Below are 72,089 nucleotides of genomic sequence, written 5' to 3' on the forward strand. Positions count from 1 at the left end.
AAATGGTGTGTGTGAAGATGTCATTCTTAAAAAAAAAAAAAAAAAAAACATTATCGCATAAGATCTGGTTTAGTGGAAAATAAATCTGCCCTTGAGCTGTTTTCATACAGAATTTTGTGTATATCGCAAATTGTGTAGGCTAACTTTCGTGTCCCAGATGTCCGCACATTTGTGTAAAATGGAGAGAGTATTGAGGTAATTTATTGAAATTGCCCAGCTTATTGTCATTTTAATTTCACATAATTGCAATCATAAGAAACATCAGAAGACCACGTTGAAATGGAGAAGTATGCTTGTCTGTGTCTAGGATTATTAAAAGAAATTGATTGCAAAATACAATAGAACAGGTTTCAATATAGCGAGCCTGTAATCTATTACACTCTTGAATTAAAAATATGGACAGTCTGTTCACATTATGTAATTTTATTTGTCCCTCCGGAAAATATGTTGTGAAACATGGGGCTGCGGTGTCCGAACAACACATAAAAAGGTCAACACTTCTCTTCACTCTGCTCAAATCACATAATCATGTGCTTGTGATCTTTTCTAATTTTTCCAACCAAGAGAATTCACGCTCGCTTCTTTCTCTTTTAAATGGGAAAATTAACACTAGATAGCATGAAATGCTTAAAGGAGTCATGAAGTGCTATTTTTATAATTTTATTATCTTCCCTGAGGTCCACTGATAATGTTATGAAAGTTTTTTTGCACCAAAACAGACACAATTTAGTCATATATGATCATTTTCCACCCTGTTTTTGGCCCTCTGTCTGAACGCTCGGGTTTGCCCTAAGCGCCTCCTTAAAACTTCAACGTAAACGCCCACGGTCATGATTGGCTAACATTGTATAGCCCCTCAAATTTAGCAAACTCAATCAGAAGAGAATGACCCTCGACATTATAAAACAAAAATGCAGGGTTTACACATAACGCACATCCAACATATTGCATTTGAATATATTAAACTGTTAATCTCAATCACAACTGTTAATACTCAGCACCATAAACTATCAAACAGTCATGATATTTGAAATATTCACAAATGAAACAGTTTATTTACGTTTTCAAAGTGTTTTTAACTGCCCCATTCTTTAATAACATTTCCTTTGCAAAGCTTAAATCGTATTTTGTCTATTCACAAGCAATCCATGCTGACATGAGCTGAAAAAAATGCACATAAATAGTCCAAAGAATGGTGAAATTACGCACATACATACTGAAGGCGCAGTGAGGTGCACATCGGCAGAAACACACCGAAACGGTCGAAGACATCCATCGTCCATCGTCAAAGACTTCCATCATCAAAGACATCCTATGTTTACATACACCAACAATTAAAAATAGCGCAGATGGGCGAAAGAATGCGTCCATGAAGTATTTGTGCTCAAAGCACCACAGGCAGCAGCTGAAGGAGAGAATTTCTTCTCCCTTTCAGAGCTGTAACTTGACAACGCGTCTTTTAAAAGCAGTATGAGATATGTATCAAGCGGTCAAAGATGGCTGTCTTAAATAATCCAAAATAGTCCAGATGGGTCCGCTTAGGTGTTATGTTAGGAATAGTTAGCCACGGAAGGTCTGCTCTCTTGACTTGAATTGCATGCCATTGGGCGGGGCCAAGGGTGCGATGACGCATGTTGTAGGATGTGTAAATACAAATGAGCAATGTGTCATGATGTCACAAACAGACAGATTTCAAAACTAGACGTTTCAGCAGGGTGACAACTATAAATACTCTTTAGACTGGGGAGGAAGTTTGAGTACTGAAATTTACTGTATGTTTTTATAGTACAGTTACCTCTTATATGTCTAAATATCAAGGGAAATTTTATTCTCCATTTCATGCCCCTTTAAGACGAACATGCAACTGCCAGTGTTATCTGCAGTCCTTTTTTCAAAGAGATGTTGGAATTTACATTAAAACTCTGTCCACCTCTTCCCAAAAAAAAAACAAAAAAAAAAAACAACATCAAAACTTGCAATGTGTGAACGAATTTAGGTGTCTTTATAACTTTTAGTATAATATGACCCTGTAGCTCTGTTATTTATCTGTCTCTGTACATGTTATGATTTATTTTTCTTCATTTAATTAATTCCTACATATCCCTTTTCTCTTATGTCTAATTTATCTGTAACCTATATTAATTATTTTGGCAATTTTGTTTAATCCCCTAGGCGCTGAATTATATTTCTCTTTTTGCTTTTCTGTCCTGAAAACTCAGGTCTGTTATTGTAATTCATTGGGATGGGAGACCCTGTGCGTGATCCAAGATGGCGGCTCCTGGCTGCTAGACTGCTACACCGCTACACCGTAAACAAGATTAAGATTCCAATATCTTTTTTTTTTCCTTTTCACATTTTCTCCTGTTTCAAAACTGGACTATAAAGTTATACAACCTGGATCATCTTGAGGAATATATCGACGTGCACTACAACAGATTCTGCTGCACCATGAACAGGGACAACCCAGACGACAACAGTAGAGGTAAAAAAGTAAAGGTAACTCCAAGAGTTACCACATCCCGGTTCACTCTCCAGCCCAGGTACAACACCATCTACATCACCTAAACCGCCGTGCAACGGGTAAGAGGTAAGCAACATTCTGCTCTCGATTTAAAATAAACTTTCCGGACTTGATGCCAGGATCGCACTGATTGAAGTGGTACACAAGGAATTACAAGAACTGCGGCACAGCTTGGAATTCAGCCAAGAACAGATAGCACTCTGTTCACACACTTACTGCTCAATTCACCTCCGTTGTCATAGAAAACAAAGCCATGAAAGAGAGCATTCTGGACTTGCAAACGCGCAGCATGAGGGAAAATTTAGTGTTCACATGCATCCCGGAACAAATTCCAGACGACCCCAAAATATCAGTTAAGGACTTTATAATAAAACAACTCAAATTACCAGCCGAAACTGTACAGAGTATCACTTTTCACCATGTGCACCGTATGAGATCCCAAAACAGCAACAATCGACCACGACCGATTATCGCAAAATTCGAACACAACAAACAAAAAGAGCTGGTTCAGAGGCAAGGCAGACAACTCAAAGGTACAAACTACGGAATCAACGAGCAATACCCAAAGGACATACTGTACTTGAACGTCAAAAACAGCTTTTCCCAATCCAAAAACAGTGCGGATCCCTCAGCGCACAGTATGTGTGACGCAAATTGCGCCATCAGCGCCACCTAAATTTTCTTTACTCGCACATGCGCTGGCCATTGACTGTACTAAAAGAGTATCACAAAGCAGTTATAGTGTGCATGCATCGAACATGCTCCATTCATTCGCGGACAGATAAGTATACTCATAAAGGCAACGTGGTCGACTGGGCGTGAGGTGATCCGGAACGTGCAAAAACGAAGTATACCTGGGCCTTTACAGTCTCTTAAACTGCATGTGCTGTATGAAGACTTACAAAGGTCTTAGGTCACATCTATTATTCACAATTTGTGCTTTGTGGAGTTTTTTGTCTACTGATTTTTTAAAATATATATTTGTTTTTGGAAAGATTCTTTTTCAATGTTTTGTCCGCATAGTGATCCATAAATAACAGTACAACCCATTGAAGAGACTGTAAGTCTGTCCTTCACACTCTCGTTTTCATCCTACGTCTCGTGTTGAATGAAAGAACATCAACTCCAACTCAACCTAACGAAGAGAAAGCTTCTCGTTAGCGATAGCAATGTTCGCGCGGCACTTAATGCGTGTACAGTGAATACAGGAGTGGGCTGAGAACACAGCCCTGCAGATCTCCATACTGACTCGCTTGCTATCCAAAAACAAGAGAAAATTGAAAACAAAGAGTCAAAACAAAAGGCTCCCCTTCCCTACCATTCTTGTGTCATTCCTGGGTTTTACTAGAATTCATCCAGCTCATCCAGTCCAGGGCCTAGGGTGAACCCTATATCAACTCCAGATGGCTTTACTGACATATTGAGCATCTGTTTAGCTGCAACAGTGGCCATCATTGATCTGAAGAGAGGCACAACACAACACAACAATACCACAAAAATAACAATAGCTACAGCCATTATTATTCCTACTTTAATAAGCCATTCTCCCCAGGATCCAAATAGGTTGTCAAACCAATTTCAAACCATGCCATTTTACTTGTAGGTTCTAGTTGTTCTCCTAAGGCCTTCAATGCATCATCAATGTAATTAATGAATCTTTGCTGATTGTAGTAAATGTAATTAATCCATTCTGTATTCTTATTAACCAGTATCCATACAAATATAGACTCATAGCCTGATTTTGCTTCATTCCACTTTTGAACATTCCACTCCCTCAAGCTGTTTCTAATCTCATTACAGCTATTCCTTCTTTTTTCATTTTAGGATCTCACAATAATATATTTAAGTTACTCTTCAACTGTAAAAATAGTAATAATATCTCTCTTATGTTTACTTACTTCCTTTACTTACTCTCTCAGGAGAAGGAACTTCCATTCTATCTAATAAAATAACATAAATCAAGTTTTAAAACTAACAGAAAAGTAAAATTTTAAACAGGATGAAGTAGTAAAGAGGCACAATGGAAATTCAAACAAATCTCTTTTCTTGTGTTTTGAAATAATTGCTCATTACACTACGTCCTTTTAATTTCTCATGACTCTCTTTTTTCATATCCAAATATTTCAGCATCATTTAACAATAAGAATTTTCAGTTATTATTCTCTTATACTTATCAGCATTTCTTAACAAATTATTCAGTTAAATAGCAGAACCAAAGTTCACATTGCAGAAAATGTATGCCTCTAGAATGATACTTTCATGGATTAACTATGGCAAATAAAAATGGTAGTAATAGAAAAAGACACTCAATCCTTCTTTGTAGCACCCACTAACCTTTTTTGTGTGTGTGTGTGTGTGTGTGTGTGTGTGTGTGTGTGAGGGTACTCTCTGGAAAATTTGGGGAGTAACCAATCTGATAGGTAACTCTAATTTTCCCATCAAGTTTGTAATATTTACTCTTCAAATCAGTAAATCAGTGGTTAGATGCTGGATTTGAATTTAGACCCTCAGAACAATTTAGACATGGGGTTTGAACCCATTGATGGCAGTCTGGTTAGTCATATAAGACTGAAATCAACTTATCCAGAGAAATTTTAATCCACATTAGAAATGGCAAATCAGCAATGATAACTAGCAGTAATGAGAGCAGGAGGACCAATCAGATAATAGCCCACATAATCTTCAATCTTCTTTTTCTCCAGATTTTCATCTGCAGTATTAGTAACTTCAATAAATCATCTGGCCCAGCCATCTGCAATGGTGAGAGACTAGTTCCAGAATGAGTTAGTGAAACAACATACACATAATAATGACAAAAGAAAGGGTAAAACATAGTTAGTATCAAAGACACACACAGAATAGACTCATGAATATGAAGTTATTAACATTCATAATTGAGGAAGTTATGATGTTCAATTTAATCTTAATGTTTCTCCATGGGTTTCACCTGCCACCACCGACCAATTTTTCCTTAGCATTATCAATAATTTTTTTACAATCAAATACATCAAAGATATTTCTTAATCCTTAAAATCAGAACTTTATTTTCCATTATATGCACTTTCAAAAGAAGAAAACTTCTTCCTTACTGGAGGTTGGGACTTTATTTTCCATTTTATCAGGCATGATTGGTCACAGATCAAACCCAAGGAAAAAGCATCACAATGTTGGCAAGGCTGCCACACATATAAATCAGAAAACCATGTATTAAGAGCACAACTTCAGTGGATTGGAACTGCAGAGAACATGAAATGATCCAAATCAGTTTTAAATTTATTTTCCTTTAATTTTAGTCTCAAAGGCAGCTTCTCAGTGTACCCATGATCAACCAATGCCTACACTGTGTTTATAAAACAAAAAAACAAAAGAAAAATGAATATCTAAACTAAAAGAATCTGCTATCTATCTTTTCTAAATTTGGGGTGCCCCTGTCTGAGTGTAGACACCAAGAGAGACGAGTTTTCCCATTCAGAGTCTGCAAAGAATCATTTGCAGTATGGAGTATAACCCCTCCCGCTCATTCTGCCTACAGAGCAGTGTCTCACTCAATCTCTCCATCAGACAGTCCCTAACAAAATAATAAACTCTACCTATCTTATTTTTGTTGGTTGATCAAGTTTACACCGATAAAGCTGCAACTCACGTAAATTTGCTCTCCAGACATACTGAAACACATAGAAAATCAAAAACAAAACATATAATCATGGGTTCTTACATTTAAATTTCAAGACTTTACAGTGTTTATTTTAATATTGTTCAAAATTTTATTCTCTCATAAACTGGACCAGACAGAATGTAAAACAAACACATGAATGATAAGTTTTCACATTTAAGGTTTGCCTCTAATACTCAAATTACAAAATAGAATTTGGTTTTGGAAACATTTTTCTTATTAGTCAGCTTCACCTTTTTTTTCCTCTTTCCCATTTCTTTAAGATTTTATTAATCAGTTTTTTACACAGTGGATTTCTAGATGATAGTATTTCCACTGGTGTGTTTGCCATAATTATACCTTATTGTAATGTGACTATACTTATCTTCGATACAACTTTTGTTTAGAATCCAATTATTTAGTTGACTTTGGTTTAAAGTAATACACTGGACTCAAAACTTTATTGTTTGTCCAGATAATGCGATACGATCTTTAACTCTAAGCACAGATATACCACTTGCTCTTTCTCAGTTTAGTTAATCTTATATTACGCTTCCTTCATGGCATGAAAAGAACAGCACAAGGCTGAATCTTATCCAGCCAGCTAAGAGTTAACTTTTTGTTTTCATTCACACTTTTACAAACAGTCGCACTTCACAGTCACTTCACACACACTTTCAGACACATATACATAAATTTTCACAAACACAGAAACTTTCACACTTTTTACAAACATAAGGCCTTTGTAAACACAGAGCTCTCAAAAAATACAATAAAATTCTAAAACAAAAATATGACTTCAGCCCCTCCCTTCGCTCACCTTCTCTCAGTCACACACTCTCAGTCCTGTACTCATTTACTCCCACTGTGGAAGAGAGAAACAGGTGCTTTTTCTTAAGTTTAATTTAGGGTGTGTTCACACTTGGCAGGTTTGGTTTGATTAAAACGAACTCTGGTGCAATTGCTCTGTTAGTGTGGTTCATTTGAACAAGTGTGAACGCTGTCACCCGAACCTTGGTGCGCACCAAACAAGCAGACCAAGACCACCTGAATAGTGGGTCTCGGTCCGCTTCCAAACGAACTCTGGTGTGGTTCGATTGATATATGAAAGCAACCTGGACCAAAGACGTCTAAACGGACCAAAAACAGGCAGTAATTTGCATAATACTGACCTCAAGCATACCTGGTTCTTCTCATCATAGGAGCAATGTTGCCCATTACAGTTCGGTAAAGGCGTCGGAACCGCCGTCAGCGGTCCTTGCAGCATATCTTCATTTGTGTGTGCAACGGAGGAATTCCTGGTGCTGTTTTGACTCCTTTACACATTTTATTAGCTCTTCGTTTGTTCTCAGCTGTTAAAAATACCACCATATATACATATATACATATATAAATCGAACAAGCGCATTTTGCCCAGCAGCCAGCATTGTTTTGGATGATCGGCAAGTTCTGTCAAAAAATATACGTCATAAAAGCTGTCCAATCAGGTTGTGACTTTTTCCTGATGCCTTTGGTTTTGTATCATTAGGTTCGGTGTTAAAAATGCCAGTGTGAACGCCAAGTGAAACAGGACTAAATGTATCTGTAACACTTCTCAGTGGAAGGAGGAGGCGAGAAGCAGATTTCCTGGTTCAGGTAAGCGTTTTTTTTATTTTCCTCAGTGCAGCACAACACGCTCTCAGGACTTTACGTTGTTGGCAAACACAGTCTAAAAACATCCACAAACTAGCTTACAAAATAAACTTTCAAATTTACAATCATCAAAACTTCTGGCTTCATAGTCCCTGCCCAGGCTCTCCCTCCCCTCTAACTGCTGTGTGGCTCTATTTATGCCACTCTCCCCGTGCTCACTGAAATTAGAGACAGGTGTTAGACATCATTTAACTCAGGTGTAAGCGCCCTTACCACTTTCTCTCTCTCCGGAGAGATGCTTGACCACGCCCCCGCTGCCACAGTATCATTTTCTTTTTTGGTCCGGACCAAGACGACCAAGAGAACCAAACTACAAGTGTGAACACACCCTTAGTGTTTCTTTATCTGGATCACACCAACTACAATTTGGATGATGTCCAAATAGTCAGCAAAGCCCATATCTTGGAACGTTTGTAGTTCTTGGAATTATTTTTCTAACTTCTTTTCACAGTTTGTATCATTCATTTTATAACTATCAAATACTAGTCTTAATATCTATGTTTCTGAGAAAAACAATTACATGGACACATATCGGTACACTCAACCACACACTCACAGCCTGATCTCACACACATACAGCATAGCACATTACAGCCAGCATAAGCACAATTCAGTCATCATAAACACATCAACCAACGCAGCCAACATACAACAGCACTGCAATTACTTTTGTACACAACTTAACACAAACAAACTACTACATCAGCTTATTCAACATATTTACACTATTCAGCATGTAATTTTAAATACCAAAACATCTTAACTATCACTGTGCCCCTCTTGGGCGACCACACCTCTTGAGCGCCTGCCAATTTCCCTAAATGCAGTGCTATTTTGAGAACAAGGCCAACCATCCAATGAGGGCTCCTTGTTTCTCAGCCAGTTCAAAGGCCAACCATCCAATTTGGGCACCTAATCCTCACTGGTGTCACTGCATTCAGCGTTATTCGCAGAATTCAAAACACCCCACTTCTGGGTGACCTACCAGAGCTCCTCACTTCCACACTGCCTAGAAGTGCAGTATCCGTAGGATTTGCATCCCCTTGCGTGACCTACCAGAGCTGCTCACCCCTGCACTTATTTACAAGACATATTCACTATCTCAACAAATTAGAATACATCATAAGACCAATAAAAAAAAAAAAACATTTTTAGTGAATTGTTGGCCCTCTGGAAAGTATGTTCATTTACTGTATATGTACTCACTACTTGGTATGTACTCACTTTAATTACTGCCTCAATTCGGCATGGCATGGAGGTGATCAGTTTGTGGCACTTCTGAGGTGGTATGGAAGCCCAGGTTTCTTTGACAGTGGCCTTCAGCTCATCTGCATTTTTTGGTCTCTTGTTTCTCATTTTCCTCTTGACATAACACCATAGATTCTCTATGGGGTTCAGGTCTGGTGAGTTTGCTGGTCAGTCAAGCACACCAACACCATGGTCATTTAACCAACTTTTGGTGCTTTTGGCAGTGTGGGCAGGTGCCAAATCCTGCTGGAAAATGAAATCAGCATCTTTAAAAAGCTGGTCAGCAGAAGGAAGCATGAAGTGCTCCAAAATGTCTTGGTAAACGGGTGCAGTGACTTTGGTTTTCAAAAAAACACAATGGACCAACACCAGCAGATGACATTGCACCCCGAATCATCACAGACTGTGGAAACTTAACACTGGACTTCAAGCAACTTGGGCTATGAGCTTCTCCGCCCTTCCTCCAGACTTTGGACCACTGGGCAACAGTCCAGTTCTTCTTCTCCTTAGCCCAGGTAAGACGCCTCTGACATTGTCTGTGGTTCAGGAGTGGCTTAACAAGAGGAATACAACAACTGTAGCCAAATTCCTTGACACGTCTGTGTGTGGTGGCTCTTGATGCCTTGACCCCAGCCTCAGTCCATTCCTTGTGAAGTTCACCCAAATTCTTGAATCGATTTTGCTTGACAATCCTCATAAGCATGCGGTTCTCTCGGTTGGTTGTGCATCTTTTTCTTCCACACTTTTTCCTTCCACTCAACTTTCTGTTAACATGCTTGGATACAGCACTCTGTGAACAGCCAGCTTCTTTGGCAATGAATGTTTGTGGCTTACCCTCCTTGTGAAGGGTGTCAATGATTGTCTTCTGGACAACTGTCAGATCAGCAGTCTTCCCCATGATTGTGTAGCCTAGTGAACCAAACTGAGAGACCATTTTGAAGGCTCAGGAGACCTTTGCAGGTGTTTTGAGTTGATTAGCTGATTGGCATGTCACCATATTCTAATTTGTTGAGATAGTGAATTGATGGGTTTTTGTTAAATGTGAGCCAAAATCATCACAATTAAAAGAACCGAAGACTTAAACTACTTCAGTCTGTGTGCACTGAATTTATTTAATACACGAGTTTCACAATTTGAGTTGAATTACTGAAATAAATGAACTTTTCCACGACATTCTAATTTATTGAGATGCACCTGTATATAAAGTAAATAAAAAAAACAAAACATCTAATACAATGTGTTCAAAGTCAAAAACTTGTGTCACAACTCATCGTATCTTGTTGGTGTTGGTACATAGATACTTTAATTTACATCTATACATTTCAAATGGACAAGTGCCAAGTTCCTCTCTTGATATTACTCCACTTTATATAATATTACAAATATCAAGACCAACATTTCCTCGTTTTCTTTTTTGAAAGAAGAGTTGTAGATTGTTTAAAAATAAAATATGTGAAAGTACTAGTTGCTCATCAGATTTCATCAATAAAAGGTGTGTTGACCAGGTGTCCACTGGAGGCCATGGTCTTTTTGCCAGACATGAATTTTTTCACCACCTGAAAAACAAAAAATACCAATTTTGTTATACAACATTGTACATCTTGATAACTTAATTGCAAAAGGTGTGAAATGTAGCATACAAAAACAACAACTTCCAAACAAGACAACTTCCTTGTCAGGGAAGTTAATACTCTAATTGCTGGTCTCTCAGAGAAAGCCTGGGAAGTGTCTTCCTTTAGGCCACAGTGGAGAGAAAGTTCTCTTAGTAATTTATGAGATGTTGCCATTATCCAGGATCAAACTTATGATGTGTTTTTGTTACCAAAACTGGGTTACCACCACTTAAGAGACAACAGTAGCTTACTTTGCCAACATCAGCTGAAGACACAGCATCAATTTTCTGGGCTATGGCCTCTGGGGAATGGTAGGTGCCTTCTGCTAGTGCTTGTGTACCAATAGCTTCCATTAAACCCTCAGAACACTAAATAGACATCAGGTACTCGGCCTTCAACTGATTCCTGCCCAGTAAAAAGACAATTCATGAATCATCATATTAAAATAAATACATGTAGTAAATGGGTTCAATATAAAAATACTGCAGTCTAGCTTTCAAGTTATCAAGCCCTGTTGTCTTAGAAAACTCACTTAGCTCTGCTGAGATCAGCTGCTACAAGTTTCCCTTGTGCAACATTATTCACCTGATCAATTGCTGCTTTGATTACCTGAAAAAAACAAAAGAAAAAAACAATGAATTTCCATGAGTTTTCCATGACCTTTCAGTCTTTAAGTGACCTTAAGCCAATGGTTCTCAAAGTTTGGGGCGTAGCCCCGTAGGAGGGGCGCGGAGGTATTCCAAGGGGGGCGCGAAAGACAAATCTCATTCACTTTCACACATTCAACAAAAATAGTGAAAATACACATAAGAACCGATGCGCGCAATTTCTTTTCCTCTGCCTTTTCTCCTGCCTTGTTTAAACTTGCGCCTGGCACTGCAGTGCATCCTGTGCACGCAGCTCTTGACAGCCCAAAGCGTTGATGTTAGGTGTGCTCATGTAAACAAGGTAATTCTTGCGTACGCACCAGATTCAAATGAGTGATGAGGTGAATTAACACTTAAATTTCGGTCTGTCCCTCACACAACACTATCATATGGCTTCAGAAGAATTGAAATCTAAGGTATGGATGACTTTAATGCCGCTTTTTTGTGTGCTTTCGGAGCTTGAACAGCCACAAACACGATCCTCTCATCCCTCAATCTTGTGTTTCACGGATGAAAAAAGTCATACTGCTTTTGAGGGTGAGTAAATGATGGTAGAAAGGTCCGTTTTTATTTCAGTGGTAATTAAAGTTTGCCAGTATAATTAATCAAGTTTAAATATTGTACAGAGGTCCTGACCGCTACCAAAAAAGCACGTAGACAGTGCTGTCACGTGATACTTGTTACTTTTTTCACCGCTGGCTAGGATGCGACAATCACAGTCATTTATTATTACTGGATGAGGATTAAAAAAACTTTTATAGAGACTGCTGAAGCTTATTTTCATTCACAGGTATGAATCCTTGCAATTATCAGTTTTTATTAAAAAAATAACTATTCTAGAGTAAAATTGTCTCCAATGAAATATAAAACTTTCTGGTAGTTAAATGCCGATGAATGGAAGATTCGGTTTTTTGAGGGGCCAAATGCCTCCTGGAGTGAAGTGTAGCTTTTCATTCAGTTTTCATAGTATTTTTAAATAAAACCTTTTTTGTCAAATGAAGATGGAAGAAAATGTAGTTTAATCTTATAAAAGCAAGTTTTTCTTGTTTCAAAGGGGGGCGTTACCCAAAAAAATTGAGAACTACTGCCTTAAGCCTTTAATCAAAATGACTTTGGACAGGTTCATCATAGAAGAGATGTATTCATCTCAAGTAATTGTTTTATGTGAATTGCATTTGTAATGCATTTTTGAACACAAACTTTGTTTTTTATTTGGGCAGATTATAAAACCAAACTTTGCATGTGCATTGAAATTACTGGTTGTTTTACTAAAGTTACTTATTCAAATTTTTATAAAATAATTTAGTCTATGGTTTAAGTCAAATCAATTCCAAAATTGGTGTCATGTTAGAATGTTTATAAACAAATATATTGACAGATAATTTGTGTATTTTTATTTTTTTTATAACATAAATATCTAAATCAGTGCCGGGTTGTGCATTTACAGTCTAGGCCTTCAGTGTGATTCATGCCATTAAGAAAATACAGTTTCACAATGAATAAGACACCCTATGCCTTTGGGCATCATATATTATGTCGCAGCTAACTAATAATACCAACTGACATTTTAAAAACACGTCCACGCATGAAAGCCAGAACTTGAAACGACACTTAATGCCCAAGCAAGCCTAATTTTAACTGCACTATGACTGTTTTGTGAAATGATTGTCTCATGAACAGACATTTAAAAATCATAATTTTTCATATGAATCTACCAAGCTGGTCTATAATACCTGGAAAAATCTATCTAATAATATTTGCGATTTAAATGTTGCTTGCAATAAATTTTGTTTCGTCAGGGTACATGGTTGTGTGCATTCCATTCAAGTTGGATGTGGGATATTCCTTCTAGATACACTATAAGGCCAAAAGTTTGTAGACACCATATGAGCTTGATGAACATTTGATTTCAAAACCTTAGGCATCAATTTCCCCCTTTGCTGTAATAACAGCTTCCACTCTTTTGGGAAGACTTTCCACTATACTGTATGTAGTAACATGGCTAAAGGCTATCAATGAGGTCAGGAACTGATGTTGGTCGATGGGGCCTGACTTACAGTTGCTGTTCCAGTTCACCCCAAAAGTGATCAGTGGGGTTCATGTCTGAGCTTTGTGCAGGCCAGTCAATTTCTTCCACACCAGACATAGTAAACCATTTCTTTATGGACCTCACTTTGTTCACAGGGGCATTGTCATGCTGGAACAGAAAAGGGCTATCCCCAAACAGCTGCCACAAATTTGGAAGCACACAAATCCTAAGCCATTACCTAAAGAAACATTAAGATTTTTCTTTACTGGATTTAATGGAGCAACCAAATTCATTAATTAGAAGGGGGTGTCCACAAACTTTTGGCCATATAGTGTATCTCCGACCATAAATACATTTCATTCCCCGATATTTGGAAGATGACGTTTAAGGAAACAAAACTGCAATGCTCCCATTAGCTTAGCAGGGGTTTGACTCTCATTAGAGAGGTCTCCTAGCAACCCAACTGATAGACAATGCTGCAGCACTAGTATTTGTGCTTTAGGTGTATGATTATCAAAAGAGATTATAAATGTTTTATACACTTGTTTCTGCAGGCGTTTGTTAAACAAGCTTTAATATCATGTAATGTGGAAACGAACTCATTTATCGATATTAGTTAATAAAGTGAATGTTTTTCACTTACTTTGTATATCTCCCTGAGTGTCGACATGTCTGTGTGACATCATGCCCCTGCATCTTGGCGAAATTTGAGAATTTCTGCACAAGCCTACAAGTTGTAATTCTGGCTTAAAGATGCATTGAACTTTTCCTAGTAGGAAGTTGTAAAATCCGACTTTCCGAGTTGAATGGAACGCAGCGCTACTTTTCAAAGCTTGATCCGACACTGAATGCTCAAGCAGCCTAATTTACACTTAGAAAACTCCTGATGTTGCTATAACAATGCAAAAAGCACTTACCAATTTACTTGAAGTGAAAATCAGTCCTCCTTTCCTGTTTAATAAATTATGCAATCACACGGTCATGCAGAACATCTCGTGTTTTTAAATCCATAAGGATCTCTTTCTCAATGGCAATAACAGCAGTGATGACAGCTGACTCATCAGCAAGATCTCACGCTCTTCACTTTCAAAAAAAACAATTTTCCGCTTTCAAATTACGTACATCACTTAAAGCGTGATTGCGTCACTCAAGGCCAGCTAGAAGGCCTCAACCGGGACATATCCTAAAGACCACACACACCAAGAACAAATAAATCAATCTGATTGGCTGATGAATCTGACAATCTTACATTAGATGCACATTCATTTGCACTGTTGAGGGATTCTGTGGAAATTCTGAAGGCCTAACGGGGTGGAGCTCAGACTCACTCGCTGCTTCGGGCATGCGATTTATGAAACAGCCATCACGCTTTGCTTGTATGCATCAAGGAATAAATTCTGACTGGATAAACTTTTAGTTTTTCTCTATTTGTTTGTAGATTAATTAAGAGTGGAAAGCGATTAAAAATACTTAGGCAAAAAGGTGATCGAGAATGAAAGGATGAAAAATATTTATTTATTTGTCATGTTAGGCCAGCAGAGAAGGCTTTGCTGGCCCTGAGAATTTGCCACTGATCAAAATCAGGCAGGGTCCAAAAGTAACTTTCTGCCCCACCTGTCAAGGCAGGTGAATTGAGAAAACGTACCAGCCATAAACAGTTCTTAATGGCCATAAACCTGTATTTTGCATTATAAAAATATATAGTCATCAGGTCACACACAGCATCATACATCAGCCAGTCTTTCTGCAGGTAGACAAGTGAAATGTCAACCTGTTGCAAAATCATGCTGTTTTTGGGGTTATATTTTTAAGACGATAAAAGAAAAATTTTGGCCAGGGTCAAACTATTGTTCTTACATTGTGATAATAACATGAATTATGCAATTCTCAAAAAAGGTCTGTCTAACTGACTAAAGCCAATTTTTACTTGCATTTGGCACTTGCCAGGTGTTAATTTTGGACCCCAACTGAAGGCACAAACATTTTATGAGTATATGTATTACCTGGAAATCAAGCCATGACCTTGGTGTTAATTAATGTTAAAACCAGACCATTATCAGAATTCACACATACATCGCTGGCATCTTTAGCCTGGCAGATGGTGTACACTCCAAACAGACCAGAGTCAGAGTAGATGGCATTAAAGGCAGAGGCCTGCAACAGAGACAGACAAACACAGTCACAAAGAGATGTTCATTTAAAGTCTGTTTTTTAAAGGTCATATAAGGTCTCACTTACATCAAAGGGATGAGCGGTGACTTTAGAGATTGCCTGATTCAGTGTGCTTGTAGTGTTGGAGCCTCTTTTAACACATGGTCCTAATCCAAGCACATGCTGCAGCACACTGAATGCAGTGGCGTCAGCTGACGTTGCACACACATCCTCAACTCACCTGAGGAACAAAGCCAATCAGTACACAGAAACAGTGCACTGTTCTAGGATCGACAGGATATGAAAAGAAGAAACTAAGTTTAAAATAAAATATTTAGAACACTTGCATTTAGTTGGAACAAGATTCGTATCAGTGTGCTACCATTAATGAAGTCCCCTTCCTTCCAAAACCTACCTACAGCATTAGGAATGCCCCTGTCTGTTCCACATTATACTGAGGAAAATGATGCTGCCTTCTAGGGGTGTAACGATCCATCGATCTGGATCGATTAATCGATCCAATGACCAACGATCCAATGTTATTGATACAATGCGTAAATATCGATATAGAATTTTTTTTTAAGATGTCTTTATTTGAATACTCTCGTGTCAGCCACATCCGTACGTATTTCCGTCAGGCGATGAAGCAACCTTATTACATTCATTTGACTTTATGAGCGCTAAATATGCTTGTGCGCATATTTACACATGTGGAACACGGATGTGTGCAGGGTCTTTGAAGCCAAACTGTGCTCTGCTATCCGTGCGTTGTGCGCACGCATCAACCGGGCTTCCCGCGAAATGCGAGCTCCATTGCCAGGATCCGTGCGAGCGCATCAACCGGGCACTCCTTAAAATGTGAGCTCTCGTGACAAACGCAGAACGGCTCACATGCGCGATTCAGCTGCGCATGCGACTTATTTGAATTTTACACGAAAATTTGCAATTTTAAAGTACCATGGAAAAGTTCAAACATGTGAAACATCTTGACAATGCCGACATTCTGAACAGCACTAACGAAGGAAAGAGAAACACCTGCTCAGCTCCAGCATCAGTTACAAGACTTTACACATCAACGCCCTTATTAACATTTATTCCAGTTAACTTTAACAGAATTTTTCATTACAACTGTGGAAGTTGTAGCCAAGAAAACCACAGATAGCAAAGATAGTTGGAAACAAGTAATGGGAATGTATGGTATTTTGAATTGGACTAAACTGAAAAATTATTTGTCATCAAACAAGTGATAATCACTTGTGTGTGACTTTAATTTTTATATTATTTATCTGTATAATTATTTTCAACATCTGAAGTACCTTATTTTGTTGTGGATGTCCCAATGTGTATACAGAGAGCTGAATAAAAGAATCAAATTATATTTTGGTTGCATTTGAGGGCAAAAAAACAAAACAAACAAAAACAAATGTACCTGATTATGTAAAATAGGCACATAATATCGGAATATCGATCGCAGGCTCCTGAATTGAATCATATCGCGGCAGATTTTGAAGTATCGGCAAATATCGGATCGCAGGCCAAGAGAATCGATTCAAGATCATATCGTGATGAAACGTCCGATTTACACCCCTACTGCCTTCTAAGATACAGTACCTCGTTTTAGCCAAAATCGAAGACTGTCGAATTTATCTATCACCGAGTAGGCAATTCCACAATGCATGGTGACAAGCTTGGTAAAAAGTTTCATCCAAGATGACCGAGAGAGTCAGTGTCTGCATTGATATATTGACTTTTTATTTTATTTTATTTTTTTACCCAATATCTGTGTATAACGTCATTTTTGTTTATTAGAGCATTGTGTCATCAGCTTAGCAAAAGGGTAAAGTCAGACTCAATTGGAATCAACTGTAAGCGTTAAGGCCCGCTCACACCGAATGTATTTTTGTGTCAGTCTGCGCTCTTTTTGCAGTGTTATTCTATGTAAACATGGTCTAGAGGGACTCTTGACCATTGTGCCGAGTCTCGCTATTTTTTCAGCATCTATTTTTTTTAGCACAAGATCGCGTTCGGTCTGAACGGCCCTTTAGTCGAGTCTCTCATGAGCTTCACATGATGAGTGCTGTTTGTGTGGCGTGTGTGAGTGACTGTAAAGAGAGTTGCTGCCCATAGAGAGCACTTCACATTAGTTGCTTGTAAGGTGCCTTGCAATTCTGACAATGGTAAGGTGTATCCAGATAAATACCAGGTGTAATTGTAATATGTATTAGTGTTCTTGTAGTAACAATTTGTTGTACCTCCACGATACACATCTTTGGAACCAACAGTGCATGTTCCACTGCGGATGTTTAGGAACTGCTCCCCAACCTGCTTTAATACAGCATGATCCACTCCTACACAATAACACACATACATATGATAATGATTCATTTATAAATTTTTTCAGATCTAATTAACACTTTTACAGTGAAAATTACAAAAATGTATACACGAGTAGCGGTCTTGGGTTAACCCCCACTATTACCCCTCCTAATCCCAAACACCACCCTGACCCTCAACAAACATTCCTGTGGTCACACATGAGTATATATACACACACACACACACACACACACACACACACACACAAAAAACATTTATAACTATACCTCTTCTCCACTGCCCATCCCAAAAAGCCCTCCAAGAACGCCAAATAGTTGCTCCATTTTCCAACAAATGAATCCAAGTTCCCCAGTCTTCTAATTGACATTTCCTCGAAAGCCGCCATCCTCCCCATCCCCATGCACCACTCTTGAAATGGGGGTGCTCCAGCCGACTTCCATCCCCTTAAAACAATTTGTCTGGTGATCATAACACTGGTTAGGACCACATTTTTTGTGTGTTTATTCCCTATATTGATGACCGCCCCATCGCCTAAAATACAGAGTCTGGGGCTAAATGAAATATGAGTGCCCAATATGTCACACATAAAACTCTGAACCTTCAACCAAAATTTTTGGATCTTAGCACACCACAAAAAAACATGGGTTGTGTCTCCATCTTCTGATTGGCATTGCCAGCAGGTGGGTGTGTCTTTAAGACCAAGCCTATACAATCTAGAGGGGGTCCAATAGAATCAATGTAAAATCTTGAATTGCATAAGGTGCACCCTTGCATCTCTAAATGCAGACTTGACGTTTTTTAAGAATCCTAGCCCACACTCCCTCCTCCAATACCAAGTTTAAATCTTTCTCCTATAATCTTTTGATAGAAGTTAAAGCTCCATCCCCCAGACTCTGAATTAGCAAGGAGTAATACACTGATGCCTCATGACCTTTTCCAAAAGCAGTAATCACCACTCCCAGAGTATCTGCCGCTTTAGGGGGGTGTATGCTACTCCCAAAAATAGTACAGAGCAGGTGGCGCAGCTGTAAATACCTAAAGAACTGAGATCTGGGAATCCCAAAATGTTGAACCACATTTTCAAAGGATCTCAACACTCCACTCTCTTATAGGTCACAGAGGGTATTAACCTCCCTTACAATCCACTCTGACTAGCAGAAAGGGGACTTATTAATACATAATTTTGGGTTCAGCCATATGCTCGAGGCAACATTTAAATAAATGTCCGAATTAAACACTCTGGACACTTTTGTCCATACCGATTGCAAATGCGAGATAACAGGGTGTAACTTAACTTCTCCGATTAGTTTGATAGAAAGGCTTTGCAATGGTGAAATAGGGGCAAGAACTTCCTGTTCAATACAAATCAGGGAGAGGTCTCTCAGGTGGAAGTGACCAATGAGCCAAATGTCTGAGACCGAATGCATAATAATAAAACAAAATCTTGGGTAGGCCTAGCCCACCTTTGTCAATCGGCCTATGCAACTTACTGAAATGTAATCTGGGACGTTTACCATTCCAAATGACTTCACTATGCTATCAAATTGCTTGAAATAAGAGAGGGGGCATCTATAGGGAGAGACTGTAGCAGGTAGTTAAATTTTGGAATACAACTCATTTTAATAACAATAACCTTCCCAATCATAGATAAATGTAATGAAGCCCACCTGCCCGCATCGCTCGAAAACCTTTTTATTAAAGGGTCAAAATTAACTAAATAAATCACACAAATTTGCTAGGAATAAAATACCCAAACACTTAATGCCGTTTGGACCACTGGAAGGCCCCCGGCCATTACCGGGCAGTCCGTTGTCAGAGTCAAAGCTTCGGATTTAGACCGAAGGAATTAATAATTCTGTGGAGACAAGGCATAGATCTAATAGGGTCAGAGACGAATAATAAAATATCATCTGCGTAAAGCAAAAGCTTATGCGCCACACCTCCCGCCACTATCCCTGGAAAATCATCCTCCTTTCTTATCGTGGCTGCTAATGGTTCCAGGGCAAGACAAAACAAAAATGGGGAGTAAAATAATCTGAAATTAATCCATTCGTTTGTACTGCCACTACCGGGTGTCTATAAAGTAACTTAATCCAACCAATAAAAGTATTCCCGAACCTGTATATTTCCAAAATCATAAAGATAATCCCATTCTACCATATCAAATGCCTTTTCGGTGTCAAGTGAGATGATCATTCGCCATGGTCCACTTGATATTGATGAAACGCCTAATGTTATCAGAAGAGCTACGGCCCCGAATAAACCCCACCTGATCTATATGTATAAGAGATGTCATAACTTTACTTAATCGGTTAGCCAAAATTTTTGACAATATTTTAATGTCTAGCTGGTTCAGGGAAATTGGACGGTAACTCTTACACTCGCTTGGATCTTTGTCCATTTTAAGAATCAGACTGATCCAGGCTTGCGTCATGGTTGGAGGAAGCTTTCCATTCTTTAATGATTCCGTATAAACTTCTAGCAAAAGTGGAGCCAATTCTGTAGCATAAGATCTAAAAAATCAGCAGCAAAGCCATCTGGGGCTAGCGGATTAGCAGCTAATTCCCTTTCCGATGACTCCAGATACTTGATCCGTTTCTCGACATCCCCCACTCTTGATCACCATCAATGGAGCACTGCTGGAGAGAGTCAGCAGCTTCAAGTTTCTCAGTGTCAACATCACAGAGGAACTCACAATGTCCATCCACACTGAGGCCATTGTAAAGAAGGCTCATCAGTGCCTCTTCTTCCTGAGACAGCTGAGGAAGTTTGGAATGAACCACCACATCCCCACACGGTTCTACACCAGCACTGTAGAGAGCATCCTGACTGGCTGCATCACTGCCTGGTACGGCAATAGCATCACCCACAACTTCAAAGCCCTGCAAAGGGTGGTGCGAACTGCCAGACACATCATTGGAGGTGAGCTTCCCTCCCTCCAGGACATATATACATATATAGTGTGTGAAAAAAGCTCGGAGGATCATCAGAGACTCCAGCCACCCGAGCCATGGGCTGCTCTCACTGCTACCATCAGGCAGGCGGTATTGCAGCATCAGGACCCGCACCAGCCAACTTCATGACAGCTTCTTCCCCCAAGCAATCAGACTTTTGAACTCTTGATCTCTCACGATCAACATACATCAGCACTGCACTTTATTAATCTTATTATCTCACACCGGACTGTCATAAATTATATACTCTCTTAACAACACACTGGCAACTGACTATGAGCTGACAGCCTGAATGTCAGTACAGTACAATACAACCTACTGTATATTTTATATATACTTTATATACTATTTTTATTGTATGTGTATCCTATATTATGTGTATGTGTGTTCTACATTGTGTATATTGTATACTGTACATTGTTTATTATTATTGTGTTGTGTAATTATGTGTATATTAGAAATGTAAATTGTGTTGTGTAAATCTGATGTTTATTGTAAATTGGTATATGTCTCATCACTGTCATGACTGCTGTGTTGCTCAGAACTGCACCCAAGACTTTCACCCACTGTTGCACTTGTGCATATGGTTGTATGACAATAAAAGTGATTTGATTTGATTTGATTTTCTTGTAACCATCTCAGTGAATTTCATCTCTAAGTCATCAATGACTTTGTCAGCATTGCCGAGAATTTCCCTAATTTCTCTGACCAAATCGACTCCCGGGCTCAGGACCTTGTCAGGGGTGTCAGCTGGAGCACGTAAGTGTCTTTTAATGTCCCCAGAGCCCAAGGATTTTGAATTCTTTGACATATTGTCCTCCTAGGACAGTAATGGAACAGAGTGTATCGAATCTCACCAATTTATGTTATTAAAAGTGTTAAAACTAGCAAAGTGCGTAGAGATAGCCGTTCACATGACTCCACACAAAGACATTTTTGTTTTTGAAAGAAATTAATGCTTCCTTTCAACAAGGATGCATCAAAAATACTGCCAAAATCATTAATTGCAAATTATTATTATGGTTTGAAATAATTGTTTTAAGTGGTATTTATTCAATTGTTTTTTTACCCGTGATGGCAAACATATACTGTCACCTATTCTGTACAAAAGCATTCTAAAGTGCTAATTTGGTAATCAAGAAAATGTTCTTATTATTAGAACAATTGAAAATGGTTGCGCTACCATGCGGAAATCACAATACAGTGGGGTTTTTTCCCCATTTGCTGAGGTATTGAGTTTTTACAAGTGGCTTTACACTTGCAAGTCAAATTTTGGTTTTAAAAATAGGCAAAAAGAAACGCTTTTCTCCTGAAATTCTATTTTTTTTTAGAGAGATGAAGGCTATTTCATCCATGCATCCATGCATTAATCTCTAACCAGGATAGATAGGGAAGTGGACGGCCCAGATGCACAACAAAAAGACAAGTAAATCACAGTCTCTAGTTTGACTCCTCACAGGTCTTAAACTAGCAGCTTCTAAATGCCAAAGACCAAACAGAAAATTGTCTTGGACAAACAGAAAATTTTAAGAATGCAACATTTATTTAAATAGAAATAGCCATTTTTTTGTATTTTTTTTTTCTCCCCTTTTCTCCCCAATTTGGCATGTCAAATTCCCAATGCGCTCTAGGTTCTCGTGGTGGCATAGTGACTTGCCTCAATCTGGGTGGTGGAGGACAAATCTCAGTTGCCTCCGCATCTGAGACAGTCAATCCGTGCATCTTATCACGTGGCTTGTTGAGCGCATTACCACAGAGACAAAGCGCGTGTGGAGGCTTCACGCTATTCTCCGTGGCATCCACGCACAATCACCACGCGCCCCAGTGAGAACCACATTATAGCGACCACGAGGAGGTTAACCCAACGTGACTCTACCCACCCTAGCAACCAGGCCAACTGGTAGCTTAGGAAGCCTGACTGGAGTCATTCAGTGTGGTAGTCAGCGTCTTTACTTGCTGAGCAACCCAGGCCCCAGAAATAGCCATTTGTAACATTCTAAATGTCTCTAAATCATCTCTAAACTACATAATGTGCATTGTGAATGAAACACATTCCTATTTCAGGTTTATTCTCATTCACGTATGTCCTGTCTCCTTAACGATTCCAATGGTGTATTTCTGTCACGCTCATATGAGTGAACTGCATTGAGCAAAAGATTCTACTCAACTGTCATGTGGTTGTTTACTCCACTCAGGCTGTGTGTCCACCAAAGCGTTTTTTCCTGAGTTTGCAATGGGAGCGCTGCATATTTAAAACATCCAGCAGCGTGACGAGGCACTGAGTGTCTATTCCACGCTGAGCACTGCACGCTTGGTGTTCTGGTCTCCGAGAGTACATTTTTTTTTTTTACTTTGTGTAAAACGCAGCACTCGTCACTGTCACTTTTTACCCAGCCGTCCAATCACAGTGGAGGAGGGGTGGGACAAATACCACTCCGACCAACCATCACATCTTACTTGTACAATGACTGAACAACAATGGTGAAGTTTGCTGGTCTCCGAGTATTCATGTCTGTACCAGATGACATTCCAGGACTACCACATTTTTAATATGAAAAAAATAATGCTTCAGCCTTTCCTTCATCCAGAGCAAGGGCCAGAGCAAGTACTCTTCCTTGTGCCGACATTTTTACATTCAGTACTTGTTGATAACACAAACTATCTGCAAAATTATGTACTTGCAACACATTACTTCAGTGGATATTCCGTATCATAGCAACCAAAGCATCTCATCTGAAAAAATGCTGCGCTCTCAAGCGCTCCCAGCTGGGAGTTTTCAGAAGAGCGCCTGGCATTTTCAGCTGGCAAAAAACACTTTGGTGGGCACACGGCCTTACTGGACCTGGCACAGCAGCAAATGCTAGTAAGTTTGCCTCTGAACACACCGCTCTCTCCCTGCACTGTTTGGCGCCTCGTACTGTACGCCTCATTTTGAGTGAAGAGTGGCGACATCACCTGAGGTAAGGACATTCGCTTTTTCTGTTGGCTGACTATTGTATGGTTTTGAATATTAACATCATTATCTCTGTAGGTTATGTATATCATGTCTTTTTAGCTAATGTTAATTGTACTCCAAGTCAGAGCAGCTTCTCTTACCCTAGATTAATTTCCACTTATAAATAATCTCGACGGATCCCATTCATTTAGTTAGCCGTATTGTGAGAAATGTTGAAGATGATTTAACTTCATACTGACATAGCTCCTATCGGTACTGTAGTCACACCAACATTTTTGGATGAGCTATGCTAGCTCTCGTGATCTAACATTAGCCGTTCTAAAAATTCCACAATAGTCTCTAGGCACGGTAGGCAAAACCATGCTCATTGAACAAGTGGACATGTATCGTTACAATGAAATCTTTTAACATTAGATATGTTAACTTTGTCATCATGCCATTTTGCTATACGCATTCAACAAGAGGACTGCACAGGAAGAGGAGAAACAAGCACGGCTGAGACATGCAGCCAAGCAAAGGTATGCTGCTAGATGTAAAGCCCTAGAAACCCTCCAAGTGAAGGAAAAGAAGTAGTAGTACTGATGAACGCTGCATCAAGCAAAGGAATGCTGCTAGGCATAAAGCCCTAGAAACCCTGTTGGATTGTTGGACATTGAACTACATGTAGGGGTTCAGAGAGAACAGCAGTACCTACCTGTAGCTGACATTACAACAGCACATATTCAGTATATGGGATGTAGCTCTCCTTACACCTTAAATTTCTTTCGATTGATGTTTTGGTTCCCAAACAGGCCTGTATGAAGGTGTTAACATGTTTCCATCACAGAGCTTCTGCAGGTCTTAAAAAGTGCTGAATTCAGTTTCCTCAAGTAAAGGCCTTAGGAAGTTTTCAAAAGTCTTTATTTATTCTTGTTTGCTGTGTTTATCAGTGTAAAAAAAAATCAGCAAATCTTAACATTTCAGCATCTAAAACCAGCAAGTATTTGAAATTTTTGCTTATGTTTTTTTTTTTTTTTTTTTGTAGCTCTTAAAATAAAAAACTTAATTTACTACTTAACATCTGTCTGTATGACTATATTAAATAGAATTTCCTATTTATTTAAGCATATAGCACAGGCCTTCATCACATGGTTATATGATATTATGGTGTCACATTTTTTTTTTTTTTTTTTTTTTCCAGGTATCTCTCTCTTTTTTCACCATACATGTGTCTGCAACCCTGAAATGTGCATCCGTACTAGGACATTTTTATCATTCAATAATGATAAACCATGGTTTACAGGAAAACTCAGACAGCTTCATCATACCAAAGAGGATGCTTTCAGAAGTGGGGATAAAATATTGTACAACCAGGCTAGGCACACACTTACTACGGAAATCAGAGTGACTAAAAGAAGCTACTCTGAAAAGCTGAAAAAACAGTTTTCAGCCAACGATCCTGCATCTGTGTGGAAAGGCCTGAAAAGCATCACCAAATACAAGACACCTCCCCCTCACTGTGTAGAGAGTCAACTCATGGCTGATGAACTGAAAGTGTTTTACTGCAGGTTTGAAAAGCCCAGTCTCACACCCCTCAAGCATGTGTTAGTTCGGACAGACAACACGGCAACGGTAGCATATGTCAACCGCCAAGGCGGTCTGCGCTCTCGTTGTATGTCACAACTCGCCCACCGTCTCCTCCTCTGGAGTCAGCAGCACTTCAAGTCGCTGCGAGCCACTCACATCCCGGGCAACCTCAACACTACATCAGACGCGCTGTCACAGCAGGTTACCCTCAGGGGAGAGTGGAGACTCCACCCTCAGGTGGTCCAGCTGATTTGGAGTTGATTCGGACGGGCACAGGTGGACCTGTTCGCCTCCCAAGAATCCTCCCACTGCCCGCTCTGGTACGCCCTGACCGAGACCCCCCTCGGCATAGATGCGCTGGCACACAGCTGGCCCCCTGGCCTGCGCAAATATGCGTTTCCCCCAGTGAGTCTACTTGCACAGACCCTGTGCAAGGTCAGGGAGGACGAGGAGCAGGTTGTCCTGGTAGCACCCTACTGGCCCACCCAGATGTGGTTCTCGGACCTTACGCTCCTTGCGACAGCGCTTTACGCATCTATTTGGATCGCACGCAGAGCTTTAGGATCTCTGAGCAGCTCTTTGTCTGCTTTGGTGCACAGCGGAAAGGAAGTGCTCCACATGTGGCGGTTCCCTGTAAGGCTAACCCCATGCGATATATATCTTTCGCTAATTCGTTTCCCTGTTGGCAAACTGCGTCTTCCTTGGGCAGAGCCCCTCTCCTGTTGGGTAGGATCTACCTTGAAGATTCTCCACATGGTCAGAAAGACCATGTGACATATTCTTCCACTTAAATATCCCCCCCCCCCCCTTTGGGCGAGGTGTGGTCTCCGCGGTGTCTTCCCCTTGGGAGGGACACCCCCTGACTAGACCTGGCGGCCCAGTCGGATAATCCCCCTTCTTTTTTAGGGAGTGGAAAAAGAGAAGGGGAAAAGAGGCCACGACAGGGTTAGCCTGTTTCTATCTTTTGGGTAGTCAACTTGTCCCCAAAGGGCCGTTCGACACTCATAACTATGTTGGGGGAGGTTACGTATCGACCTGGTGTGCTGGCTATGAGGCACACAGTGGTCTACCCACCACACACCACCAGTTCACGTAACACAGTTCAGCCAGTTGTGGCGTTTCGTATAGGGACCCCTAGTGTCACTACATCGACACAACGTCGAGTGAGTGACAGATAGGGAATGTCATGGTTACTTGTGTAACCTCCGTTCCCTGATGGAGGGAACGAGATGTTGTGTCCCTCCTGCCACAACACTGAACTACCCGCTGTAATGGCCGGACCTTGTCTCGGCTCCTCAGCATTAAACCTGAATGAGTGGTTGCATACCAGCTCCTTTTATACCCGTATGTCCGGGGGAGTGGCATGCAATACCATTCGCCAATTTTCATTGGCCTTTTATCAAAGACCAGAGATGTCTCGGGCTCCCAAGAGTGACCCCTAGTGTCACTACATCGACACAATGTCTCGTTCCCTCCATCAGGGAATGGAGGTTACACAAGTAACCATGATGTTCTTCTGAACCCAAACGATTGATTATTTTTAGAAACAAAACAATACTTATATACTTTTTAACTACAAATGTTTGCTTCCGTACATCTCTGTGATGTGCGCTCATGAGAAGGATGACGTAAGCTCATTGGTAAGGTCACGCATCACGTGGAGGAGGAGGCAGGAAGCGCGTCTTTGTTTACAAGAGAAACTTGCACAGACCACAGACCAAGCGCCATTCACAAACCAAAACAGTCCAAAACAATTTCAAAACAATATAAAATAAAAAATAGTTTCCAAATAATAATAATAAAAAAAACCCATTACTGCAGTAAATAACCATCCTTTATTTCGGAGCAATGCCGTCACGTTATCTACTTGTGCTTTTTATTTAGCAGAAATATATAGGCTATATGACTGTCAGGAATTCAAGCCACACAAGTTGTTGTGAAACCAAGTGCGAGAGCATTTATTGAGATTCACAGGATTTACACAGTGAGATCAATGGTACAGGTGATATCACACAGAAGAGAAGCTTCACAAACTTATTTATGCAGGCAGTGATGAGCGAGTGAATTGAGTGCAGGTGCAGTGAATTAGAAATCGGGTGATGAGGAGCAGAGTGCTGAGGGAGGTGCAGAGCCCGAGGGAGGCGTGACAATGACAAAGTTTTCACACATACCTGAGTTTGCTGGAAAAAACAGCACGGGAACAGCCGATGAATTCAGATATCGACCCTTTGTTTCTTTCGATGGTCTGAAATCCTCAGGGGTAAAATTTTCACTGCACACCTTCCAATATTTGAGAGAATGTAGGGGTGTACTGATATCCAGGTTCAGCACGATGAGCCAGAGCTTCAATCGCTCATGATCATTTATAGGCAATTGATGAAAAGTTTATATTTTTACGTGCATTTTCTTTGGGGTTTCTGAAGGTTGAAGCATCCAGGATACACACGACAAACGAACATTTTAAACAATACACTTGTACAAATACAAATCTACAGCAAAGACAATTAAACTTTTGTACAGCGCTGCTCCTCTTGTAAACAATGACGTGCTTCCTGCCTCCTCACGTGACACGTGACCTTTCCAACGAGTTTACGTCATATCCTTAGCCTATCAGTAACGGCCCAGAAATTCCATACCAGTGCATCCCTAACAATAAAAAAATAAATATGAACTCTTAAAAGAGAGGACAAAAAGCATCTCATTTATATTGTTGTCAAATAAAAAATTAAAACACACTCAATTGGTAATATAATTTGTGTAATTTATTTATTTTATATTTTTCCCACTGTTTGTTCCATGTGTCAGGCTAGTAAATCACACTTCTGCTGTAGTTTATGCATTAATAAAATTGTCAGTTTTCCTATTCAGCCCATGTCAGGTTGATCATTTTGCATGTTTTTGGCCTATGCAGTTCACAGTAATATTAATATATTTCAATGTTTCAAATTCAATAATTCTAAGGACGTTAGCTTTTGTACTCCAAAGAACTGTTTTGGGTCGCCAAATGAATGAATGAATGAATGAATGAACGTTACATTTATAAAGCGCTTTTCTGACACTACACTCAAAGCGCTTTACACAGTCAACAGGGGAATCTCCTCAACCACCACCAGTGTGCAGCATCCACCTGGATGATGCGACGGCAGCCATAGTGCACCAGTACGCTCACCACACACCAGCTATTGGTGGAGAGGAGAGAGTGGAGTGATAGAGCCAATTAATGGATGGGGATTATTAGGAAGCCATGATTGATAAGGGCCAATGGGGGGAATTTGGCCAGGACACCATTAACAGGAACAGGTTAAACCCCTACTCTTTTCAAGAAGTGTCCTGGGGACTGGAGGTGGACGCCATGCAAGAAGTAGACGTGTGAGCGACGAGCTCTGCGCACTTTGCTAAATTTTTAATTATTTTCATGTTATAATCTGGTGAAATTTGATACACCCAGTTACACATTTGCTCTTTGAGACAAAACATGGCAAAGAAGTCAAAATCCTCAGACTCTGGAGACATTAAAAGACACTTACGTGTTCAGGATGAAAGCCCCAACAAGCCTACAGACCGGGGACTCGATTTGGATGGCGCGGCAGGAGAGGTGATCCAGCGTCAGTTGTCCAACATGTCGGTGATGTTGACGAAGTTTCTTGCTGATTTGGAAGATCTGGCTGTAATACGTCGATCGATTACGGCGATGGAAATAAAATTCTCTGAGTTAGTTACAAGAGTGACTGATGTTGAGAGACGAATCGATTGTCTGGAATCTTTGGAGAGGGAATTAACCTCTAATCCGCCCATGACCAAAGTTGATTTGGAACATCTCCTTGAAAAGCTTGAAGATCTTTAGAATAGAAGCTGCAAGAATAACGTTCGAATTGTTGGAATTCCTGAGCATGAGGAGGGCAGAGATATGGTGAAATTCCTAGACGAGTTTTTCCCGAGTCTGCTCGATATAACAGGCCACAAGCTGGAAATCGAGCAAGCTCACAAAGACCCAGCTCACAGACTTGCTGAGGGAGATAGGCCCCGATCGATTCTGGCCAGATTTCTGAGATCATCCGATAAAGATCTTGTGTTGCGCCAGGCGAGGAGCAAAGGGAAGCTTTCTTGGAAGAACCATAATATTTTCTTGTTCCCGGACTTTGCGAGTTTGACAAGAGAGAAACGCGATCGGTTCAAGGAATGTAAGAAACTCTTACATCACCGTAAGATCACTTTTGCTCTGATGTTTCCGGCCAAACTGAGAACAGAAACGAAGGACGGTCGCAAAGTATTTACATGTCCCAATCAGGCGATGTCTTATTGAATCAATGGGTGAGTAAACCATTGGGTGTTTCTCATGTGAGAGGGTCGACTTGCTGTACTTACTCGGGCTTTTGAGGAAGCTGGGCGTCATTTTGGTTTCTTTTTTCTTTTTGTTTTGGCTCCGCCTAGCGGCTGGAGTTTGTTTTTTGAATAACACTTTTCCTTAAAGAAACTTTTGCATTGACGAAAGATTACTTTTGCATTGAAGTTCCCGGCCAGTTTGAGAGTGGACACTACGGATGACCGCAAAATATCTTTATGCTCACACAAAGGATGTCTTTTATAAAGTTGATGGATTGTGTTAATCATGGTATATACTTTTATGCGGCCTCCGAGTGAATTGACTCGACCATCCGGGGAACCGGGTTGCCGGTTTTGTTTCTTTTTGTATTGGTTCCGCCAAGCGGCTGGAGCTTGTTCTATTGAATAACACTCCTTTGGAACAGCTGTGGATTAATCTGTTCGTTCTTCATGCTTATTCCTCCTACTGGCTGGAGTTTGTTTTGTTGAGTATTTTTACGGGACATTGGAATGATTATGTCATCCGCTGAACTCATAACAGCTGGCTCACTGAACATTCGTTTGTCTGTCCGAGGAATCTGAACGGTTTTATATCAGCTGGAATTTGTTTTGTGGAAGATCACACCTTTGAGACAGTTATGTGAATGAATCTACATGTTCTTTGTGTTCATTCTTCCTATTGGCTGGGGTTTATTTTACAAAGTATTTTCTGTTATGTAATTTTGCCTCACAAATTTGTGAGGCAAAATTGAGCAATCCGATGGCAAAGTTGTCGTGGGGGCTCGTGGGCGTTCATGGACCTTTTGAGTTTAGAGGGATTGTCGCCGATTGGCGCTTTCATGCGCGGGGTTAATGTGCACGTTTTTCTTTTTTCTGTTTGTTTCGTTCGGGGGGAAGTTCGGGGTTTGACTGTTTCACTAATGGGGAATGTGGCCTGCATAATTTTGTTTTTGACACACAATTTATTTTTTCTACTATATCAAAATGTCAAATGTTAATATGAGTGTACTATCTCTCTCCACATGGAATGTAAGTGGGTTGGGGCACCCCATAAAAAGAAGGAAGGTTATTACTTTTATTAAACATAAGAAATATGATATAGTGTTTCTTCAAGAAACACATCTCTCCCCGCAGGAAGCTGAAAAATTTGGGAAGATAAGGGGTGGACATGTTTTTTTTAGTGCTGGCTCAAGTAAGAGCAAGGGAGTCATTATATTGATTAATAAACATCTACAAATCAAATGTCTCAAACAGACTAAAGATAAATTAGTGAGAGTCATTATTGTTTTAGCTGAAATTCAAGGGCAAAGGTTGATTTTGGCTCATATTTACGCACCTAACACTGATGATCAGGGCTTTTTTATAGATCTTGAAGGGATGCTGCAAACCGCTGGCATCCCTCATGATATAATATTGGGAGGAGACTTTAATATTTTGATGGACTCAGTCCTTGATCACAGTGAAGCAAAAGTGTGTAAACCCCCTAGAGTAACACTGACGCTTTACAGGATGTGTAAAAATCTTGTTTTTACAGATATTTGGAGACTTTTGAACCCATCTGGTAGGGACTACACATTTTTTTCATCAGTCCATAAGATTTATTCTAGAATAGATTTTTTTTTATATCCAGATCCCTCATTTCATCTGTTGTTGATTGCTCAATTGGAAATATCTTAGTCTCAGATCATGCCCTGGTGAGTTTAGAGGTGTTGCCATATACAGAGAAAAAGAAATCATATAGTTGGTGCCTTAATGTGTCCCTTTTGCAAAATCCTGATTTCCAACAAATGTTAAAAACTGAAATCAATGTTTATATGGAGACAAACTGGTCCTTAGTATCCTCTGTGGGTGTGGCTTGGGAGGCATTTAAGGTGGTTCTTAGGGGTTGGATCATACATGCCTCATTCACCAAAAATCCAAAGCACGAGAACTTGTGGAGTTGGAAGGAAATATACAAAATGCAGAGGCAGAGCTGAAGCGCCGTTTGTCATCTGATGGCCTCAGAGAATTGACCCGATTGAAATACAGATATAATACTATTTTGTCACGGAAAGTGGCGCTTTGGCTATTCAGGGCAAGACAGTCATACTTTGAGTTGGGGGACAAAGAAGGAAAACTTTTGGCTAGATATATAAAGCAGAGAGAGTCTTTTTCTACCAATCCTTCAGTGAAATCTGCTGGTGGTGAAATATTTACCTCGGCCATTGATATTAATAATGCTTTTAAAGAATTCTACTCTCATCTCTATAGTTCCACGTCTTCGTCTACTGATGAAGATATTAGAAACTTTGTGGAACCATTAGATCTCCCTAAACTGACGACTGAGCAAAAAAATATCTTGATTCTGAGATAACCTTGGAGGAGCTTGGCGAGGTTATTAAGGCCTTACCTACAGGCAAGGCTCCGGGGCCTGACGGCTTTGCCGCTGAGTTTTTCAAATCTTATGCTACAGAACTGGCTCCACTTTTGCTAGAAGTTTATACTGAATCATTAAAGAATGGAAAGCTCCTGCCAACCATGACACAAGCCCGGATCAGTCTGATTCTTAAAAAGGACAAAGATCCAAGTGAGAGTAAAAGTTACTGTCCAATTTCCCTGATCCAGTTAGATGTAAAAAGTTTGTCAAAAATTCTGGCTAATCGATTAAGTAAAGTTATGACTATCACGAGTTATGTTATCTCTTATACATATAGATCAGGTGGGGTTTATTCGAGGCCGTAGCTCTTCTGATAACATTCTCATCAATATCATGTGGTCAGTAGCGAATGAACAATCTCCGGTCGCTGCCATCTAACTTGACGCCAAAAAAGGCATTTGATATGGTAGAATGGGACTATCTTTTTAAGATTTTGGAAATGTATGAGTTCGGGAGTACTTTTATTGGTTGGATTAAGCTACTTTATAGACACCCTGTAGCGGCGGTACAAACAAATGGACTAATTTCAGATTATTTTACTCTGGATAGGGTCACCCGGCAGGATTGCCCTCTTTCCCCATTATTGTTCTGTCTTGCCCTGGAACCATTAGCAGCCGCAATAAGAAAGGAGGATGATTTTCCAGGGGTGATTGCGGGAGGTATGGCGCATAAGCTTTTACTTTATGCAAATTATATTTTATTATTCGTCTCTGACCCTACTAGATCTATGCCTTACCTCCACAGAATTATTAATTCCTTTTCCAAGTTCTCAGGACACAAAGTCAGTTGGTCTAAATCCGAAGCTTTGGCTTTGACAGTGTACTGCCCAATAACGGCTTTTCAGCCGGGCGCCTTCCAGTGGCCCAAACAGGGAATTAAGTATTTGGGAATTTTATTCCCAGCAAATTTGTCTGATTTAGTTTAATTTTGACCCCTTAATAAAAAGGATTTCGAATGATGTGGACAGGTGGGCTTCATTACATTTATCGATGATTGGGAAGGTTAATGTTATTAAAATGAATTGTATTCCAAAATTCAACTACCTACTACAATCTCTCCCTGTAGATGTCCCCCTCTCTTATTTTAAGCAATTTGATAGTATAGCAAAGTCCTTCACTTGGAATGGAAAGCGTCCCAGGTTACATTGCAACAAGTTACATAGGCTGATTGACAAAGGTGGGCTAGGCCTACCCAAGATTTTGTTTTATTATTATGAGTTCGGTCTCAGACATTTAGCTCATTGGTCACTTCCACCTGAGAGAGCCCCTCCCTGGTTTGGAATTGAACAGAAAGTTATTGCCCCTATTTTACTATTAAAAAGCCTTTCTATTAAACTAATTGGAGAAGTTAAATCACACCCCACTATCTCTCATCTGCACGCGCTATGGACAAAAGTGTCCAGAGTGTTTAATTCAGACATTTATTTAAATGTTGCCTCAAGCATATGGCTAAACCCAAAGTTACGTATTGGTGAGTCCCCTTTCTGTTGGTTGGAGTGGATTGAGAGGGGTGTTAATACACTCGGTGACCTATATGAGAGTGGTGGGTTGAGATTGTTTGAAAATTTGGTCCAACATTTCAGGATTCCTAGATCTCAGTTCTTCAGGTATTACAGCTGCGCCACCTGCTTTGTACTATTTTTGGGAGTAGCATACACCCCCCTAAAAGGGCAGATACTCTAGAAGTGGTGATTACTGCTTTTGGAAAAGGTCATGAGGCATCAGTGTATTAATCTCTGTTAATTCAGAGTCTGGGGGATGGAGCTTCAACTTCTCTCAAAGAGATTATGGGAGAGACATTTAAATTTGGTGTTGGAGGAGGGAGTGTGGGCTAAGATTCTAAAAAACGTCAAGTCTACATCTAGAGATTCGAGGGTGCGTCTGATGCAATTTAAGATTCTGAATCGATTATATTGGACACCCTCTAGATTGTATAGACTTGGTCTTAAAGACACACCCACCTGCTGGCAATGCCAATCAGAAGACAGGGACACAACCCATGTTTTTTGGGGATGTGTTATAATACAGGAATTTTGATTGAAGATTCAGGGATTTATGTGTGATGTGTTGGACACAAGGTTTTATTTTGCCACAGACTCTGCATTTTGGGTGATGGGGAAGTCATACATTTTGGGGATAGCCACTTGAGAGGTTGGGTCCTGGCCGGAGTTATGGTGGCCAGGCGAATAATACTCAGGGTGTGGAAGATGGCTGGGGCACCCTCATTTTGGGAGTGGTGCGGGGAAAAGAGCGAGGTTGTGGCATTTGAGGAGGCAATCTTCAGAAGGTTAGGAAAGTGGGATTTGTTTAATAGGAAATGGGGTGGATATTTTGATTTTTTGGAGGGTTCTCGGGGAGGGGCAGTGGAGAGGGATTTGTGATTTTACATTTTTTGTTTGATGTGTATGTGCACTCTTGCTTTTTGAAAGTATTTTTTTTTTTAGTTTGTTTCTAATTTTTTGCTATAATTGTAAGAGACCACTGTAATGCGTGTTTGTGTCGGGGGGGGGGGGTGTTCGGAGGGAAGGGTTTAATTTATATATCTGATTCCATACTTTATGTTGTGTCTATTGGTTTTTTATGAATGGAATCAATACAAATGTTAATAACAAAAGAAGAGTCCTGGGATTTTTAATGACCACACAGAGTCAGGACCATGGTTTAACATCTCATCTGAAGGACAGTGCCTTTTTACAGTACAGTGCCCCCATCACTATACTGGGGCATTAGGACCTACACAGATCACAGGGTGAGCACCCCCTGCTGGACTCCCTAATACCTTTTCCAGCAGCAACCTTAGTTTTCCCAGGAGGTCTCCCATCCAGGTACTGGCCAGGCTCAACCCTGCTTAGCTTTAGTAGGCAACCAGTCTTGAGCTACAGGGTGATATGGCTGCTGGATAAATTTGGGTCCTGAAGCAGAACCAGTTTTGAACCACTGTATTAATAATATACATTCTCAAGCAGCTTTTTCTGTGTCAAAACACATCATTGTACTGACCTCAAGCTTCCACCTACAGCTTCAATACCACGGCAGATTCGGAAGGCAGGCGGTCCCTTTGTTTTCTAGAATGAGCAGCACAGTCAAGTGAATGCTTAAAGAGTCACTGCATACTAACAATACAGCAATGAAACAATGTCCTCATCATCAGTACATACCAGACTGGCAGCCAGGCACAGCAAGTTTGTGACTCCGAGGTTATTCATCCTCTCATATTGGCTCCCGGCCTTGATGAGCACACCGATCCGAGATGCAGGAGAATAGTTCTCCAAAGAAGCAATAACTAAACCACTAGGCAATTTTGTCACCTGAAAAGGAGAAAAAGAATTTTGAATGAATTAGTCACTCAAATTTTAATCCAAATAGCAAGTAAACATCTAAATAAACATCTGTTATTTCTAACATATACCTATAGTGAATTCCAGGGATGTGCATCAATTCCGAATTGAATAGAGAATACCTTCTCTTGAATTAAATTCCGAAATTCAAAGGCAAGAATAAAGAACTATAATTCAAATTAAAATTAAAGGAAGAAGAATTAAAATTGGAACGAAATTCCATTAAACTACTCTTACAGCAGTTTGAATAATACTAGTTTTTAAAAGTTTTTAAAATAAATACATTTGAATTGATTTCGATTTTCAGTATGAATTACCAAAAAACATGTTATCATAAATGCAGCATATGGGGTATTTCCAGAGACATTGGATCCTTTTATATATATATATATATATATATATATATATATATATATATATACACACACACACACACACACACACACTATTGGTCAAAAGTTTTGAAACACACTCATTCTTTATTATAATTTTTTTTCTTCACATTTTAGAATAATAGTTAAGTCATCAAAAATATGGAATAACATAAATGGAACTATGGGAATTATGTTGTGACTAAACAAATTCCAAAATAAATAAAAACTGTGTTATATTTTAGCATCTTCAAAGTAGTCACCCTTTGCCTAGAATTTGCAGACATGTACTCATGACATTTTCTCAACCAACTTCTTGAAGTATCACCCTGGGATGCTTTTTAAACAGTATTGAAGGAGTTCCCATCTATGTTGGGCACTTACTGGATGCTTTTCTTTATTATTTGTCATCAATTTCAAAAACTTTTTTTTTTTAATTACATTTTAGTTTTATAATTAAATAAATTAATATGGTGGTACAATTATATTTTTGTCTACAAAACTAATTTCAAACATTTAAGCATACGCCTTCAGATCAAAAGATTTTTAAGATCATGAGAAAAATTTCAGTCAAGTGTTTCAAAACTTTTGACCGGTAGTGTATATATATCAAATCAAATCACTTTTATTGTCACACAACCATACACACAAGTGCAATAGTGTGTGAAATTCTTGGTGTGAATACATACATATATATATATATACATACATATATATATATATACGCACACACATTTATCTGAAAGCAATGTGGTGAACATTTTGTGGTGCTGTTTGGCAAAATTAAAATCTGATTTGATGGCTGCTCATTGTTTTGACTGTATTGAACTTAGTTTACAGAAATATGTCTAATCGGTTCATGTCTAATCAATAGAAATATGCACAATTTGTAAAAATGTATGATGTAATTATTTATGATTAGTTGTAAAACTTTTGTTGGACTAATGAAATTGCTCTGTTGTTTGACTGTTCTTAACTTCCTCATATACCAATTCAATGAGTTCCTCTAGCAATTAAATTAAAATTCCAACTCATGAACTGAAAAGGATCCAATTATATAGTTCTGAATTTGCATTTATCCTGACCTAAACATAACAGTCACTAATATTAGTAAACCTACATACAGGAACATCCTGGTACATGTGAGGAACCCCTGTCGAGCCCCTGATGCTGACAAGGACACAGTCAAGGGTTGCTCCCTTTGAGTGGCCGCACAGCAGCATCTCTATGGAGAGACAATCATCATCTTCTGACCTGCACTTCCTGTGGCAGAAACTTTAGTGGCTCCATGGCTGCTGCCACTTCCTTATGAGCAGCCTGAGCTGCGTAAAGTCTCCTCTGAAAACCAGAAAACACAACATGCCTCTGATGATTGTGTCTAATAAGAGGAGGATGCAGAGATGGAGAAAGAGCGAGGCATGGACCAGGCTGCTCAGCTGTAGCCCCTCATTAGATACAGTACCTGCTTGTGTTGAAAAGCATAATGGCACCAGAAACATGCAATAAGACATTATCTAGTAAAAAAAGACAAAAAACTAGTGAAATTATTTATAAAACCACAAAGAAATGAATAGACGACAGTAAAAGGACATTGCGTTATCACAGTGCAGTGAACTCGCTTAAGTTATAAAACCAAAAGGATAAATTTGCAATATTCAGCATAGGGGAGACCAGGACTAGTGATATGGGGAAGTTGTCACAATGGCCATATCTGTGTAAAGTGGAAATTAGTTCAAAACCGTTAAATTAGACACATTTTTGTGAATTTTATCAATATGTTTGCTTGACAAAGCCAACATACTCATATACTCAAACATACTCTTATTCTGAGACTAAAATTTCTGACTCTGTGAGCTTTATGACTTGGTGTGTGCTATAGGGCTGGGCGATATGCAAGAAATATTTTCACAATATTTTTATTTAAAAAGTATTGCGACAACCCCCCTGCTGAGGGATCGGTGAATATTTTTGCTTTATTGGTTTTGCTTTAAATATAAAATTAATTTATCTAAATATAAAAAACTTAAACCAAATATATTTCTAAAATTACATTGCACTTAAAACTAAACAAGAAAAAAAACAAAAAAACATTTATAACAAAGTGGTCAAAAAAATCATATATAACCATCTCAAATCCAAACATTTACCGTCTCTAACTTTCTCCACCGACCATATAAACAAATATACATCTACCACAACAGGTGGAACATTACCAATACAAATTAAGATCTAAAGACAGATATAAATGTAAACATAATAATAATAATTATGATGATAATAATAATAAAAATATAAATAAACCATTACCTTTAGAAATTTCAAAACAACCCACAAAATTTTTACTTTTACTTTTTGTTTACTGCACTTACTCTGTGATTAAACTCATAGAAAACACCAGGTTTTCTATTAGGTGTAAGCCTAATAAATTCCCTTGTGTTCCCCAGTTAATGCTGCCTAATAATTTCCACTGTGTTCTTTCCGAATTTTTGTTTGTAATGCTGCCTAAAGAAAATGGAATAGAACTAAATTTTAAGTTCAATGTGAACAAGTTTTTGTATAATTTTGATTGAATCACTTTGTTAAATAACAAATAAACAGCAAATGAATTATCATATTTGATTGTAAATGCTAATTTCAGAAGAATTTTTTTTTCTTGTCTGTGTAAATAATTTTTTTAATTTTTCAGTAAGTAGGTCAATTGTTTATAATCAAACTAAATTACAAAAGCAACCAATGATTAAATTGAATGCACAATTAAAAAGGAATGTTCCAGGTTCAATACAAGTTAAGCTCAATAGACAGCATTTTTAGCACAATATTGATTACCACAAAAATTAATTTAGAGATGTCCCTCCTTTTCTTTAAAAAAAGCAAAAATCTGGGTTACAGTGAGACACTTATAATGGAAGTGAATGGGGGCCAATTTTTTTGTGTTAAAGGTGAAGTATATAAAAAAAAATATTTTGCCATTGTGTGAATGGCTTGTAACGCAACTTAAAATATGAGCCCTTCCCAGACTTACTCGGTTGCCTATTAAAGCCTGTAGACTGATTTTCATGCGAAGGGAGCGGGTCGGTTTTGCCGGGAAAATCCAAAGGATGTGACGTTTTTGCGCGCTCCTGAGAGCCTTCTACTGAATCCCGTCTGGCTAAGCGGGAACGTGATTGTGGTCGAGTGAAAACTAGAGTGAACATCGGCAGGGCATTTGATTCCTGGAGGGAACTTCGTTCGGTTTTGGGGATCAGAACAGACCCTGAATTGGCATTCTTCGTATTAGACAGGTAAGCTTACATAACTGCAAAGCATGTGAAATATAGTGCCATAAGGATTGATCTGTGTAATTCTAGCCAGTGTTGGGGAAGCTACTTTGAAACTGTAGTTTGACAAGCTACAAGCTACTCATAATTTTAAGTAGTTAAGCTACAGTCAAGCTACTCTTTTGAAAAAGTAGTTAGCTACACTACAAGTTACTATCAAAAAGTAGCTAGCTACACTGAAGCTACTTAATGAGGCAATATTTTTATGTTACTATCAAACCAATAATATTAATAACAAAATTTACACTAATGACATTTATTAATGTATTAATTAAATTTAGTGTATTTAATTAAATATATTAAATGTATTTAATATATTTAATGAATAGTAACATTAATACAGTTAATAATGGCCATAAAATAAAAACAAAAAAAGATCAGACGCCATTAAAAAATCATTTTTATACTATACTTTATACTTTTAAGTCCTGCTGTGGCCTAAAGATCAAATTTTTATGACAAACTCTCTATGGGCTGGCATTTTTTGTTCTTGTCACATAATATTTAGTGTGATTAATATGTGAATAAAGACTCAGGGCTTGTTTCTCCCCTCACCTGGGTTCATGTTCATTCTATTTTCTGACTTTTTTGCCATTGACATGCAATTGCCAGCTTTACAGGTCACATACAGATGTTGCTCTACAAATATTTGTTCGCTTTGTTCAGGTCCAAAAAAAGTGGACAGATGGTCATCCTACATTGTTACATAATAATACATGTCATAAATGATTTCTTTTACCAATAATTTTATTTATTTTACATGAAAATAATAGTTAATTAAATGCTAAGAAATGGAGAAATCAAATAGTTCTGCATGATAGCAATTATTATAATAATATATACTGTATATTTATAAATATTATAATAATAATTCACTCGCTGCTCCCAATAACGCACAGATGATGAGAAGTGAAATAAACATATTTAGAACTGAAACAAAATCCCTCAAAAGGCAATAATAACTTTTTGAATTATTTTATTTAAAATAGTAAAGGTAAATATGCTGTTGTGTGATCTACAGTATTTAGAACAAAGTGTCTGAAACATTCTTTATGTAGAAGAATAAAATGGTGTTCTTTTATCATTTTCAGATTTACCTGCCCCTGTACGTCTTGTAAAGGTAAACAAACTGTGGTTGCTCGCTTTACATAACCATCAGACAATCTCTTCTTATCCAAGTGTGCTGTAATAAACTCTCAGTAGATGTCGGTAATTCACTATTTTTGTTTGTGATTTGCCATTACAAAAGAAGACGACGACACTGCCTGATTCTGATCAGCAAACAGAAATATTCTGCCAGATCGTCGGACATTTTGCCGGTAAAAGTTTGGCTTCTACGCAATAAGGAAGGCTATTAGTTATAATCTGACCAACATGATGTAGCGTTTGGCCACCCTACACCGCTACTTGCTGGAAAATGTAGTTCGCTACTGTTAAAGCTACTCTTTTAAAAGCAGCTGAGCTACTGTCAAGCTACTGAAAAATTTTAAGTTAGTAGCTTCGCTACATGTAGTTAGCTACTCCCCAACACTGATTTTAGCTAACTTGATCTTGCCTGCTAACGCTGATGAATTGCAAACTACCTTGCTTCATAACTTTCAAATAATTTCAATGATCTTCTCTTTATACTAAAATTCAGGTATACAGGATAAAATTAAGCAAATACGCTGGTTTCTTGATCAACATAGTACAACATATAACATACAATAGTGTAATATGACAGTGCAACAGTAAACTGTCTGGTATAGTTCGGTAGCATGTAGCTGTATGTGTGTATCAGTATGCTGTGTTAGCTGATAAGTAGTTTTAGTTTAGTCTCAAAGTTTGTAGTAAAACAATAATAACCGTAATTTTAATTATGCTACCTCATCTGTCAGCATGATGCCGATGGATCACGTTCGGTCTCTGTACGTTACGTCATTGTTTTGGACAATGCTCGCTCGCTCGCGTCTCTATGGAGTGTGTGCACGAGCACGAGTGCGAGCAACAGTTAGCTGGCTGCAGTTCACTTAACAGCCAAAGGTGTCATTAATAACAAGGGTTTCTGAATCTTACATACTGCACCTTTAAAGGACTCACCATTTCAAAAGTTTAGCCAGAAGGCGTAAACAATAACGTTAACAAGTTTTAGTGTGACAAAATTGCTTACTAACCTTTTCTGTGTAAAGTTATTGACCTGTTTCTGTGGCGTCACTTTTTCCCTGCAGCCGCCATATTTGTGACCATCAGTGGGAGGAAACAATGGCAGTTAATGGAAAAAACACCCATAAAATGATCTCAAGAAAAACCTCAAAAAATGCTATTGATCCATATTAAGTCCCAGGAAAGGTGTATACATATCTGAGGTTTGCACAAATATTGCCAAATTTGGCTTTCACGGACATTTAAATATATTTTATCCACGATTCATCTCCATACGCCGGCGAGTCTGATGTGTGACCGGCAAGTACACACGCACCCACCCGTACATCACTGTAAATATCTCTCATCCAGAAGTTTTCTGCTCTGGTTTGTTCAAAATATTACAAAACGTCTGTGATGATCCCGTCTATATGAATGTAAGAGCTGCTTTTAACTCATGAAGAATAAATACACAGAAAGCAATGGAGGTATATTAATGAATATGACAAATATGTGTACATTGTAGTCTGGTGGTGTGAATAATGTATGTGCTTCATAATCTTATGATGTGTTGTTTATTGACTAACATTAGTATATTCACATTAAATATATACTATTAATATACATGTTATAGTGCTTTTTTTATTTATCACAACGTATTACAATTATAGCATACCTTTATACAGTCTAGGTGTTATGAATAACATTGTCCTATGTGCATTTCCAGTTTAGCTGTATCCAAATCGATGTTGGTATAAATATAATTGACACATGTACAGATAACTGACATGTCTGAATAAATGAGCAAAAACCAAGAAGTTTTTATCTGTGCTCTCCCTCTTCATCGCTGCTTGTTTTTGGCTAAATTAAGCCTTGTCACTTAAAAGATAAAACTTCATTGAAAGCAAAATTACATTTTGGCTCTGGTAATTAAACAGCAGTATCACCTTTTCAAGATTTATAAATAGAAACAAAGATTTTGTCGACATTTGCTGCATCCCACAGCGCAGCGCAATGAAGAAATATGGAATTTTGGTCACAAACATGGCGCCGTAGTCATACAGTGACGTCACATGAAACAGGTCAATAGCCAATTTTACAACTTCGTTGCCATGATGATGTAATGTCAACAAAACCTTAAATCCTAAAATAACTGTAAAAATGATGGTTCAAACAACTTTACAGCTCATATAATACACAAGTTTTGATGGAATAATGAATATATGTTCTTTTATAAAATGATAAGCTTCACATTTCTGGTTTTAAACCCTCCAAAAATTGGCCACATTCACTTTCATTGTACCCATTCACTTCCATTGTAAGTCTTTCTAGCAAGTCCACTGTCGTCCATCTTTGGAACGCTCTCGGGAGGCTATTTCCAGTCATGCCAGTGCAGCTCCTATCTATCTGAATGGGGAAAGAACGAAATCTCAAAAACGGCAAGTCAAGATTATGATCAAAGAACGTATTTCAAATCAGCAATAAAATCTGATAATTTTGGAATCATACATTTACCTCATATTACACTAAAACACAAAATGTTCCCGGGTTGTATAGCTAATGCGCATGCACGTTAGCGAGTTGATTAACAGGTGACGTCTGTATCTAAAAGGTGACTGGCTCTTTTACCTGTAAGGTGGGACTTCCTTTCTACATCCGTTGGGTGCTAGATCTTCTTGGTTGGGTTCCAATTTCTCCCATTCATTTAAATAGAAGTGGCCCATCTCTGCTAAATAATGTCTGGTAAGTGTCTCCCTGTAATCTCCATAGACACTTACCAGATTTTGGAACAAGTCAAAATTTATTGTGGTAATCAACATTATGCCACAAATGCTGTCAATTGAGCTTAACTTGTATTGAACCCGGAACATTCCTTTAACTGTTGCAGGGCAGTATAAAATTATTCGTTGTTCGTTGCTGCAAATTCTTCATTGTTTTTGTTTTATATTATTATTATTTTAAAATAATATTTCATAAAATTATTTTATTATTTTTTTAATTCAATATTAATAATATTGCAACGCACCTTGATAACATGATTTTATTTGACAGGTAGTCTATACCTTTCACTTTCTATCTTTATTGTCCATGAGAGGTAATTCAGTAGGTAGATAGCAGTCAAAAACACAAAAACAATGAACATAGAATAATACAAAATTTATGAGCTATTTATAAAAGCAGTCCTAATAACCTACTGCTCGAAATCAATAAAATTGGCTACCGTGCAAATACCAATACCCATAATACCCATAAAATGCAAAAAATAATATAACAATTACCACGAATTTGAGTGATGCCAAGAACCGCTAATTGCCATCCGCGCAGACAATAACATTTACTGTAAGTTTAGTAGTAGACTATCATACATGATTTATTTGTTTACAACAGGATGAAAGAACGGGTTTATCAAACTCAAGACACTTTAAATTAGATGTCACATCGTGATGCCACTTTTGTCTTTACAGGATCTTTCCAGGATGTGTGTGAATGAGAGCACAGATTATGGAGAAAGCTGGGGCAGTGTGAATGAACAAAATCTCGCAGAACAGTTGCCGGAGCGACTTTTCCAGGATTCTTTCAGGGATCTCTGTGTAGAAGGGGCTTATCAGTCAAATCTCTCTCTCTCTCTCTCTCTCTCTCTCTCAGTTAAATTCAAATTAGCTTTATTGGCATGACCGTATAAAATGTGGCCAAAGCATTGAGTAATAAACATAATACAAACATGAAAAAACATATGTATATACAATAAATAAATAATAATAAAATAAAATACAAACAAATGTCAAAGTAAAATACAGAGAGCAATGAGAAAGGGAAGAAAAAAGGATATTAAAGAGCCCATATTATGCTAATTTACAGGTTCATAATTTTATTTTGGGGGTCTACTAGAATAGGTTTACATGCTTTAATGTTCAAAAAACACATTATATTTCTCATACTGTACATTTCTTTTCCCTGCTATTCATACTCCCACCGAAATGCTGAGTTACCTCCTGTCTCTTTAAAGCCCCCTTTCCGAAAAGCCCAGTCTGCTCTGATTGGTCAGCTGGCCTAGTCTGTTGTGATTGGTCAACCTTGTAGAGTGTGTGTTGTAAATGTAACGCCCCTTACCATAAGTGAGTTTCAGGCTTCCTTAACAACTGTAAACACTATTGTAACTATGGTAACAGTGGCATTGGTTTTTGCCGTACCAGTTCGAGCCAGAGTCCGATAATAAATGAAATAATGAAAGTTTGGAAAAACAAGCTGATCGACCCAAACCACCAATGCAAGCACGACTTGAGCAGGACGTTTCACAGTGGTAAGTTTTAATTTAGTAGCTTTCTTACAAGTACACTGTTAATTATTGTGAACCCAACAAAGCTTCAAGTAAAAGATACTTAGTGCATCTAAGTTAATCATCTTTTGCTGGAATGGGTGTAGCCGAACTTTTTTTGCCCGTGATATGAACGGAGAACAGAGGCTTACTGCTGGTTAGTGAGCAAGTTATCCATGGACTACGTGGATAGCGGCCTTAACATTACAGCTTGTAATTATATAATTATATGAGACTCTTGACATCGACCATTTTGTTATACAGTTTTAGGTAAAAGCCGGCCCACAGCTGAAATTTAAACCCTTACCAAAACAATAACATTACATAGCAAGTTAGCCGAGCACTACCATGGATTGCAGATGTAAAATGACCATTTGTAAAAATAAATCCATCTCCACACTTGATCACCATTCATGATAGTAAGAATGACAAACAATCTGCAAAATTCTACTCAATTGTAGGTAAAAGTGGGCCTGCAGCTGATTAGCAAAACTATTTCAACACTATAACATTAGCTAGCAGGTTAGCAGAGGCCTACAGCTGTGCACTGGGTATACACCATAGCTACAACACAAAACTCCCGCATTTGAACACTCGGTAGCAGATAAATCTACAAATAATCAAGCATACTTACAGGTTGTGATTCTGAAGCGAAAGATTGTCCCAACAAAGTGGCAACTGCACCATCTTTCAGGGGAAACTGACTTGAAAATCCAGCATTGGTTGTGGTTGTACTGCTGAGGAATAGTGGTAAAATAGATTTTAGCCACTGATACTTTAATTCGTCTGCCTTTTGATGTCCAAACAAAGAGGTTTTGCTTTTGCAGTGAAGAAAACAGCGTCTTCTCGACATGGCGACAACACTAACCCAACTCATCCTGGCCTCGGCTATAACTACGTTTGTTTGAGGGCGAGCCAAATTAGCCCTTAGGCGGGCATTATGCAAATATGTTACACAGTGACGTAGATACTTTTCGGAAGAAATGGCTGTACTACCATCCAGCCGTTTCTTGTTCTTAAGCAGTTTTGTCTGTAGGAGAGAATAACTCCCTTTTGCATGGACTTTGTGCTTTGTAACTTTGCAGACCTTTTACATGCACAAAGAGCTATGTTAAACACTAAAAGAAAGGTAAAATCCCAGAAAGCATAATAGGGCCTCTTTAAAATAGCAGTTTCAAAAGAGCTCTAATATCATGAGGGGTCAGCCTCTCTCCCTCATATGATGACAGGAGGACATATACTGCATTGCCAGCTGAATACACTCTACTTTCTCTCCAATAAGATACGAGAGTTTGTCTAAATAATTTATGTCTTGGAATTCAGGTAGAATATGAGCTATTTGTGTAAAGTAAGTGTTTCTAATTATCTCATATTTACTGCAGTGAGTCAGGAAGTGCAGCTCGTCCTCCACAACTCCTTCAGTGCAGTGTGAACACAGTCTGTCCTCACTGGGCCTCGGTCTCTACCGACAGACTGTGCTCACTCACACGATATTTTGACAGTATCTTTCTTTGTCTATAGTCTTTAATATTGATCAAATATGGTGCCAATTTATAATCAGTCTTGATTCTGTGGAAGTAACTTAATTTATGTACTTGTGTGACTTTGCGCTGTCAATCATGAATGCATTCTTCCTGGGTTGTTCTTTCTGTATGTTTCAGTTTTGCCAGTCTGAACTGGATGGATGAATTTAGTTGATACTTTTCCACTAAATAGTGCAAGGGGTCACTCTCTGGGTGTCCTGCCCTGTGTATTAAGGCCTAGTGATGGTAGTTATCTGAAGGTGTGTCTGACAAATGGAACCATAACTTAGCTGCTCTCTTCTGGATTTCAGTGAGGAGAGGGAACCAGCCCAGTTCTGCTCTACAACCCAGACTTGGAGCATTTCTGTGAATTCCCAGGATGTTTTTGCAGAATTCTAGGTGGAAAATTTCAACAGGGCTTTTATCCCAGGATTCAGAATTTAATTTATATTTGAGGCCCCAGATTTCACAGCCATATAGAAGTTCAGGTTTGATGATGCTGTCGAAGATTTTCAGCCACAGTTGAATTTAAATAATGATTTTCTTATACTATAATAAATAAAAGATCTGACTGAAAAAGCACGTAGGACATTTAGTATAATACAGGTGCATCTCAATAAATTAGAATGTCGTGGAAAAGTTCATTTATTTCAGTAATTCAACTCAAATTGTGAAACTCGTGTATTAAATAAATTCAATGCACACAGACTGAAGTAGTTTAAGTCTTTGGTTCTTTTAAAAGTGATGATTTTGGCTCACATTTAACAAAAACCCACCAATTCACTATCTCAAAAAATTAGAATATGGTGACATGCCAATCAGCTAATCAACTCAAAACACCTGCAAAGGTTTCCTGAGCCTTCAAAATGGTCTCTCAGTTTGGTTCACTAGGCTACATAATCATGGGGAAGACTGCTGATCTGACAGTTGTCTAGAAGACAATCACTGACACCCTTCACAAGGAGGGTAAGCCACAAACATTCATTGCCAAAGAAGCTGGCTGTTCACAGAGTGCTGTATCCAAGCATGTTAACAGAAAGTTGAGTGGAAGGAAAAAGTGTGGAAGAAAAAGATGCACAACCAACCAAGAGAACTGCAGCCTTATGATTGTCAAGCAAAATCGATCCAAGAATTTGGGTGAACTTCACAAGGAATGGACTGAAGCTGGGGTCAAGGCATCAAGAGCCACCACACACAGACATGTCAAGGAATTTGGCTACAGTTGTCATATTCCTCTTGTTAAGCCACTCCTGAACCACAGACAATGTCAAAGGCGTCTTACCTGGGCTAAGGAGAAGAAGAACTGGACTGTTGCCCAGTGTTCCAAAGTCCTCTTTCAGATGAGCAAGTTTTGTATTTCATTTAGAAACCAAGGTCCTAGTGTCTGGAGGAAGGGTGGAGAAGCTCATAGCCCAAGTTGCTTGAAGTCCAGTGTTAAGTTTCCACAGTCTGTGATGATTTGGTGTGTAATGTCATCTGCTGGTGTTGGTCCATTGTGTTTTTTGAAAACCAAAGTCACTGCACCCGTTTACCAAGAAATTTTGGAGCACTTCATGCTTCCTTCTGCTGACCAGCTTTTTAAAGATGCTGATTTCATTTTCCAGCAGGATTTGGCACCTGCCCACACTGCCAAAAGCATCAAAAGTTGGTTAAATGACCATGGTGTTGGTGTGCTTGACTGGCCAGCAAACTCACCAGACCTGAACCCCATTGAGAATCTATGGGGTATTGTCAAGAGGAAAATGAGAAACAAGAGACCAAAAAATGCAGATGAGCTGATGGCCACTGTCAAAGAAACCTGGGCTTCCATACCACCTCAGCAGTGCCACAAACTGATCACCTCCATGCCACGCCGAATTGAGGCAGTAATTAAAGCAAAAGGAGCCCCTACCAAGTATTGAGTACATATACAGTAAATGAACATACTTTCCAGAAGGCCAACAATTCACGATTTTGGCTCGCATTTAACAGTTTTTGTTAAATGTGAGCCAAAATCATCACAATTAAAAGAACCAAAGACTTAAACTACCTCAGTCTGTGTGTATTGAATTTATTTAATACACGAGTTTCACAATTTGAGTTGAATTACTGAAATAAATGAACTTTTCCACGACATTCTAATTTATTGAGATGCACCTGTATGTCCTACAGGCTTTGTCAGTCAGATCTTTTATTGCCAAATCAAATTGTCCTGAAGCAGAGATTGTAATACCCAAATAATTATAGCAGTTGGTATGATGAAGGATTGTTCCCCCGATTGTAAAAATGTATTTATTGTTCATAATGCTATTTATTTTTTTCTGAAAAATCATGACTTGGGACTTCTCCATGTTTATGGGTAAGGCCCAATCACTGCTATATTTTTATAAAATCGAGAGGCTTTCATGTAGTCCCTCTTCATTAGGTGACAGCAGCAGGAGGTCCTCAGCGTAAAGGAGGCATTTGATTTCTCTGCCATCTAAGATCAGTCCAGGACAAGGTGACTTTTGAAGGGTTGTTGCCAATTCATTTATATAAATATTAAATAGAGTCTGAGGCTGCAGCCTTGATAAACTCCCTTGGTCTGATTGAAATAATTGGTTCTTTTGTCATTAATCTTAACACAGCATTTATTGTGTTTGTACATGTCTTTTATATCATATGTCATTCCTCCTATTCCACTCTGGATGAGTTTAAGGAAGAGTCCGTTATGCGAAACAGAATCTAAGGCCTTTTTAAAGTCAATGAAGCAGCCAAATATTTTGCCTTGTTTTGTTTGCTTAACATATTTCTGTTTAAGTGAGTGGAGTGTGTAGATATGATTAGTTGTTCTCTGTTTGGGCATGAATCCAAATTGACATTTATTTAGTGTCTTGTGTTCTTGAATGAAATTCACTAATCTGTTATTTATAATTCAACAGAATAGTTTCCCGAGGTTGCTGCCACTGTAGTTATTTGGGTTGTACTTGTCCCCTTGTTTGAAAAATGGGGTGATTTGATTTTCCTTCCAATTCTCAGGAAAGTGTCCTGATTTTAATAACAGATTAAATAATTTAAGAATAGCATCTTTCGGGGGCCTGGGTAGCTCAACGAGTAAAGACGCTGACTACCACCCCTGGAGTCACGAGTTCGAATCCAGGGCGTGCTGAGTGACCCCAGCCAGGTCTCCTAAGCAACCAAATTGACCCGGTTGCTAGGGAGGGTAGAGTCACAAGGGGTAACCTCCTCGTGGTCGCTATAATGTGGTTCGCTTTTGGTGGGGCGCGTGGTGAGTTGTGTGGATGCCGCAGAGAATGCCGTGAAGCCTCCACACGCGCTGTCTCCGCGGTAACACGCTCAACAAGCCAAGTGATAAGATGTGAGGACTGATGGTCTCAGGCGCAGAGGCAACTGAGATTCGTCCTCCGCCACCCAGATTGAGGCGAGCGCATTCCAAATTGGGGAGAAAAAAACAAAACAAAAAGATTTGCATCTTTCAGTTTGGGGCTGCTTTGTTTCAGCATCTCATTATATATTCCATCCAAGCCACAAGATATTTTATTTTTGAGGGATTTCATCTTTTCAGTTCATTAAATGATATGGGGGTGTCCAAATTGTTTAATTGATATTTTATTGTGTGTTCCAGATTATTTAGTTGGGAGGTCAAATGTTTTTGGCTGAGGTTTGGTTCATTTTGTGAATAGAGGTTTCTGAAATGTTCTGTCCAGAGTTTTGGGTTACAGAACTCTTTTGACTTTTTTGGATTTATCTAAATTGTTCCATAAATCCCAAAAGGAATTTTCATTGACAGACTCCTCAATCTTGTTGAGCTTTACCATCATATGTTCAGCTCTTTTCCTTCTTAGTAGTGACTTGTACATTTTAAGGGTTTGATGATACGTGGTTGGTGGTTTGATGATACGTGGTTGCTGGTTTGCAGGGTCTCTGTGTTTTTCATTTGATAATGATCGTAATTCCTTTCTTGATGTTTGACAGTCTATGTCAAACCAATCGCTTTAACAATTTCTTTTTTACTTCTATAAATGTTTCTTTTTCTCATGGCTTTGGTGGCTTTCTCTCTCTCTCTCTCTCTCATTCTCTCTATTTCTTATCTTTCTACTTTTTCTTTCTTACCTCTATTTTATCTATGATTCGACTGCTATTTTATCTATTATTCTCTCACTTTTTCTTTCTTTCTTGTCTTATCTATTAAACTCAAAAAATTTTCTTTATTTCCTTTTTTCTTTTCACTATTTTATCTATCACTCTTTTTCTTTCTTTCCTCCTTTCTTTCCTTCCTCTATTTTATCTATTAGGCTATTCTCTCTCCTTTCTTTTTGTCTTCCCTTCCTCTGTTTTATCTATCTATTAAACTCTTTATTTCTTCCTTCCTTTCTTTTCTATCTATCCATCTGTAAAACCCCAAGCTTTTACACTTTTTTTTTAACTTTCAGATAAGGATTTGTCAAGCCAACATCAAAGTTTGTCTACAATTTTATTAAACAAGTTCAAAATAAAAGTCCAGAATGACAACATACCAGTAATAGTGGAAATGATTAATAGGGTCAGTGATGTGAAGCTCACATTTTTGTCTGGATCTATCAAGTTATTAAAAAAAATAAAAAAAATAAAAAATAAATACAACACACACACACAAAATACCTGAACACTCTTCTATAATGACCATGTTTTCAATTTCTGAATTCAAGTTATTTTGATATTTTTTCTGCTGCTTAAAGTCAAAAACGTCTAAGTGGTGTAACTGCCCAGACAATTAAAGGGTCTGTGAGTGATTTTTTTTATTAAATGAAATGCAGAAAATACCCTTTTTACCAGTCAGATATCACTGAAATATATGCCATGTAATATTACATCTGTCTCGGTAAATAGTGGCGAAAAATATGTCAGCTGGGCCATGGTCAGATTGTTTGTTTAGCCAATCAAAAGATTTTCTGCCTGTCAATCATTGTGCGGGCTCACACTGCAGCCTATTAAGGCCTATGCTGGTATAAGTGCCGGTTTGGTGTTCAGCTCCCGTGAAATGCCAGAGATTATTTCGCAGAGATGGGCCACTTCTATTAAAATGAATGGGAGAAATTGGAATGCCCAATGGCAGCCGGCGCGCAGCGGACGTGAAAGGAAGTCCCGCCTTACAGTTAAAAGAGCCAGTCACCTTTTAGATACAGTCCTCGCCCGTCAATCAACTCGACAAAGCACATACACCAGTGTTTCCTACAGAATTCAGCTCTTGCAGGGGAGGAAATGCTCTGCCACCCCTCCGCCAATTTGCTTTGTGGGGAATACAATTTGAAATACTAAAACATCTGAAATTTTACAACAATCTCACCCAAATATCATGCAGGGGCTACTTTTCTCACTGCTTAACCCTATTTTTAATCAGATATACTGTTTTTTTTTTTTGTTTTTGTTTTTTTAAGTATACAGTCTACATTACAGCCCTTCTCTTCAGTCACTTGTTTCCCAGCAAGATGTAATGCAGTCATGTGTTGACTTACACTATGTTCTTGTTCTTGGCAGATACCTTCAACAAATACTTAAACAGGTAGTTAGAGGGCAGTTCACCCAAAAATTAAACTTCTGTCATTATTCACACTCAAGTCTGTATGAATTTGCCTCTTCTGTAGAACACCAAAGGAGATGTTAGGCAGTATGTCTCAGTCACCATTTACTATCACTGTATCTTACTTTGCATACAATAAAAGTGAATGGGGACTGAAACTAACATTCTCCTTAACATCTTTTAAGTTCCACAGAAGAAAGTCATACAGGTTTGCAACAACACAAAGATGAGTAAGTGATGACACAATTTTAATTTGTGAGTGAACTATCACTTTAAGAGTACAAGTCAATACTCAACAGTTACATTAAAATGTCAGTTTAATGTTGACAAAATGAATGAAATTTTTAACAAATTAAATCTTGAGACAACCTAGACTGATAATATTTATTGTTATGTAGCCTATATTATTAATATTATAGTATTAATATTACTTTACTATTATTATGTACGTCATATTTATTAAAACTGCTCTAGAGAGATGATAGATGTAGCCTAATAGCTGTTTAACTGTTTCTCTTCACCCTTCAGCTGAGCAGTTTTGGTTGCATAGAAGGCATTTATTTATTTATTGCACTATTTCTGCCTTTCTTTGTGCTGTATTTTTTTATTATGGAGCACCGCGATATGAAATCCGGCAATACTAGATCGCCCTAATGTTGCACGCTTGCAGTGTTGACAGCTTTGTTGATTATAAACAGGAGCGACAGTTAACACATCGCTCGCTTACAGAGAGAGGCGGTACAACCATTCTCATGTCGTATGAACAGGTTTATAGACCTGTAAAATCTTAGGTTAAGTTAATATGCGCTTCATCACTGCGCATGCTCACACTAAACTCAACATGCGTTTAATGAGCTTCCGAAAGCTGCACATGAGAGAGAGGGAGAGACGCAGAAGAGCTGAATTATTCGTCCAGATTGTGGAATTACAGTTTGATACAAAGACAAGATTATTATTTGATTTGTTCATCTGTATGAATTGGTTTACCAGTTCTCAGCTACATGTTAAAACGAATAAAATAGTGCGGAAATTCCCCGCGTTATGAACGTGGAACATGCGGAATTGATTAAATTTGTGCGCAATACACGCATCCAAGACGAATTTCAGGACCTAATAATAATAATAATGGTTATTATAACTACATTAAGAAATTACAGAAATATATTAGGCCTACACTTACATAAATAGCCTATATTAATATTATTATTATAAACAATTAATTTTTTATCTAATAATTTAATAAATGCAGCATTGCTATGGAATCTGGTTAAACCTCGAGATGATCTCATCTCCTCTTTTGTCTACAAAAACCTGATGTCATAGGGTTGTTTAAGATTTGTATAGGAACTTGTAGTGAACAATGAAAGTGAATTTGGAGCGTTGTAAATATATCAGCGCACGTTACCAAACCGAAACCAACGCAACATCTGTGATTCTGTGCATGAGATGAAATTCGTGGAGCGGCACAGAACCGCAAAGCTCCACACGAGCATCACATACAGACTGTTTGATTAAATCACACCACAGCCCTTTGCAGTTTAATATTCACATAAGGTCATCGAGTATCGACCAGAAGGATCGTTCAGCCCTACACAATCAACAGAAAGAATTGTTGTTTTTGCGTTATTTCGCGGCACACGCTAATTTTATCTAAACACATTCGATTCAGACTGCAGGCTCAGGACTTGGGTGTCTTTATTTGCCGTGGCGCTGGAGATTCAGTAGCGGCAGAGCTCCGCTGCTGAATAGCGGTGCAGGAAACACTGGCATGCGCATTAGTTATATACAGGGCCGGTCAACCCATTAGGCGACATTGGCGTGTGCCTAGGGCGGCATCGCTTCGGGGGCGCACGAGTGCCAATTTTAGCATGTGCCCAATCTGTGTCGAACAAAATGCGCCCTGTGCGTTCCGATAGCGTGTTGTGGCGCCCCCCACGGAACATATAGACAGTGAACTAAATGCCTTATTACCATACTACTCTTACTGTCATATTTGTGTTTGGCAAAAACAGTGAGAGAAGTATGGATTGTATGCCATTGTGTACACGGCCATAGACTCACGAGCACGGGGCTCGTGAATCGGAGCGATGGACGCGTGAAATAATCTCTGTTTTGAGTCGGTTCTTCTCAATTAATTCATCTAAAGTGCGGGCTGAATCGTTTGAAGCACTTTGTCACGCAGTAAAACATGCTTTAGAAGACAGAAGACAAAAACAACGCTTAAAGTGGATATTTACTTACAATTCATTGAAACAAAACCTGCAGCTGCATTCAGTCGTCACGTTCGAGTGCAGTCTGTGAACGATTGTCTACTGCAGGCAAAGACATTTTCTAAATAAAAGTGTATCAACACACTAACATTACATGAACGCTCTTAAAAGTACCAAAAATGACAAAGCCAATACCATGTTTATTGGACATGTTCCTTTGAGTTGCCTAAAATATAAATACCATAATATATTATAAAAATACCAAGATTTTACCATATTGTACCATCACTGTACCATGATACTGCCACAGCAGGCTTTTGAGAAAGACAAGTTTCATAAACTTCATCTTGTGCTGTGTTCTAATGTGAAAAGGTGTCAATATGTTTTTAGACCATAGTTTCATTAATGCTACACAATATTCAGTATGTAGGCCACTAAAGAAAATGTTCAAATGATGCTCCAAAAATAACCAGAAATTAATGCTTTGGTGCTGTTTTTGCAATAAAATAAAATAAAGAAATAATAAATAATAACATAAAATCTACCAGGGGAGCATGCTCCCAGACGTCCTTACAACATCATGGTGTACTTGTTGGGCCCCAGACTCCCCAGTAATGACGAAAGCCTACAAATGTCCCTGCTGTGAAACATACTGTACAGTGTGCACAGATCTTTTGGGTAGTCCTTTGCTTTTTTCTTTCTTTCCTTTATTTTATTTATTTGTTTTGTTTTTTGAACATCTTAGACCACATGGTTTGGTTTTTGGGCTCTTTACATTGTTTATTTCGTTTTTCTTCCAATTTTCTCCCCTTTTTCTCTCCAATATGGAATGCCCAAGAGGCGTAGTGACTCACCTCAATCCAGATGGTGGAGGACGAATCTCAGTTGCCTCCATGTCTGAGATGTCAATCTGCTCTATAACGTGGCTTGTTGAGCGCGTTACTGCAGAGACCTAGCGCGCGTGGAGGCTTCACGCTATTCTCCACGGCATCCACACACAACACACTACGTGCCCCACCGAGAGTGAGAACCACAATATAGCGATCACTAGGAGGTTACCCCATGTGACTTTACCCTCCCTAGCAACTGGGCCAATTTGGTTGCTTAGGAAACCTGGCTAGGGTCACTCAGCACGCCCTGGATTCGAACTCACGACTCCAGGGGTGGTAGTCAGTTTCTTTACTCACTGAGCTACCCATGCCCCCCACATTAAGTTTATTTCTATATATGGTGATAACAATTCATGATACGTACTTAAGAAGCCATGACGTATTTCTTCCCAACATTGTTTTTATTAATGTTTTGCTAGATTCAGTTTACACTCATTTCTGATATATTTAATTATAAATTAATTTGTACTTTTTTGTGTAAAAATTAATACATACATTTTTAGCACGTGACTGGGGGGTTACTGGAGGGTCTCGCCTAGTGTGCCAAATGGGGTAGGACCGGCACTGGCTAAACAAGCCAGGAAAATTGCGTTTTTAGCGTAATCTGAGTTAAAGATACACAATTTGTGATTCCAGTGTCCAGATTTTACTACTGATTTGAAATATGTTCTTTGATCGTGAACATGACCAATCATTTATGAGATTTCGGAATTTCCCCATTCAAGTAGATAGAAGCTGCACATGACGGAAATAGCCTCCCAATAGCATTCCAAAGATGGTCGACAGTGGACTGACTTGCAAGAAAGACTTTGGAAACACTCACGTTCGGCAAAACACTCAGGGGGACCCCTGCCCTCCATCTGCTCAAATACAACAGTCCCCAAGTCTGTCTGTGTGTGGGGTTTGGAAAGAGGGGGTGTGGCTAATCAATGGCTAAGTCTGGTGGAAGTTCCAAAATGGCTAAACTCTCTTACAGCACCTTTAAGCTGAAATTCTTGAAGAAAAAAAAATGTTGGCATAAGAAGTTTGGAATAATATTTTAGTAGTATTTCTTAATAAGGAAAACATTTGTGAAATAATTTGTAAAATATTGTTTATACTTGGAAAAACTTTTGTTGTGTGATAAAAAATAAATAATAAAATTAAAAAAAGAGAAGATTTTTAAGAAAAGGCACATTTCATTCTCACACTTCTGTATATACGTGACTCAAAAATTCATGATATTGGAACAAATGATTTTTTACTTTGAAAAATGTGTTTTAAAACTTTTTGGGAAATGAACGAATTGCCTATTAATTTTACAGTTTTGTGTATTCAAGGTGCAAAGAAAGTACTAACTTGACGGTAACACTACTTGACATTTTTAAAGTCATTATATAAACAATTTTGATATCTATGTTAAATTGCATGGCCACAAGCTGGTGCAAGTGCAAAACACATGTATACCATCATTGACAAATCAACTGTGGACCCTGGCAGTCACAAATTCCACATGTATTTATAATAATAACATGAAAGCAAAGTCGACGTCAAAAATGCAATTTAAGGCCTAAACTGACATCTGCACATCATTACCTCTCAGAAACAGGGCCAGGTTAAGCGCCTAAAGCCCATATATACACACATGCAACAGAAGCTCTACTAGTCACTAGCTCATACCCAGTGTCTCGTTTCGAAGGCTGCGTTCTAGGTAGCAGGCGTCCTTTGAACGCTGCGGTACACCTAGTGTCCTCCTTTAAACAAGCCTCGTTTAAACGAGACTGCCTTGTTGGACAAACGGAAACGGAATGTAACATGGTTGCTATGACAGCACGCCACTCTTTAACAAGCGTGAGCGCTTTTAGTGAGAAGGGAACAAAGTCCCTCTGGAAGGGAATGCGTGAGGTACATTTTAGGAGAGTTATAATGATGTAAAGAGAAAAGAAAATAGATTTTACAGGTGTACTTTTAGTCTAATACTAAATTATATATTAATACAATTATACATATTATATACTCTGCAGCCATCTACTGAGTTACTTCAACTTGGGAATTAACATTCCTTGCGTTTGAACATCATATTTACGGGCAAATTGGCGTCATTTTTTTTTTTTTTTTTTTTTTTTTTTTTTTACATTTCCGTTGAAGCAAAGAATTGTGGGTTGTGAGTGACCACGAAGGACACACCTCATCCATCCTCCGAATTCCCGTGAAATAAGCTCGCATTCAAAGGCTGCATTCGGAGTGTCCTACTCGTTTTTCTGAAACGAGACAGCCTGGATGACATATGCGGCCGACAAATGCGACCTCCAGAGGACGCATCCTTCCAAACGACACAGCCGCACGCTGACTTGGAGTGTTCACTACAAAAACAACTTAAACTTTCTTTCAGAATCAAAATTGTTGAAATAATTCTTCGAGTTTAACACTTTAATTGTGAAAGTATATCTAATATCAGTCTTCCATCATCGATGACTCAAAGTTTGATTCCTTAGATTCCCAAGCCTAAAAAAGACAGCTTTTTATAAGGGGACCTTAAGTCTTTTGAACAACGATAATCTGTATTCGCTAAAAGAATTAAAAATGTTCATATTCAAATTAGTTATCTTAAAGGTATTTCAACTGCAGATAAAGAAATCATTATTATTCAGCTAGTTGATGATACAATTCTTGAATGATAGAGGTCGAATTCCAGTTGCAGTTAATCTTATTAACAAGTTTCTAGTACATCTGGTCTGTATCTTAATATTAACACGTTAGCTAATGGCTGTCAAAGATTGTGATTTTACAAACATTTATTACATCTCAGTAAAGATAATGTCACATATTTAGGTATTATTTTAGTTAAAGATCTTTTTTATGATCTTCAAAGATACATTTTGTATGGAAAAATCAAACACATTATATCAGAAATTCTTTAGTTATGGGATTTAGTTTCTTGGATTTTACTTCTGTGAATCACACTTTTATAATCAACTGGATTAAGCACCATAAAAATAAAAAAAATATAATAAAATAAAACAAAAAAAAAACACTTCTGTCTGGAACTTCATTCCTCATTACATTTTCTCAAACATTGTTGGTCTTAATTTTGTCTTATTGTGTAATTACAATATAGACCAAATTCTAGCTAAATTACTAGCTTTCAACGAACAAATACTTTTGTCTTGGTCTTTAATTTACAAGCATAATTCTTCTCCTCACCATTACTTTATCTGGAACAATAGAGATAAACACAAATCTCTCTTTTATAAGAGCTGGTTTGATAATAATATTAACTTGGTTAGTAAATTATGCAGTGCAGAGGGATTACTATTTTCGTACGAACAGTTTCTTTTACATTTTAAAATACCAGTTACACAAAGGGAGTATTCAATTGTTATTGGTTCAATCCCCTCAGGTACTCACATGATGTTTAAAGGTGTTTGTGAATACTGTTCTCGCGAATTGATCTCATCTGATTTTTTTCGAAACCTTAGTTGGTAAAACTTGTTTATCATTGACTCAAAAAAATAAATAAATAAATAAATAAATAAATAAAATAAAAAATAATAATAGAGCCATTCAAACTCTCTTTCAAAGAAAGATTGTCACCATGCCGTATGTTATATCATATTAGAATTCTCTGTTGAACGGAAAATCATTATACTGGAAAAAAGTATGGTTGCTACCCCAGAAGTACCATATCAGAAACATGGTTAAAGAGGTGTCTTTTAAATGTATACTTAGATTCCAGCAAGTTATTATTTGCAGAAATGTATAAAAAGATATAATTCAAAAATGTATTTTTTGCTATAACTACAATGAAACTACTTTGCATTTATTTTGGCATTGCATGCATTCAGTTACACTGTGGCGTAAAAATGTGAAGAAATGTATTAATGAAAATATACAGTGTTCAAGACCTTTTCACTGTTGTGGGAAAATGTATTTTTTGGCTTCATCGTTTATCCAAAAAAGATGATTTTTTATTTTATTTATATAATTAATCTAACTATATTTTGGACTAAATTTCATATGAATAAATCGAAATTCACTAATAAAAAAAACCAACTTTATGGTTTTACTGTCTGAAGTAAAATTGTATATTGAAGATATTAAAGACTCTTTAAATAAAAAAAGCTATAAAGACTTTAAACATTTGTGAACTTTACAAAGTATTTATGCTTTTTTTTCCTTTTTTTTTCTTTTCTTTTTTTTCTTTATTTTATTATATTTTACCTTCCCCTGGCACTTTTTTTGTTATTTTTAAAAGAAAAAGGTTTAACCACGAAAAAAGGTTTAACACCTTAAGTTTACACCACTGTGTTTACATAATTTCCACATTTACAAAGTGTATTACACTTCACCACCCTACAACGAGATTGACAATTTTTTTTTTTTTTACTTACTTCAAAGTACATACAACAGCAAAACTGTAAATTTGAGCCATGATGTAATGTATAGCCAAAAAATATACGTGTGATTTTGTTTTGACAACCCATATATAAGAAAACGAGAAATACGTCCTTAACCTCAAATTATTTTAGCAAAATTTTATATTCACAAAGCACTCAGAAAAAGTCTGTATTACATTTTGTAAAACCGATCTTAACATTTATATTGAAACCCTTTCAAATATGAAAGAATGGAACCCCAGGCTTGTGTAAACTGTAAAACTTCTAAAGCTTTTTAAATGAATGTAAATGCTCTGTTATTTCTTTTATAAATTATACAATATTTGTACTCTATTTTATTGTTAGTTTTATTAAATACCTATTTTTCTATCTTGTTATTTTTCAGACTGCTGTTCTATGTATTTTCTTTCTATGTTGTAATATACTGCATACATACTGACGCTGATGCCAGTATACACAAACACACACACACACACACACACACACACGCGTAACTGAGGTTAAAATTACTTTTATTATAAAATCTTTTTTAAGATCAATAGTTTTCTCTTTTTTTTTATGACAACCCTTTAAAAGAATTATATTCTCAGTTTAATTATTGTTTTAGGTAAATGTTTAGGTCGAAGTTCAAACTGTTTACATTTTGTACAGTTCAGAACTGAATTTGATCAATATGTTGAAATATTGGAGGAACGCCGACTCTATCCTGCTGCAGAGCATGACATTTCTACAAATTTGAGAGACTTTTGTGTTGGAATTCACAACTTACTTCGTGGTTTTCTGTTTTAATACACCTGTTTACTGTTGCTTATTTCTGTATTATTTTTATTTTTTAATTGATATCTTTCTTACATTTGTTATGTTAATTTTTGTGTTTAATAAAAGATTCTTAAAAAAAAAAAATTAACGACTAGAGGAAACGGTTTGAAACATGCGCATGCGCATTGTGGACGTTCACAAACACGTGTTACAACTGTGAGCTGAGGAAAAACCCAAATCTGCGCTGGTCTCTAGAATACATTTTTACAGTTTAGTAAAGTCTATTAATTTTTTGTTTAGGTACACAACAACGCTGTCCTCCGTGAAGCCTTTGCCGAGAGGATCTTATTTATTTTGAGCTCTTGCCAGCGAAAACAACAAATACAATGGTGAGTAGCATGTGTGGGAGGCATCGCTATTTTAAACTGCATAAACGATGGGTTGAACATATCTTTATAGTATGCCTTTGCCTAAAAATATAGGACTATCAGAAGTGCATTCAGGCTCAGTACTTTATAATTTATTTTAAATATGTCATTGCCTCTTTTTAAGCAGTTTAATGTTAAGAGTTGGGATTATAGTATTAAATAACGTTTATCAATCATTCAAAACAGAGAATTAGTCTCATTAGGGTTACTATGCAATTTGATGTTCCTTAACACTTTGCTGTTTTGTTTGTCCTCGTTAAATAGACTGAAGCTGAAGTGAATCCAAAGGCCTATCCACTGGCTGATGCCACACTGAGCAAAACCATTCTGGACCTGGTGCAACAGGCGTCCAACTACAAACAGTTAAGAAAGGGGGCCAATGAAGGTAAAGTACCCAAGCATATGCATGAAGGGTATGCTTTTAAATGTTAAAATGCACTTAAACCAGAGATCAGAGAACTAGAAACCTGTTTTTAACCGTTTTATATAATATATATATATATATAGGTGGGGTCGTATCTAATGAAGTAGTGTTTTCCCAATTTTTTTACTTAGCTCTCTGGTAAGTATTTTTGTTCTCTCTTTTTTAAAAGGTGTTCATAGTGTGCACGTTTTTGTTTCTACTTTTTAAAATGAGAACCTTTTTTTTTTTAAATACTATTGTGTGTATGTGTGTGTGTGTGTGTGTGTGTGTATATATATATATATATACACACACACACACACACACACACACACACACACACACACGGTTGAAGTCAGAAGTTTACATAAACCTTAGCCAAATATATTTAAACTCAGTTTTTCACAATTCCTGACATTTAATCATAGAAAACATTGCCTGTCTTAGGTCAGTTAGGATCAGTACTTTATTTTAAGAATGTGAAATTTTAGAATAATGGTAGAGAGAATGATTGATTTATTTCAGCTTTTATTTCTTTCATCACATTCAGAAGTTTACATACACTTCATTAATATTTGATAGCATTGCCTTTAAATTGTTTAATTTGGGTCAAATGTTTTGGGGAGCCTTCCACATGCTTCTCACAATAAGTTGCTGGAATGTTGGCCCATTCCTCCAGACAGAACTGGTGTACTGAGTCAGGTTTGTAGGCCTCCTTGCTCGCACACGCTTTTTCAGTTCTGCCCACAAATTTTCTATTGGATTGAGGTGTGATGGCCACTCCAATACCTTGACTTTGTTGTCCTTAAGCCATTTTGGCACAACTTTGGAGGTATGCTTGTGGTCATTGTCCATTTGGAAAACCCATATATGACCGAGCTTTAACTTCCTGGCTGATGTCTTGAGATGTTGCTTCAATATATCCACATCATTTTCCTTCCTTATGATGCCATCTATTTTGTGAAGTGCACCAGTCCCTCCTGCAGCAAAGCACCCCCACAACATGATGCTGCCACCCCCATGCTTCACGGTTAGGATGGTGTTCTTCGGCTTGCAAGCCTCACCCTTTTTCCTCCAAACATAACGATGATCATTATGGCCAAACAGTTCAATTTTTGTTTCATTAGACCAGAGGACATTTCTCCAAAAAGTAAGATCTTTGTCCCCATGTGCACTTGCAAACTGTAGTCTGGCTTTTTTTATGGCGGTTTTGTGGCGGTTGCTTTTTCCTTGCTGAGCAGCCTTTCAGGTTATGTTGATATAGGACTTGTCTGCCTGTTTCCTCCAGCATCTTCACAAGGTCCTTTGCTGTTGTTCTGGGATTGATTTGCACTTTTCACACCAAACTACGTTCATCTCTAGGAGACAATGCGTCTCCTTCCTGAGCGGTACGATGGTTGCGTGGTCCTATGGTTGCGTGGTCCTATAGTGTTTATACTGTTTGTACAGATGAACGTGGTACCTTCAGGAATTTGGAAATTGCGCCTAAGGATGAACCAGACTTGTTTACACAATTTTTTTTCCTTTGGTCTTTGCTGATTTCTTTTGATTTTCCCATGATGTCAAGCAAAGAGGCACTGAGTTTGAAGGTAGGCCTTAAAATACATCCACAGGTACACCTCCAATTGACTCCAGTTTGCCTATCAGAAGCTAATTGCCTAAAGGCTTGACATCATTCTTGACATCACTGTGACAAGCACAGTTAACTTGGTGTATGTAAACTTCTGACCCACTGGAATTGTGATATTGTTAATTAAAAGTGAACCAATCTGTCTGTAAACAATTGTTGGAAAAATTACTCATGTCATGCACAAAGTAGATGTCCTAAACGACTTGCCAAAACTATAGTTTGCTAATATAAAATCTGTGGAGTGGTTAAAAAAATGAGTTTTAATGATTTCAACCTAAGTGTATGTAAGCTTCTGACTTCATCTGTGTGTGTGTGTGTATATATATATATATATATATATATATATATATATATAAATGTGCACAAACATGTGCGCACACACACGAACACACACCTGTAGTTCCACTTTAGTCCTTTTGTATTTAGATCTAGCATAATTTTACCCTTCGGTCTTGCATGTAAACATATGTTGATCCAGGAAGACTGTTCTTGCAGTTAATGTATTGTAGGTTGTGCATCTGCTGAATGACAAAGTAGGTAAATGTATGGATAGCTCAGTTTGGATAATTATCAGTTATCATATTGTCATTGTTACTTTTATCATATCAGATGTTAATGGCTTCATGATGTCCTCTACAGCGACCAAAACTCTGAACCGTGGAATTTCTGAGTTCATTGTGATGGCTGCAGATGCTGAACCTCTGGAGATTATTCTCCACCTGCCGCTGCTTTGTGAGGACAAGAATGTGCCGTATGTGTTTGTGCGCTCTAAGCAAGCTCTGGGACGTGCGTGTGGAGTGTCCAGACCAGTCATTGCTACATCAGTCACAATCAAAGAGGGCTCGCAGCTGAAACCTCAGATTCAGTCTGTGCAGATGGCTATTGAACGACTTTTAGTTTGAGCGCATACCTTTCCACTTTTGTTTTATGACCAATGTAATGATTTGTTTGTCCTGAGGGCTTGCTTTTTTTATTTTATTATTATGATTATTTTTTTCTTTTCTTGTAAGCATAAAACAATGTTGAGTATGATCCTCAGCAATAGACAGACGAAATAAAGTTTGGTTAAAAATGACAAGCATTTTGATTAATATTCAAAAATAATTTTTGTTTTTCCGTTTTAAATTACAGAAGCATTTTGCACATCTAACAGTCGATTAGCATTTTTAAAGTGGTAAGAAAAAACCAACACTACTGTTAAAAAGTTTGGAATCACTTTGAATTTTGTTTTGTTTTTTTTAAACAAATGTGCATTTTTATTTGCCAAGGATGCATTAAATTGCTTAACTATTCATTTATTTTTGAGTGAAACCTTATAAAAAAAAAAAAAAGGAAACATTTAGTGAACCTTTAAAAGATGAAGGCATGCTGAAAGTTTCCAAGACAGTTTTAATTTGACCTTCATATTAAAAACAAAAAAATCTGTTGTCTTTAGTGATTTCAAACTTTTGAACAATAGTGTTCCTTTTTACATTGTCATTTAGCAGACACTTTTATCCAAAGAGACTTAAAAATGAGGAACGTAACAAGCAATTTATCATACAAAAGTCAATATCTTCAGTATCGCGCTGGAGTAGGAAAGATGCTAGCACAGAAGAGACAGACAAGGAATTTTTGTATTGTTAAATAGTAAGTGCATTTAGTGTGGATTGGTTTTTCTGTACTGATTAGTAGGTTACTGTTTAAACTTGCCTTTTAAGTTAAAACTTAAAAGGCATCAAAAGTAATGTTTTGCCATGCCAGATATTAATGGATAGCCTTTTCCACTCATTCCAACAAGAGTTTGATAAAATATTACGGTTTTGTGTTAAGCCTTCAAATTAAATTCTTTAATCAAGTGAACATAAAAAGAAAAGGCAGAAAAACTTACACAAGTCATACATTGTCATGGGTGTCTTTATAGCCAACACAGTTTAGAAGGATTTCATTTTTAATACCACTTTTTCCAAGTAAACGAGCACTGGTTTGCAAAATCAAACTTTTTTTTTTTTTAAGTGAAAGCAAATGCAATATCTCTTAATCATCATAGGCATACAGACATCTTTAGATATTGCTAAGTTGTACTACTGTCAGAGGAGTTTTTGAAACCATTTTTAATTTGCATTTAAGTAGGTATTTTATGTAACAATAGAGAACAATATTTAGGCCCCCCCGGGATAAAAAGCACTTCTCATTTTATTTTCTCCCAAAACACTAAACTACCACAGAACTTTCCTTAACACCTGTTTGTCACTATACACTGCAAAATATGCCTTATTCATGAGATCATTGCATGCAATGTCTAAAGTTTGATTTTGAGGTAATTTGATCTGATATTTAATAATTTTTAAAATATTGCAAATTTATATAGCTAATGAGAATCCCTGAAATTAGTGCATTTATTTTGAGACAAAATACTAATTTGTCAATTACGTTCAAGGTGAAAACTTTTTTAATAACTGAAAGGTTAGTGAAAGGATAGTATTTGGGGTAAAAAACGGTTAGCCCTTTTCTGAAGTGGTTATTTTGAATAAGTATTATTTTAAATGTGGAAGTCATTTTAATGTAATATACTTTTCGTCAAATTCCGTGAATATCTCTTCACGGTCCACTAGCTGTCCGTTCTGTGTGTGCGCTGAAAAAAATCTGGTGTTTGTACACAGCCCTGGATCTGTAAATGGGAAAATGAGTGGATCGCACTGATTCAAACAACACTATTCCATCGTGCATGAATTTGGGGGGTGGAGCTTCTGAAGCGAGGGGTGTGTTTGTTTGGCTGTTGAGTTCAAATATCAACAGTCTTTCTCAGGAATCGCTTACTCCACCTTTAATTTGTTACTCAAAGTATCTTGCCGTCTCAAAAATGATTTGCTTATGTTGACAAATGGTGCCCTATAACTATTGTCCCTATATTTACACACTATCTCTATAAACCACCTGCGGGCATTTACTTCAGATATGGGGGCCTTTTAGCCCCTCACCACCTTAAAATAAAAAAATAATTTGAATCAAAACAACCTTCCATTATTATTACTTTTCACAAAAATGATGTTGCTCCATTCATTTTCAATAAAAAGAAATACATCTCAATCTTGATGCACTTTGTGACCAGAAAGATTCACGGCCCCTAACCACATCCTCCACAGTTTTAGCAATAACTGCGTTGAGGTAATATGCGTTATTAATAAAAATTGTATATTCTATCTTATATGCTAAAACGAGAACTTTCCTGACCCAAAAAAAATACATCATTTATATGTTAAAAAAATATATTTATTTTAATTATTTGTCTTTATCTTATGTAAACATTTTGGATTGTTTATGCATATTTTTTTTTAAATAATGTTTATTTTATTTTTTTTTCTCCCCAATTTGGAATAACTAATTCCCAATGCGCTCCAAGTCCTCGTGGCGATGTAGTGACTCCCCTCAATCTGGGTGGCGGAGGACGAATCTCAGTTGCCTCCGCATCCGAGACCGTCAACCCACGCATCTTATCACGTGGCTTGTTGAGCGTGTTACTGTGGAGACATGGCGCGTGTGGAGGCTTCCCGCCATCCACCACGGCATCCACGCACAACTCACCATGCGCCCCACCAAGAGCGAACCACATTATAGCGACCACGAGGAGGTTACCCCTTGTGACTCTGCCCTCCCTAGCAACCGGGCCAATTTGGTTGCTTAGGAGTCCTGGCTGGTGTCACTTAGCACGCCCTGGATTCTAACTCGTGAACTCCAGGGGTGGTAGTCAGCGTCTTTACTCGCTGAGCTACCCAGGCCCCAAATTTTGTTTATTTTTTTCTTTCACCTGTACTTGTCTTTATGATTGTATTCATACATTGTTTGATCTTATTGAACATTTATATGGAAAAAGTTTTGACTTTGCAGATGGTCCCTTATCACACCCTCCACAGTATTAGCACGTTTTAGCACAATGTGTTTTCAGACGGTCCCTGACACACCATAGGCAAATTTTCCAACTTATATCAATGTTAAATTGGCGGTCTGGAAGATTTCAGCCTGACGCCATCTGACCAGCTTAAATATGGGACCGTATTGATTCAATACCGGACGCATTATTTTATCTTTAAATACGGGACAATCCCGTATTTTATGGGACGGGTGGCAACCCTACCACACCACCAGTCTCCGCATACCTGGGAGCACCCGCTCTCAAAACTGTTCTGGCGGATTGTGAGGACCCACTTTATCAACCAGCTGTGGGGTTAAACACTTCTGAATGACAAGCGCTATGTTCAAAGAATTGTGTGCCAAAGTCGGACCTTTCAGTGGGCTAGTCACATCAAGCTATTGCACAATCATAACACATGCACGAATGGTCAAAACACGTCATTGTTTTGCGAATAAACAGTTTCAATCCCCTTAATGCGAAACTCTAGAAAATCCACCTCCTCCTAGCACATTGAATTTTAAGAGAATTAATATTTATTCGCAAATCTAGCATTTCCATTCAGGATTTTTTATGCGCAATTTCAAAACGTGCATAAAAATATTTGGATGGAAACCCATCTAGTGAGATGGCGAGGCGCCCGTTTTATTAAGCACACATGTTTTCGCAAATTTTGCTCAGCAAATCAGTTTGACCAGACTCAAGTCTGTAAGTTCTTTCTCTTGTTCCATCAGTGAAGACCTTCTTTCCACTGTGGTAGCCTACACTCGGAGGTTCCCTTGATCCCTTCTCATCTAACATCTTACACTTTTTGCAGGATCTGTACAAGGTTACATGGCAAATGCCATACAATTTTTCCACAGATCTTACAGACTTTCCCTGCTCTTTTACATCATCTGATGCTCTCTTCAAAATGCTGAGAGACACCCCTTGGTTTGTCTTTCTCTTCCAAGACCTAGGCATACTGAAATTCAAAGAAAACATAAATACAACAAAAAAAATTTGCTTGGGGTAGGTTGTAACATATTTCATTTGTTACAACTAACCCAGAGTCTTGTAGCCATGAACTAGCTCACCTTACAGCTAACAGCCAAAACGTTAGCACTAACAACAATAACTAAACATAATTTAACTGAGCATGTGTGAAGTGAATCAGGTGATTTGTAACTTGTTCCTGATTGGAGAAATTTGAAGTGTTACGACTGACCCGTGTTACAACCATCCCCGGTCTCCCCTAGTCGTTGAACTGTATTAGCCGTAGGTAATCACAGCTGTGCTGATTTTCAGTACAACAGCATGATATAAAACACCATTTCTATAAACAAGAAGTCTGTATAAAGTAATGAAAAAGCTCAGTTCCAATGTTGCGAGCACAGACAGTGACGTAAGTGTCTATAACGTGACACTTATTTTTTTGTTCAGATCTATTAAAATGCAGTTTAAACAAAATGATGGGAGTACACCTTTACTATTATGAACATGTTTTTAATTTCTGAGTTCAAAGTTATTATGATTTTTTCTGGGGCTTAACCCTTTAAGCTTGGATGTTCCTGCGAGGAAAAAAGTATATATCAAAATATTACTAACTACAGTCTTGACCAACACAAAATAGGTGTCGTTTGAAAGCTTAGAAGCTCTACTTTACAATGCATTTGGCATTATTACCAAAAATGAACACGTGCTTCGAAATTTGCAGACAAATCAGAAGTGTTTTTATAAATTGCACAGCACATTTGATTGTAATCGCTAAAAACATAAAACTGATAGAATAGCCATGTGTCATATGTTGTTAGAAAGCTCTCAAAGAGTAGAATACCAGCAGCCTATTTTATAATTTTTTTTTTTCCCACAGACAAAAATAAACCTGGGTAATAGCTAAGTATATGTCTTTGACATACATGTTAACAGTGTTGCTTATTTGCAGTGTTTATGCTTATTACTTAACGAAAAATAGACAGAACATAAAATATCACACCATTACTTAGAGGAGGTGATTATCTTTACACACAACGTAATCGGATGCATAGATCATTAGATAATCCACACAAAATGTTTTTAAAAATGTATAAAACCAACATGTACACAAACATTAAATTTCTATGAACTTCACACTGTGTTTTAAACTAGATTTTTTTTTTTTTAAAGGTTTCTTATTTTATAATCTTGGACAACCTTATTTGTCAATTACCCATTAACAATGAAGTGTGAAGTCCCAGTGCTGTTTTCAGAAATATCAGCTCTCTTGGAGCACTGCTTGTTCAGTCAAAGTAGTCCTGTCTGTCTGACTCATGTTGAACTCTTTCTTTCTCTGTCTGTCTGTCTGTCTGTCTGTCAATTCCATTAATTTGAAGGATTTTTAATAATGACATTATTAATAAACTTTCAGATCATGGATGGGGAGGCCATCACAGCCAGACAAACAGCAGCAGTGTCGGCTACATCAGCTAAAGCAGTGTTTCCCAACCTTTTTTCTGCCACTGCACACTTTTTACGACTAAACAATTCTACGGCACACCACTATCCCACATAGGCTAACCATCGTCAGTATTTTTCCTTTTCAAGAACTTGTCCATGTTTTCTGTCCGTCTTAGTAGTGTGTTTACTTGTATTGTTTGAAATTTGGCTATGCAAAAAAAAAAAGTCTCATATGTGGGATACGCTGTGTGAGGTCACAGGTGGCAAAAGCGCTAAATGGGTAATGAAAAAACAACAAATTTGCTTCTTTTCTAATTTGTAGATTTGTTCTTGTAATGCCACAACAAATTACAGGGGTGCAAACTCATGAGGGGTGAAAAAGGTAAGAATCACTGGTCCACGAAAAAGTTTTCTGGAGATTTTTTTTTTTTTTAAGAAATATGCTAAAAGCACCAATTCCAGCTATTTTAGTGATTCAAGTTTATTCAAGTTTACATCTGTGCAGAATTAGCTGCAAAATAAAGAGTATTTTGGTGAGGTTTGCTTCTGTTTTCTTGGTGAATAACTGGGGTGTCTGATATTCGTAAACGATAAGGTAATATTTAATTAAAAGAAATTGAGACATTCAATGTCTCTTCACAAATTTGGACAGTTTTTAAATATTTCTTGTTGCTTAGTTCTCTCAAAGACATTATTGGTGAAGCAAAAACGTGTGTGTGAAAAACACTTTAGTGTAAAGTGGCGTCACTTCATAGACTTCACTGTATTCTGCTGCAATGATGCGAGTCATGTGAAAGACCCTTAATGCGTATAAATATCACTTTTTTTTTTTTGTCACTTTTGCACATTAATCATTGCTCTTCACAATCACAAAAGTGACCGATTATGGTTTCAAAACAACACATTTCTCCAAAAGGTGAGGAGTTTGGATCCCTGAAATTATAATAATTTTTTTCATGCATTTATTTATTTTGTGGAATTTGATAATTTTCCGCGGCGCACAGTGGTTGGGATTCTTGGGAAACACTGAGCTAAAATAAGTTCCTCTTAAACAGACCGCAATATTGTAATTATATGTATAATATGAACTATTAAGTTATCCCGCATGTGTTATTCCCTCTTCAGCTGTTAAAACCACCTATGTCAGAGGTGTTGTGCATCATTGGTTCAGGGCAACAGGCTAGGAGCCATTATAAATCTTCACAAAGGTCTTCAAGTTTAAAGAGGTAATTTGTCTGAAAATGGAATATAAATCCAAGTTAAAGAAGACTGTGTTTTTCTTTAATCGAACAGTGGTGTTTAATTCAGGTCTGTGTGTAGAGCAGAAGGAGAGAAATGGTTAAGCGATGACCTCAGAGGCCTTGTGACAATTTTTTCTTCAGTGAAGGAAGCAGTGATGGGAGCTGATGTAATAGTCACTGTCACAGGTTCAAGTGAACCCATATTCTTTGGCAAGTGGGTCAAACCAGGTGCCCACATAGCAGGTCAATTAAACAATATCACAAACAGAAACATTTTGTGGCATATTAAAGCAATATAACACTCAAGGCCAAGCTTTAATATGAATATAAGCACGTCCACATGGCATTGTAAGGCACTACCCACAGAAGAGTGACTATATTTACAATAAAGCACAGCCTTGAGTGCCATATTGCTTTTATAAAATAGTTACTACATAATTCAAATATTAAGGACACAAATTTTCATTTAAATGTTATTTAATTAAATAAGTGTGTGATTTCGGCACCACTATAGTCACCAAATGGAAATGCAAATAGGTTTTCAAGTAAGTTTTTCGAACACTGACCCCACATCTTCCATTGGTTGGACAAACAGATAGTCCTGTCCCAAACTCACGCCATTGGTTGAGACAATGTTACTGTGTTCAGCTGGTTGGGATGCTCAAACAAAAAGCTATGTTTTAATGGCACCACAGAACATAGTGTTTATATTTTTCAGGGATATCAAACCACAAATGTCTTGATTGTCAATCCACAATAAACTGGAATAGCAGAAGTTATTTTAACATCTAAAGAAATCACTAACTTCACCAATAAACAAATTCAATATATCCGCTGAAGATATACAGGTGCATCTCAATAAATTAGAATGTCGTGGAAAAGTTCATTTATTTCAGTAATTCAACTCAAATTGTGAAACTCGTGTATTAAATAAATTCAATGCACACAGACTGAAGTAGTTTAAGTCTTTGGTTCTTTTAATTGTGATGATTTTGGCTCACATTTAACAAAAACCCACCAATTCACTATCTCAAAAAATTAGAATACGTCATAAGACCAATAAAAAAAAAACATTTTTAGTGAATTGTTGGCGTTCTGGAAAGTATGTTCAATTACTGTATATGTACTCAATACTTGGTAGGGGCTCCTTTTGCTTTAATTACTGCCTCAATTCGGCGTGGCATGGAGGTGATCAGTTTGTGGCACTGCTGAGGTGGTATGGAAGCCCAGGTTTCTTTGACAGTGGCCTTCAGCTCATCTGCATTTTTTGGTCTCTTGTTTCTCATTTTCCTCTTGACAATACCCCATAGATTCTCTATGGGGTTCAGGTCTGGTGAGTTTGCTGGCCAGTCAAGCACACCAACACCATGGTCATTTAACCAACTTTTGGTGCTTTTGGCAGTGTGGGCAGGTGCCAAATCCTGCTGGAAAATGAAATCAGCATCTTTAAAAAGCTGGTCAGCAGAAGGAAGCATGAAGTGCTCCAAAATTTCTTGGTAAACGGGTGCAGTGACTTTGGTTTTCAAAAAACACAATGGACCAACACCAGCAGATGACATTGCACCTCAAATCATCACAGACTGTGGAAACTTAACACTGGACTTCAAGCAACTTGGGCTATGAGCTTCTCCACCCTTCCTCCAGACTCTAGGATCTTGGTTTCCAAATGGAATACAAAACTTGCTCTCATCTGAAAAGAGGACTTTGGAACACTGGGCAACAGTCCAGTTCTTCTTCTCCTTAGCCCAGGTAAGACGCCTCTGACGTTGTCTGTGGTTCAGGAGTGGCTTAACAAGAGGGATACGACAACTGTAGTGTCTGTGTGTGGTGGCTCTTGATGCCTTGACCCCAGCCTCAGTCCATTCCTTGTGAAGTTCACCCAAATTCTTGAATTGATTTTGCTTGACAATCATAAGGCTGCGGTTCTCTTGGTTGGTTGTGCATCTTTTTCTTCCACACTTTTTCCTTCCACTCAACTTTCTGTTAACATGCTTGGATACAGCACTCTGTGAACAGCCAGCTTCTTTGGCAATGAATGTTTGTGGCTTACCCTCCTTGTGAAAGGTGTCAATGATTGTCTTCTGGACAACCGTCAGATCAGCAGTCTTCCCCATGATTGTGTAGCCTAGTGAACCAAACTGAGAGACCATTTTGAAGGCTCAGGAAACCTTTGCAGGTGTTTTGAGTTGATTAGCTGATTGGCATGTCACCATATTCTA

The 72,089-nt window shown here is 38.0% G+C and overlaps 1 protein-coding gene and 1 pseudogene across 1 annotated transcript; one reads left to right on the forward strand and one right to left on the reverse strand.

The window, feature by feature from the left end:
* Positions 1-10,313: 10,313 nt before the first annotated feature.
* On the reverse strand, positions 10,314-37,295 carry LOC127422861 (cytochrome b-c1 complex subunit 2, mitochondrial-like; annotated as a pseudogene).
* Positions 37,296-60,052: 22,757 nt separating this feature from the next.
* Positions 60,053-63,414, forward strand: LOC127422927 (NHP2-like protein 1). The gene is made up of 3 exons (XM_051666791.1): positions 60,053-60,253; positions 60,557-60,677; positions 62,965-63,414. Exons 1-3 carry the CDS (start codon positions 60,251-60,253, stop codon positions 63,225-63,227), a joined length of 387 nt encoding a protein of 128 aa, XP_051522751.1. The 5' UTR covers positions 60,053-60,250; the 3' UTR covers positions 63,228-63,414.
* Positions 63,415-72,089: the final 8,675 nt, after the last annotated feature.

The sequence above is a fragment of the Myxocyprinus asiaticus genome, chromosome 32 (assembly GCF_019703515.2).
Source record: "Myxocyprinus asiaticus isolate MX2 ecotype Aquarium Trade chromosome 32, UBuf_Myxa_2, whole genome shotgun sequence".
Lineage (NCBI taxonomy): Eukaryota > Metazoa > Chordata > Actinopteri > Cypriniformes > Catostomidae > Myxocyprinus > Myxocyprinus asiaticus.

Excerpts from the sequence above, each read along its gene's own strand:
- LOC127422927 (XM_051666791.1), top strand. Across the intron at positions 60,678-62,964 it reads AAGAAAGGGGGCCAATGAAG|CGACCAAAACTCTGAACCGT; the intron begins GTAAAGTACCCA and ends TGTCCTCTACAG.